Genomic DNA, 72,089 nt, shown 5'->3' with positions numbered 1-72,089 from the left:
CCTTTCTCCAAGGGATCTTCCCAACGCAGGGATCGAACCCAGATATACCGCATTGCAGGTAGATTCTTTGTTCAAATAGTAAGTCCAAAAACTGCATCTAAATATAATCAGCTCAGAAAATGCCAACTACCATATTCCAATCACAGCAACCTTCTTTGTGAAGTACTATTACTATCTCTATTTGATTTTTGTAAGTCCTATCTTTTTTATTGAGGTATAGTTGATTTACAAAAATTATACTAGATTCAGATATACAGCAGAGACATTCAATATTTTTATGGATTATACTCCATTTAACATAATTACAGAATAGCAGCTGTAATTCCCTGTGCTGTACCATATATCCTTGCTGCTTATTTATTTCATACATAGTATTTTGTATCTTATAATTCCATACATTTAATTTATTCCTTCCCCTTCCCCTCTCCTCACTGGTGTCCACTAGTTTGTTATCTATATCAGCAAGTCTATTTCTGTTTTATTATATACATTTGTTTTGTTTGTTTGTTTGTTTGTTTTTTAGATTATACATATAAGTGATAACACAGAGTAATTTTTTCTCTGTGTGTGACTTATCAATAAGCATAACACCCTCTAGGTCCATCTGCATTGTTGTAAATGGCAGAATTTCATTCCTTTTAATGGCTGCATAACGTTCCATTATACATATACCACATCTTCTTTATCCATTCATCTGTCGATTGGCACTTAGATTGCTTCCATATCTCGGCTAACATAATATCTAAATAATACTGCTATGAACATTGAGGTACATGTAATTGGCACACAGGAAGAATATGAATTTTGGGGGACCAGAGGGCAGACTGTTGTGGGTGAAATTGTGTCTCTCAAAAGAAATGTTCAAGTTCTAATGCCAAGTACCTGTGAATGTAATTTTATTTAGAAATAGAGCCTAGGTGAGAAAACCATGGTGCTGTTTAATTGCAAATAGATCGATATAAGTTTGGGCCAATACGTGATGTGTAACATTTTAGTATGCAGGACTTTCGTGCTTTAAAAAAAGTTTGAAAAACAAACAAAAGAGGAATAGAGCCTTTGCAAATGTAATTAACATGAGGTCATATTGGACTAGAGAAAGACTTGTCTACTTAAAATGATTTGTGTACTTAAAAGAAGAGAGGGATTTGGATAGAGCCAGATAAGGAAGAAAAATGGCCATGAGAAGACAAAGGCAGAGATTGGAATTATGTTTCCATAAACCAAGGAATGCCAAAGATTGTGAAGGGTTAGCTGTAACCAGGGAAGGATCCTCCACTAGAGAGAATATGGTCCTGGCAAAATCTTGATATTTTACTTCAAACCTCCAGCACTATTAGAGGATACAATTTATGTTTTAAGTCACCCAATATGTGGTACTTTGTTACAGTAGTGCTAAGAAACTAGAACAGTTCATATCCCTTACTGAAAAAGCTTCAATGATTTCCCATTATTCTCAAGATGAGGGCAAAATCCTTTAGCAATTTTTGTCAGATTCTGCATTCTTACCTTGTCTACCTGAGTTTGACCCTGCTTACCTCTACAACTTCATCTCACACAACTGTATCCTTCACTTCCCACACTCTGGGCACTCTAGCCTTTCCAATGGCCCGATGAACCATGGCTAGCTCAGTGATATGTCCTATTGTTCTCTCTCTTCATGGCACTTTCACAGATATGAATTTACATTTTTATGTGATCTTATAATTAGCATTTCTTTTTTCCACTAGTAGATGGTAAGCTGCATAAAGGCTGAAGATCATGCCTGTTTTTCCTCACAACTGGTGTTCCAGTGTCTAGCATAGTGTCTAACTTATTGTAGAATTTTAGTATATATTTATTAAATAATTTACTAGATGAATGAACAATAAGTAGAATTATCTTGCAGGGAATTTTCCATAGTGCAATAGTTTTAAAGAGGTCACTGCATCCATCAATTATGACATCTTTGGTGACCTTAGAAATAGCAGTTTAAATAGGACTGATTACATTAGATTGGGAAAAGATGGAAATTAAGGACATATGTATATAATTCATTTTAGCAATATTGAAATAACCATAAAAAGAGGTCAGTAAGTCGAGGAGGTCAAAGGCTAGCAGAAGCAGGTCAAAGGCTAACAGAGTTTTGCCAAGAGAATGCACTGGTCATAGAAAATATCCTCTTCCAGCAACACAAGAGAAGACTCTACAAATGGATATCACCAGATGGTCAACACCAAAATCATATTGATCATATTCTTTGCAGCCAAAGATGGAGAAGTTCTATACGGAGAGCAAAAATGAGACTGGGAGCTGACTGTGGCTCAGAGCATGAACTTCCTTATTGCCAAATGCAGATGTAAATAGAAGGAAGTAGAGAAAACCACTGGACCATTCAGGTAAGACATAAACCAAATCCCTTATGGTTATACAGTGGAAGAGAGAAATAGATTCAAATCTGAGAGAGTGCCTGAAGAAATCTGGATGGAGGTTCGTGACATTGTAAAAGAGGCAGTGATCAAGATAATCCCCAAGAAAAAGAAATGCAAAAAGGCAAAATGGTTGTGTGTCGAGGCCTTACAAAGAGCTGAGAAAAGAGAAACGGAAGGCAAAGGAGAAAAGGAAAGATACACCCATTTGAATGCAGAGTTCCAAAGAATAGCAAGGAGAGCTAAGAAAGCTTTCCTTGGTGATCAATGCAAAGAAATAGAGGAAAACAATAGAATGGCAAAGACTAGAGATCTCTTCAAGAAAATTAGAGACACCAATGGAGCATTTCATGCAAAGATGAGCACAATAAAGGACAGAAATGGTATGGACCTAACAGAAGGACAAGATACTAAGAAAAGGTGGCAAGAATACACAGAAGAACTATACAAAAAAGATCTTCATGAACCAGATAACCATGATGATGTGCTCATTCAGCTAGAGTCAGACATCCTGGAATGCAAAGTCAAGTGGGCCTTAGGAAGCATCACTACAAACAAAGCTAGTGCGGGTGATGGAATTCCAGTTGAGCTATTTCAAATCCTAAAAGATGATGCTGTGAAAGTGCTGCACTCAATATGCCAGCAAACCTGGAAAACTGAGCAGTGGTCACAGGACTGGAAAAGGTCAGTTTTCATTGCAATCCCAAATAGAGGCAATGCAAAGAATGCTCAAACTACTGTACAATTGCACTCATCTCACACGCTAGCAAAGTAATGCTCAAAATTCTCCAAGCCAGGTTTCAACAGTACATGAAACGTGAACTTCCAGATATTCAGGCTGGATTTAGAAAAGGCAGAGAAACCAGAGATCAAGTTGTCGATCTGCTGGAATATATAAAAAGCAAGAGAGTTCCAGAAAAACGTCTACTTCTGCATTATTGACTACACCAAAGCCTTTGACTGTGTGGATCACAACAAACTGTGGAAAATTCTGAAAGAGATGGGAATACCAGACCACCTTACCTGCCTCCTAAGAAATCTGTATACAAGTCAAGAAGCAATAGCTAGAACTGGACATGGAACAAAAGGCCTGTTCCAAATCAGGAAAGGAGTACATCAAGGCTGTATAATGTCACCCTGCTTATTTAAATTATATGCAGAGTACAGGCTGGATGAAGCACAAGCTGGAATCAAGATTTCCGGGAGAAATATCAATAACCTCAGATACACAGATAATAGCACCCTTACGGCAGAAAGCAAAGAAGAACTAAAGAACCTCTTGATGTAAGTGAAAGAGGAGAGTAGGAAAGTTGGCTTAAAACTCAACATTCAGAAAACTAAGATCATGGCATCTGGTCCCATCACTTCATGGCAAATAGATGGGAAAACCATGAAAACAGTGAGAGACTTTATTATTTTGGGATTAAAATCACTGCATATGGTGAGCCATGAAATTAAGACACTTATTCCTTGGAAGAAAAGCTATGACCAACCTAGACAACATATTAAAGAAGAAGATACATTATTTTACCAACAAAGGTCCATCTAGTCAAATCTATGGTTTTTTCCAGTAGTCACTTATGGATGTGAGAGTTGGAGTATAAAGAAAGCTGAGCGCCGAAGAATTGATGCTTTTAAGCTGTGGTATTGGAAAGATGCTTGAGAGTCCCTTGGACTGAAAGGAGATCAAACCAGTGAATCTTAAAGGAAATCAGTCCTGAATGAATATTTATTGGAAGGACTGATGTTGAAGCTGAAACTCCAATACTTTGGCCACTGGATGCGAAGAACTGACTCATTGGGAAAGACCCTGATGTTGGGAAAGATTGAAGGCAGGAGGAGAAGGGGACAAGAGAACGAGACGGTTGGATGGCATCACTGATGCGATGGACATGAGTTTGAGTTGGCTCCTGGAGTTGGTGATGCACTGGGAAGCCTGGTGTGCTGCAGTTCATGGGATTGCAAGGAGTCGGACACAACTGAGTAACTGAACTGAACTGAAGTAGAGGAGAACATAGCATCTAGGTACGATTGGAGACTGGTTCCCAGAATAAGCAGAAGGAACCAATAAGGAGGGCATATGAATGGTAGGAGAAAGGAAGAATCCAGAAGCAGTAGGAAGATAGGGATAAAGACCACAAATAAAAGAGATTTTTTCAAAGAAGGGAACCTCATCCTCCAGCAAACAAGCAGGAAGTGAAGACAGGTGAATAACACTTCCAAACTCATTTTATGGGGCCACCATCAGCCTGATACCAAAAACAGACAAAGACAACACACAAAAAGAAAACTACAGGCCAATATCACTAATGAACATAGATGCAAAAATCCTCAACAAAATTTTAGCAAACAGAATTCAGCAACACATCAGAAAGCTCATACGTCATGATCAAGTTGGGTTTATTCCAAAATGCAAGGATTTTTCAATTTATGCAAATCAATCTATGTGATACACTATAATAGCAAATTGAAAGATAAAAACCACATGATCATCTCAACAGATGCAGAAAAAGCCTCTGACAAAATCCGGCAGCCATTTATGATTAAGACTCTTCAAAAAATGGGCATAGAGGGAACCTGCCTCAACATAGTAAAGGCCATATATGATAAGCCTACAGAAAACATTATTCTAAATGGTGAAAAATGGAAAGCATCACCCTTAAAATCAGGAACAAGACAAGGGTTTCCAATTTCACCATTATTCAACATGGAAGTTGAAGTTCTGGAAGTTCTAGCTACAGCAATCAGAGAAGAAAAAGAAATAAAAGGAATCCAGATTGGAAAAGAAGTAAAGCTCTCACTGTTTGCAGATAACATGATACTGGACATAGAAAACCCTAAAGATAGTATCAGAAAATTACTAGGAAAAAAAGAAAATTACTAGAGCTAATCAGAGGATTTAGCAAAGTTGCAGGATACAAAATCAATACACAGAAATCACTTGCATTTCTATATACTGACAATGAAAAATCAGAAAGACAAATTAAGGAATCCCATTCATCATTGCAAAAGAAGAATTAAATATCTAGGAATAAACTTACCTAAGGAGACAAAAGAACTGTGCACAGAGAATTAGAAGACTAATGAAAGAAATCAAAGGTGACATAAACAGATGGAGAGATATTCCATGTTCCTGGGTAAGAAGAATCAATGTTGTGAAAATGACTATACTGCCAAATGTAATCTGCAGATTTAATGTGATTCTTATCAAGTTACCAATGGCATTTTCCACAGAACTAGAACAAAAAATTTCACAATTCATATGGAAACAGAAAAGACCCTGAATAGCCAAAGCAGTCTTGAGAAAGAAGAATGGAGCTAGAGGAATCAACCTTCCTGACTTCAGATTATACTACAAAGCTACAGTCATCAGGGAAGTATAGTACTAGCACAAAAACAGAAATATAGACCAAAGGAACAAGATAGAAAGCCCAGAGATAAACCCATGCACCTGGGGGTAACTTATTTTTGACAAAGGAGGCAAGACGATACAATGAGGCAAAGACAGCCTCTTCAATAAAGAGTGCTGGGAAAACTGGACAGCTACATGTAAAAGAATAAAATTAGAACACTTCTTAACACCATACACAAAGATAAACTCAAAATGGATTAAAGACATAAATGTGAGACACTGTAAAAGTCCTAGAGGAAAACATAGGCAGAACACTCTGACAAAAATCAAAGCAAAATCCTCTATGACCTATCTCCTAGAGTAAGGGAAATACAAACTAAATAAATAAGTGAAACCTGATTAAACTTAAAAGCTTTTGCACAGCAAAGGAAACTATAAGCAAGGTGAAAAGATAACCCTCAGAATGGGAGAAAATAATAGCAAATGAAACAACTGACAAAGGATTAACTTCCAGCATATACAAGCAGCTCATACAACTCAATGCCAGAAAAACAAACAACCCAATCAAAAGTGGGAAAATGACTTCAACAGACATTTCTCCAAAGAAGACATACAGGTGACTAACAAACACATGAAAAGATGCCCAACATCACTCATTATTATAGAAATGCAAATCAAAACTACAGTGAGATATCACCTCACACCAGTCAAAATGGCCATCATCAAAAAGTCTACAAACAATAAATGCTGGAGAGGGTGTGGAGAAAAGGGAATGCTCTTGCACTGTTGGTGGGAATGTAAATTGATATAGCCACTATGGAAGACGGTATGGAGATTCCTTAAAAAACTATGACCCAGCAATCTCATTCCTGGGCATATACTCTGAGGAAATCAAAATTGAAAAAGACACACGAATCCCATTGTTCATTGCAGAGTTATTTACAATAGCTAGAACATGGAAGCAACCTAGATGTCCACCAACAGATGAATGGATAAAGAAGTTTTGGTACATATACACAGTGGAACTCATCCATAAAAAGGAACACATTTGAGTCAGTTCTGATGAGGTGGATGAACCCGGAACCTATTATACAGACTGAACTGAGTCAGAAAGAAAAAGAAATATCATATTATAACACACATATATGGAATCTAGTCAAATGGTACTGAAGGATTTATTTTCAGGGCAGCAATGGAGAAACAGACATAGAGAATAGACTCAAGGACATGGGGAAAGGGGAGGAGAGGATGCAAGGCATGGAAAAAATTACATGGAAACTTACATGACCATATGTAAAATGGATAGCCAATGGAAATATGCTGTATGACTCAAGAAACTCAAACAGGGGCTCTGTATCAACCTAGAGGGGTGGGATGAGGCAACAGATGGGAGGGAGTTTCAAAAGGGAGGAGATATATGTATACCTATGGCTGATTCATGTTGAGGTTTGACAGAAAACAACAAAATTTTGTAAAGCAATTATCCTTCAATGAAAAATAAGTTTAAAAAAGACAGGTGCATAAATACATGTATATATACATAGAGGTAGGAGAGAGGCATGTTGAGAAAATTGATCACTTACAGTCTCATTTTCTTTTCACAAAATAGATGCTAGCTCACAAGCTCTGGAGAGGAGTTATGCAATTTTCCTTAGTAACTCTTTAACAATTCTGTAGCAAGAGATAGAAAAGCAAATGTTATTGTTAATTTAGGATTAGAGAGTGGTAGGGCTGGTGGGATAGAAAGACAAAGTGCTAAATATATCTATTTGAGTTGATATTTGTATTAATATAATTGTCATAAATCTAATGATCATATATGTCATATAATTGCTAAAGTAATTGCCAAGGGCTCCCATATGATATTTTTACATTCTGACATTATTGTATATGATTGATTCTTAAAATATTCTGAACACTGGGTAACCTTAAGAAAATGACTGCCACCCATTTGTGTTTTTCTAGACATTTCCATTAAAATATATCAACAAAAGAATCAAACAAAACCCCAAATAAGTCTAACCTTTAGAATAGCTAGAAGACAGAGAATGCTCTGCACTTCAAATTACTTGAAAATAGAATAATATTTAGTCAGCAAACCTCTCAAGCTCCTACTAAAAGTCTTTTCAGAGAGTAAGGGGGGTATGGGAAAATTATATTAAACAGATAAAAGGAGTGCTAGACTCACTCCCAGAATTAGAAAGCCCACCAAACGTGTGAAAAGTCTCAAAATATAGTAGGTAAGCAAAGTAATTGACCTTGGAATTATGTAGGACTCATATCTCAGGAGGCCTTACCTCTGAGCATAAAGAGATTGAAAGAAAAGGGAAGGTGCTCTTATAAGATAGGATATTAAAGGGGAGAAAATAGAAGGGGGAAATTTAGAATCCTGAAAACAAAACAAATGAATAATTATAGAACACAACTTATTCCCTCATCACTGTCACCACCACCACCAACAGAAGACCAAATCTATTTACTAAACAATTTATACTTGCTGTACAGAGCTTCCCAAGTAGCTCGGTGGTAATGAATCTGCCTGCTGATGCAGGAGACACAGGAGACATGAGTTCGATCACTGGTTCAGGAAGCTTCTCTGGAGAAGGAAATGGCATCCCACTTCAGTATTCTTTTTTTTTTTTCTCATTTATTTTTATTAGTTGGAGGCTAATTACTTTACAATATTGTAGTGGTTTTTGTCATACATTGACATGAATCAGCCATGGATTTACATGTATTCCCCATCCCGATCCCCCCTCCCACCTTCCTCTCTACCCGATTCCTCTGGGTCTTCCCAGTGCACCAGGCCGGAGGCCTTGTCTCATGCATCCAACCTGAGCTGGTGATCTATTTCACTATAGATAATATAAATATTTTGATGCTGTTCTCTCGAAACATCCCACCCTCGCCTTCTCCCACAGAGTCCAAAAGTCTGTTTTGTACATCTGTGTCTCTTATTCTGTTTTGCATATAGGGTTATCATTACCATCTTTCTAAATTCCATATATATGTGTTAGTATACTGTAATGGTCTTTATCTTTCTGGCTTACTTCACTCTGTATAATGGGCTCCAGTTTCATCCATCTCATTAGAAATGATTCAAATGAATTCTCTTAAATGGCTGAGTAATATTCCATGGTGTATATGTAGCACAGCTTCCTTACCCATTTGTCTGCTGATGGGCATCTAGGTTGCTTCCATGTCCTGGCTATTATAAACAGTGCTGCAATGAACATTGGGGTGCACGTGTCTCTTTCAGATCTGGTTTTTCTCAGTGTGTATGCCCAGAAGTGGGATTGTTGAGTCATATGGCAGCTCTATTTCCAGCTTTTTAAGAAATCACACTGTTCTCCATAGCGGCTGTACTAATTTGCATTCCCACCAACAGTGTAAGAGGGTTTTCTTTTCTCCACACCCTCTCCAGCATTTATTGTTTATAGACTTTGGGATAGCAGCCATTCTGACGGGCGTGTAATGGTACCTCATTGTGGTTTTGATTTGCATTTCTCTGATAATGAGTGATGTTGAGCATCTTTTCATGTGTTTGTTAGCCATCTGTATGTCTTCTTTGCAGAAATGTCTGCTTAGTTCTTTGGCCCATTTTTTGATTGGGTCATTTATTTTTCTGGAATTGAGCTGCAGGAGCTGCTTGTATAATTTTGAGATTAATCCTTTGTTGCTTCATTTGCTATTATTTTCTCCCAATCTGAGGGCTGTCTTTTCACCTTGCTTATAGTTTCCTTTGTTGTGCAAAAGCTTTTAAGTTTCATTATGTCCCATTTGCTTATTTTTGCTTTTATTTCCAATATTCTGGGATGTGGGTCATAGAGGATCCTGCTGTGATTTATGTTGGAGAGTGTTTTGCCTGTGTTCTCCTCTAGGAGTTTTATAGTTTCTGGACTTACATTTAGATCTTTAATCCATTTTGAGTTTATTTTTGAATGGTATTAGAAAGTGTTCTAATTTCATTCTTTTGCAAGTGTTTGACCAGTTTTCCCAGCACCACTTGTTAAAGAGATTGTCTTTTTTCCATTGTATATCCTTGCCTCCTTTGTCGAAGATAAGGTGTCCATAGGTTCATGGATTTATCTCTGGGCTTTCTATTCTGTTCCATTGATCTATATTTCTGTCTTTGTGCCAGTACCTTACTGTCTTGATAACTGTGGCTTTGTAGTATAGTCTGAAATCAGGCTGGTTGATTCCTCCAATTCCATTCTTCTTTCTCAAGGTTACTTTGGCTATTCGAGTTTTTTTGTATTTCCATGCAGATTGTGAAATTATTTGTTCTAGTTCTGTGAAAAATACCGTTGGTAGCTTGATAGGGATTGCATTGAATCTATAGATTGCTTTGGGTAGTATAGCCATTTTGACAATATTGATTCTTCCAATCCATGAACATGGTATATTTCTCCATCTGTTTGTGTCCTCTTTGATTTCTTTCATCAGTGTTTTATAGTTTTCTATGTATAGGTCTTTTGTTTCTTTAGGTAGATATACTCCTAAATATTTTATTCTTTTTGTTGCAATGGTGAATGGTATTGTTTCCTTAATTTCTCTTTCTGTTTTCTCATTGTTAGTGTATAGGCATACAAGGGATTTCTGTGTGTTTGTTTTACATCCTGCAACTTTACTATATTTGTTAATTAACTCTAGTAATTTTCTGGTACAGTCTATAGGGTTTGTTATGTAGAGGATCATGTCATCTGCAAACAGCAATTTTCACTTCTTCTTTTCCTATCTGGATTCCTTTTACTTCTTTTTCTGCTCTGATTGCTGTGGCCAAAACCTCCAAAACTATGTTGAATAGTAGTGGTGAGAGTGGGCACCCTTGTCTTGTTCCTGATTTTAGGGGAAATGCTTTCAATTTTTTCACCATTGAGGGTAATACTTGCTGTGGGTTTGTCATACATAGCTTTTATCATGTTGAGGTATGCTCCTTCTATTCCTGCTTTCTGGAAAGTTTTAATCATAAATAGATTTTGAATTTTGTCAAAGGCTTTTTCTCCATCTATTGAGATAATCATATGGTTTTTATCTTTCAATTTGATAATGCATATTACATTGATTGATTTGCAGATATTAAAGAATTCTTGCATTCCTGGGATAAAGCCCACTTGGTCATGGTGTATGATTTTTTAAATAAGTTGTTGGATTCTGTTTGCTAGAATTTTGTTAAGGATTTTTGCATCTATGTTCATCAGCGATATTGGCCTATGGTTTTCTTTTTTGTGGCCTCTTTGTCTGGTTTTGGAATTAGGGTGATGGTGGCCTCATAAAATGAGTTTGAAATTTTACCTTCTTCTGCAATTTTCTGGAAGAGTTTGAGTAAGATAGGTGTTAGCTCTTCTCTCAATTTTTGGTAGAATTCAGCTGTGAAGCTATCTGGTCCTGGGCTTTTGTTTGCTGGAAGATTTCTGATTGCAGTTTCGATTTCCTTGCTTGTGATGGGACTGTTAAGATCTTCTGTTTCTTTCTGGTTCAGTTTTGGAAAGTTATACTTTTCTAGGAATTTGTCCATTTCTTCCAAGTTGTCCATTTTATTAGCATAGAGCTGCTGGTAGTAGTCTCTTATGATCCTTTGTATTTCAGTGTTGTCTGTTGTGATCTCTCCATTTTCATGTCTAATTTTGTTAATTTGGTTCTTATCCTTTTTTTTTTTTCTGCTTTGGATATTTGTTAAATCTTTGTTTTTTTTTTCCATTTATTTTTATTAGTTGGAGGCTAATTACTTTGCATCATTGCAGTGGTTTTTGTCATACATTGAAATGAATTGAGTCTTGCTAATGGTTTGTCAATTTTGTTTATTTTTTCAAAAAACCAGCTTTTAACTTTGTTGATTTTTGCTATGACCTCTTTAGTTTCTTTTGCATTTATTTCTGCCCTAATTTTTAAGATTTGTTTCCTTCTACTAACCCTGGGGTTCTTCTTTTCTTCCTTCTCTAATTGCTTTAGGTGTAGAGTTAGGTTATTTATTTGACTTTTTTTTGTTTCTTGAGGTAAGCCTGTAATGCTATGAACCTTCCCCTTAGCACTGCTTTTATAGTGTCCCATAGGTTTGGGGTTGTTGTGTTTTCATTTTCATTCATTTCTATACATATTTTGATTTCTTTTCTGATTTCTTCTATGATTTGTTGGTTATTCAGAAGCGTGTTATTTAGCCTCCATATGTTTGAATTTTTAATAATTTTTTTCCCGTAATTGAGATCTAATCTTACTGCACTGTGGTCCGAAAAGATGACTGGAGTGATTTCAATTTTTTGAATTTACCAAGACTAGATTTATGGCCCAGGATGTGATCTATTCTGCAGAAGGTTCCGTGTGCACTTGAGAAAAAGGTGAAGTTGATTGTTTTGCGGTGAAATGTCCTATAGATATCAATTAGGTCTAGCTTCACTCCAGTATTCTTGCCTGGAAAATTCTATGCATAGAGGAGCTTGGTAGGCTACAGCCTATGGGGTGGCAAAGAGTTGGATACAATAGAACAACTGAGCATGCACGCACACATGCATGCTTAACGAGAGGGACAATTTTGAATTAGAAATCTTGTAAACCACCCTATACATCCACCCCTGCCTATAAAATGAATATGTGAAATCTATTTGCATCTATTAAAAAAATTACTGTAATAATAAACAAGAAACTGAGTAAAAACATTTCAGGTGTTAACCCTGCCTCTTCCAACTAAATAGTAAAAGGAATTTATCTAAAAATACTTCAGACTAGACTGAATTAAATATCCTCAATCACTTGGAGAAATGAAAATTCACCTAGAATCTAAATTCAAAAGCTGCAAATACATCTGAGTCTCTTTTTCTGTTTTGCATATAGGGTTATCGTTACCATCTTTCTAAAGTTCATATATATGTGTTAGTATACTGTAATGGTCTTTATCTTTCTGGCTTACTTCGCTCTGTATAATGGGCTCAAGTTTCATCCATCTCATTAGAAGTGATTCAAATGAATTCTTAGACTCAGATGTATAGAACAGACTTGTGGACTCTGGGAGAAGGCGAGGGTGGGATGTTTCAAGAAAACAGCATTGAAACATGTATATTATCTAGGGTGAAACAGATAACCAGCCCAGGTTGGGTACATGAGACAAGTGCTCGGGCCTGGTGCACTGGGAAGACCCAGAGGGATCGGGTGGAGAGAGAGGTGGGAGGGGGGACTGGGATGGGGAATACATGTAAATCCATGGCTAATTCATTTCAATGTATAACAAAAACTACTGTAATGATGTAAAGTAATTAGCCTCCAACTAATAAAAATAAATGGAAAAAAAAAAAGAAAAAAAGAAAACAAACAAACAAACAAAAAAGCTGCAAATAGAAATGGATAAGCAATAAGAAGTAATGAAATTATGGTTGAACTCATGAAAGAAATCAAAGAGAAGGATAAAATCTCAGAAATTAAGATTATATTTCAAGCTATTGTGCTCAAAGCGTTCTGAATGTCCAGTAATATGGTGTTTAAAAGAAAAATAAATAATGGCTATCTATTTAATAGAAACTACGTGGCCCCTAGATATAATGTGTCAGGAAAGTGTTTTCAATCTGCTGTCTGAAGACTTAGTGATTACTCAGTGTGATATAAAAGGTTCCACAAAAGGGGGTGAAGACAGGTTGTCAGGTCCTTTAGACCCCTATGCAGTGGTCCAAATACATCGCACTTGTTTTTATCTGCTTTACAGATGGGTTCATTCTGAGAATTTTTTAACAGAGAAATGTTTTCAAAGCAAGAAGAACATTAAATATCACTGAAAGTTTTTCATAATATACTGACACAAAGCAGGATGTAAAACAGTATGTATTTCCTATCTGTCTGACTTTGACCAGGTATTTGACCTCTCTTTTCCTCATAGTCATTAGACTTGGTGCACTGGGAAGACAGATTTCTGTGTATCAATTTGCCATCCTGCAACTTTACCAAAGTCATTAATGAGCTCTAATAATTTTCTGGTGGTAGCTTTAGGATTGCCTTTACATAGTATCATATCATCTGTAAATAGTTTCTTCCTCTCTAATTTGGACTCCTTTTATGTCCTTACTTTCTAAGGATCTGATTTGGAAAGAGAAAATTTCATTTCTGATAAATAAATACAACAATAGGATTTTTCTGACTTTGGATTTTCTGGTATTAGATAAGGACAGTGTTGGGTAAAGAGTGTAATTGCTCCAATGGACAAATTTTTAGAAAAGTATAACTTTCCAAAACTGAACCAGGAAGAAATAGAAAATCTTAACAGACCCATCATAAGCAAGGAAATCGGAACCATAATCAGAAATCTTCCAACAAACAAAAGACCAGGACCAGACGGCTTCACTGGTGAATTCTACTAAAAATTTAGAGAAAAGGTAACACATATCCTACTCGAACACTTTCAGAAAATTGCAGAGGAAGGTAAACTGCCAAACACATTCTATGAGGCCACCATCACCCTAATGCCAAAACCAGAAAAAGATGTCACAAAAAAAGAAAACTACAGGCCAGTATCACTGATGAACATAGATGCAAAAATCCTCAACAAACTCTAGCAAACAGAATCCAACAACATATTAAAACAATCATACATCTTGACCAAGTGGGCTTTATCCCAGAGATGCAAGGTTTCTTCAATATTCACAAATCAATCAATGTGATACAACACATTGAAAAATTAAAAGATAAACACCATATGATTATCTCAATAGACACAGAAAAATACTTTGACAAAATTTAACATCCAGTCATGATAAAAACTCTCCAGAAAGCAGGCATAGAAGGAACATACCTCAACATCGTTAAAGGCATATGCGACAAAACGACAGAAAACATTATCCTCAATGGTGAAAAACTGAAAGCATTTCCCCTAAAATCAGGAACAAGACAAGGGTGCCCACTCTCACCACTACTGTTCAGCATAGTTTTGGAACTTTTAGTTACAGCAGTCAGAAAAGGAAAAAGAAATAAAGGGAATTCAGATTGGAAAAGAAGAAGTAAAACTCTCACTGTTTGCAGATGACATGGTCCTCTACATAGAAAACCCTAAAGACACGACTAGAAAATTACCAGAGCTAATCAATGAATATAGTAAAGTTACAGGATATAAAATTAACACATATAAATCCCTTGCATTCCTATACACTAACAATGAGAAAACAGAAAGAGAAATTAAGGAAAAAATTCCATTCACCATTGCAACAAAAAAAATAAAATACTTAGGAATAAATCTACCTAAAGAAACAAAAGACTTATAAATAGAAAACTATAAAACACTGATAAAAGAAATCAAAGCTGACACAAACAGATGGAGAAATATACCATATTCATGGATCGGAAGAATCAATATAGTGAAAATGACTATACTACCCAAAGTAATCTATAGATTCAATGCAATTCCTGTCAAGTTACCAACAGTATTTTTCACAGAACCAGGACAAATAATTTCACAATTTGCATGGAAATACAAAAAACCTCCAATAGTCAAAGAAATCTTGAGAAAGTAAACTGGAACTGGAGGAATCAACTTACCTGACTTCAGAGTATACTACAAAGTCACAGTCATCAAGACAGTATGGTACTGGTACAAAGACAGAAATATAGATCAATGAAACAAAAGAGAAAGCCAAAAGATAAATCCACACACCTATGGACACCTTATCTTTGACAAAGGAAGCAAGAATATACAATGGAGAAAAGACAATCTCTTTAACCAGTGGTGCTGGGAAAACTGGTCAACCACTTGTAAAAGAATGAAACTAGAACACTTTCTAACACCATACACAAAAATAAACTCAAAACGGATTAAAGATCTAAATATAAGACCAGAAACTATAAAACTCCTAGAGGAAAACATAGGCAAAACTCTCCCTGACAGAAATCACAGCAGAATCCTCTATGACCCACCACCCAGAGTAATAGAAATAAAAGCAAAAATAAGTAAATGGGACCTAATGAAACTTAAAAGCTTTTGCACAACAAAGGAAACTATAAGCAAGGTGAAAATACAGCCTTCAGAATGGGAGAAAATACTAGCAAACGAAGCAACTGACAAAGAATTAATCTAAAAAATATACAAGCAATTCCTGCAGCTCAATTCCAGATAAATAAACAATCCAATCAAAAAAGGGGCCAAAGAAGTAAACAGACATTTCTCCAGAGAAGACATACAGATGTCTAACAAACACATGAAAAAATACTCACCATCACTCATTATCAGACAAATGCAAATCAAAACCACAATGAGGTACCATCTCATGTTCATCAAAATGGCTGCTATCAAAATGTCTATGATCAATACATGCTGTAGAGGATGCAGAAAAAATTTAACCCTCTTACACTGTTGGTGGCAATGCAAACTAGTAGAGCCACTATGGATAACAGTGTGGAGATTCCTTAAAAAACTGGAAATAGAACCGCCATAAAACCCAGCAATCCCAGTGCTGGGCATACACACCAAGGAAACCAGAATTGAAAGGTACACATGTACCCAAATATTCATCGCAGCACTGTTTATAATAACCAGGACATGGAAGCAACCTAGATGTCTATTGGCAGATGATTGGATAAGAAAGCTGTGGTACATATACCCAATGGGATATTACTCAGCTATTAAATATAATGTGTTTGAATCAGTTCCAATGAAGTGGATGAAACGAGCCTATTATACAGAGTGAAGTAAGCCAGATAGAAAAACACCAATATAGAATATTAATGCAGATATATGGAATTTAGAAAGATGGTAATGATGACCCTATATACAAGACAGCAAAAGAGACACTGTTGTAAAGAAGAGACTTTTGGACTCTGAGGGGGAAGTTAAGGGTGGGATGATTTGAGAGAATATCACTGAAACATGTATATTACCATATGTGAAATAGATCACCAGTCCAGATTCCATGCATGAGACAGGGTGCTCAGGGCTGGTGTACTGGGACAACCATGAAGGATGGGATTGGGAGGGAGGTGGGAAGGGCTTTTAGGATGGGGGACACATGTGCACCCATGGCTGATTCATGTCAATGTATGGCAAAAACCACTACAATATTTTAAAGTAATTAGCCTCAAATTAAATAAATTAATTTTAAAAATAATAGTATAGTTACTCCGAAGAAGAAAGCCTGAAATGAAAAAGGCAAAACTGGAAGTAAACATACTGTTGTCTCAAGGAGCAGAAGCTGGCTGTTACCAGCTGATTTGGGTACAAAAGCTTTTATAACTCGAGAGCCATAGAAGTAGAAAACAAGGGTTTATTATTTTCCAAAAAAAGAAAGATTTTTCAACTAAGCTGTTGTAGCAATGGAAAGTGTCAGTAGAGTTCTGATTTTTTTTTTTTTTTTAGTATTTCCCTATTCTTACTTTCAATTATCCTTAATTACTGCATCTCTTTAATCACACATGTATTTAATGTTAAGTAACATTTTATTTTTAATTTTTAAGTAATATTTTAATTGCCAATTTGTCCAATAAAAAGCAATGTTAAGTGTATACCATGCTGAAGCGAGGAAGGATTTGAAAAGGGATGGGATGGGGAGGGAGGTGGGAGGGAGATTCAGGATGGGGAATACATGCAAATCCATGGCTGATTCATATCAATGTATGTCAAAAACCACTACAATAACGTAAAGTAATTAGCCTCAAATGAATATAAATAAACGAAAAAAAAAACAATAAAAAAAGAAGTTAAAATAAGATCTCTGTCCTCTGGGACCTCAAAATTAAGAGTACTGTGGTCATTTCTAGAGATACTAATGAAATGGAAACTTTTACTTATATAGACCAAAATATGTGGTAATGTCATAAAGATAATTGCCCTAAACTCTTCAATCAAGAGCCCAGAGGTCTTAAGGTCATGCCTGCCTGATTTAGTTATATATAGTGACTCAGACTTTAAGACCTCAGAATGTTTGTGTGTTTCCTTGCCTGGAAAAAAGTAATTGCCAATTTTTCTCATAGCGCTTCTTTTTACTTCTTCTGAGTGCCTCAGAGAACTATATTTTTAAGAGAAATACCATTTTTTTTTATGGTTACAAGCTGGTTCAATAAACAGGAGTGTGCCAGATAAAACTGAAGAGCAAATAAAAATGAAAATCTATGGAATGCCTATTGGCAATAATCTATATTGCAAATTATATATTTATTTACATTATATTTCAAGGAATATTTGCATATATCTTGCCACCATTTTACAGAAAGGACTGGAAACTTTGACCAAAACTAAGATTTAAGCCAGACATTATAGCTAAAATGCAATGGAAATTAAAAATTAACACCTTAGTAAATGAAAATGTAGAGCCAGATTTACTGATTCAAGAAGGTCTAATTTGAGGCTGTCTTTCATTTTTATCTTCATTCATGGGGTGATTTGCTAGATCCTGTCACACTGAATTATAGATTTACCATTTCCCCCTAAAATAAATTTTACTAAATTACTTTTGACAAACACACACTAATGAATAAAAACGTGGGGGACGATAATGCTCCCTATTTTTATGGAAAAAAAAATAATGATATAACCATGCATTGCTGCTTGATTACTTAAATGCCAGAAGTCACCCAGGTTGAAACAAAATAAACAGCAAATTCCTGTTGACTTTCCACTGGGTGTGACCAAATCCCATCTCTCTCCAGCCTGAGGTTTTGAATAAAGACATTAAAAAAGAGGAATTTGGTTAATCCTTTGAAAACAGCTATGGAATGTAAAAAAAAAAAAAAAAAAATGTAGCCCATCTTCTTGATATGAACAGAAAATGTCTAGGGTACAGAAATAGTCTGTCTTGCAACATTGTATAATGCCTTAACCTACTTGTTTTATATTTCTCATTTTAACTTTCATATAAGGGTGTAGTATTTTCTGGTTTTTAGAAAACTGACAAATGAGGGGATATGTTACATGTTAATAACTGATTTTTGTGTTTATTTATATAATTCAGCACAAGGACTACATGAAATTGCTCAAGTTTTGAGATACCATTAAATTTTCCTTCTTTCAATGTCTTCTCTAAGGCTTTCCTGGTTACAGAAAATGTCTGGTCACTCTGGAGAAGGAAATGGCAACCCTTCCAGTACTCTTGCCTGGAAAACGCCATGGATGGAGGAAACATGGGGTCACAAAGAGTCGGACACGACTGAGCGACTTCACTTCACTTTCTGCCTATGAAGGCTCCTTTTAACCATACCCTTTAATAACAAGTATCATGTGCTTGTCTGTAATGTTTTATTTGCTATTTTTTTTAATTCATCCCAGTTGCAGATGTTTAAAATCCCAATTTCCTATCTTGAGTTTCTTTCTTTCCTTTCTTCTCCCCACAAGCCTGTATAGCTCAGTATTTTAGATCACAAAGAAAGTACACTTCTGCTTAATTTTCATCCTTTACTTTCAGTCAAGACTCTCCTTTGTATATTTTGAGTACTTATGTGTGCTCAGTCATGTCCAACTCTTTGCAACCCCATGGACTGTAGCCCACCAGGCTCCTCTGTCCATGGGACTTCCCAGGCAAGAATACTGGAGTGGCTTGCCATTTCCTCCTCTAGGGAATCTTCCTTACCCAGGGGTCAAACCCGTTTCTCTTGAATCGCCTGTATTGGCCTGCAGATTCTTTACCACTTGAGCCACCTGGGTCTTATATGCTTCTAAAGCTATTGTTTATAACTTGAAAACCTTTCAAGGTATGGTTCCTGCATTGGTGGAAGGGCCATACAAGGAGAGGAGTCATCATGCATATCATGGTCAGAGTTAGTTGTCAGTTTCCCAAGGACAGTAATTCAGTCCTAGGCATATCCCTGCCCGTTGTTTAAAGCGTAAATGTTTGCTGACCACATAGTGCCTTTGTATTAGGCTTCTTCAGAAGAACAGAACCAGTAAATGTATACATCCTATTGGTTCTGCTTCTCCAGAGAACCCAGTGAGAATTCACAGCCCTTATAATAAATAAGCAAATAAATTTCAGAGTTACATATCATAGTCCTTATAATAAATATGTATATTTATCAATAAATAAGGTTTTGTATCTAATATATTTTTATCCTAACAAGTATGATTTATTATATGGAATAAGTCTCAATATTTGGTGAAAGAAAAGACAAACTGGAGAGGTGGGAGATCTGACGGTTTAGTTCTAGTTCCACTATGAAGGCCTGAAAACCAGGAAAGCTAAAAGTGGAGTTCTGGTCTCCACTTCCACAGGCCTGAGTCTCAGGAAAAGCCAATATTTCAATTTGACTCTGAAGGCTGATAAAAAGCCAGTGTCCCAATTTGAAGCCAGTCAGCCAGGAAGATTTTTTTTTTTACTCAGAGAAGCATCAGCCTTTTACTTTTCTATTAAAGACTTCAGCTAAATAGGGTGAGGCCCACTCATATTGGGGATGGAAATCACTTTATTCAATCTACAGATGCAAGTGTTAATCTTATCCAAAAACACTCTCACTGACATAGACAGAACAACATTTGACCATATATCTGGGCATCCCATGGCCCAATCAAGTTGACATATAAAATTAACCATCACATAGCCCTAGTAAACTGATTTTAATTGATCCTGGCCATCAAGGAGAAAGTGAATTGTTATTCCATAATGGAAATAAGAAATAGTATGTATGAATGGAATAAAGGAGATCCCTTAATATCTCTTAATATCATCATGCCCTGTGATTAAGGTCAATGGAAAACTGTAACAATGTGATTTTAGCTGGATTAATAATGGCTGAGATCCAGGTCTCCTGAATTGCAGACAGACGCTTTACCCTCTGAGCCATCAGGGAAGCCCAAAAACCTTTAAAAATTGTGAATCACTATGTTGTACACCTGTAATTTATGTAATATTGTACATCAGCTATGTCTAAATTTTTAAAAATTAACTTGAAAAATTGCTACAATCTTGCTTGCCAAGCTTGTTTGATCTGTGGTAGGCACTTCCTTCTCTGGCTACTCAAAGATCTGGTGTTTACTATTGCTTTATCTAGTTTATTGCCATTGTAGCAACCTCAACTCAAATTAAAAAAAACTCCAGTGTTAGAGATTAGGTGGATTCCTAAAAGTGTGTCTGGGGACCATCTGCATGGAAGTCATATAAAATATTTGTTAAATGTTTCAATTCTGGGCCCCATCCTCAGTTCTGCCCAACTGGTCTCTGGGAGTATCATCCAGAGATTTGCCTTTAACAAGCTCTCAGATGGTTGTATTATACCTTGAAGCTTAAGAACCACTGATTGACAATGTAATACATCACATTAACAAATTGAAAGATAAAAACCATATGATTATCTCAATAGATGCAGAAAAAGCCTTTGACAAAATTCAACATCCATTTATGATTAAAACTCTCCAGAAAGCAGGAATAGAAGGAACATACCTCAACATAATAAAAGCTGTATATGACAAACCCACAGCAAGCATCACCCTCAATGGTGAAAAATTGAAAGCATTTCCCCTGAAATCAGGAACAAGACAAGGGTGCCCACTCTCACCAGTACTATTCAACATTGTTTCGGAAGTGTCGGCCACAGCAATCAGGACAGAAAAAGAAATAAAGGGAATCCAGGTAGGAAAAGAAGAAGTGAAACTCTCTCTGTTTGCAGATGACATGATCCTCTACATAGAAAACCCTAAAGACTCTACCAGAAAATTACTAGAGCTAATCAGTGAATACAATAAAGTTGCAGGATATAAAATTAACACACAGAAATATCTCACATTCCTATACACTAACAATAAGAAAACAGAAAGAGAAATTAAGGAAACAATACCATTCACCATTGCAACAAAAAGAATTAAATACTTAGGAGTATATCTACCTAAAGAAACAAAAGAAACCTATACATAAAAAACTATAAAACACTGATGAAAGAAATCAAAGAGGACACAAACAGATGGACAAATATACCGTGTTCATGGATTGGAAGAATCAATATTGTCAAAATGGCTATACTACCCAAAGCAATCTATAGATTCAATGTAATCCCTATCAAGCTACCAACGGTATTTTTCACAGAACTAGAACAAATAATTCACAATTTGTATGGAAATACAAAAAACCTCGAATAGCCAAAGTAACCTTGAGAAACAAGAATGGAACTGGAGGAATCAACCTGCCTGACTTCAGACTACACTACAAAGCCACAGTCATCAAGACAGTATGGTACTGGCACAAAGACAGAAATATAGATCAATGGAACAGAATAGAAAGCCCAGAGATAAATCCACGAACCTATGGTCACCTTATCTTTGACAAAGGAGGCAAGGATATACAATGGAGAAAAGACAACCTCTTTAACAAGTGGTGCTGGGAAAACTGGTCAACCACCTGTAAAAGAATGAAACTAGAACACTTTCTAACACCATACACAAAAATAAACTCAAAATGGATTAAAGATCTAAATGTAAGAACAGAAACTATACAACTCCTAGAGGAGAACATAGGCAAAACACTCTCCAACATAAATCACAGCAGGATCCTCTATGACCCACATCCCAGAATTTTAGAAACAAAAGCAAAAATAAACAAATGGGACCTAATGAAACTTAAAAGCTTTTGCACAACAAAGGAAACTATAAGCAAGGTGAAAAGACAGCCCTCAGATTGGGAGAAAATAATAGCAAATGAAGCAACAGACAAAGGATTAATCTCAAAAATATACAAGCAACTCCTCCAGCTCAACTCCAGAAAAATAAATGACCCAATCAAAAAATGGGCCAAAGAACTCAACAGACATTTCTCCAAGGAAGACATACAGATGGCAAAAAAACACATGAAAAAATGCTCAATATCACTCATTATCAGAGAAATGCAAATCAAAACTAAAATGAGGTACAATTACACACCAGTCAGGATGGCTGCTATCCCAAAGTCTACAAGCAATAAATGCTGGAGAGGGTGTGGAGAAAAGGGAACCCTCTTACACTGTTGGTGGGAATGCAAACTAGTACAGCCACTATGAAAACAGTGTGGAGATTTCTTTAAAAGCTGGAAATAGAACTGCCATAGGACCCAGCAATCCCACTTCTGGGCATACACACTGAGAAAAACCAGATCTGAAAGAGACACGTGCACCCCAATGTTCATTGCAGCACTGTTTATAATAGCCAGGAATGGAAGCAACCTAGATGCCCATCAGCAGACGAAGGATGAGGAAGCTGTGGTACATATACATCATGGAATATTACTCAGCCATTAAAAAGAATTCATTTGAATCAATTCTAATGAGATGGATGAAACTGGAGCCCATTATACAGAGTGAAGTAAGCCCGAAAGATAAAGACCATTACAGTATACTAACACATATATATGGAATTTAGAAAGATGGTAACGATAACCCTATATGCAAAACAGAATAAGAGACTCAGATGTATAGAACAGACTTGTGGACTCTGGGAGAAGGCGAGGGTGGGATGTTTCAAGAGAACAGCATTGAAACATGTATATTATCTAGGGTGAAACAGATCACCAGCCCAGGTTGGGTGCATGAGACAAGTGCTCGGGCCTGGTGCACTGGGAAGACCCAGAGGGATCAGGTGGAGAGGGAGGTGGGAGGGGGGACCGGGATGGGGAATACATGTAAATCCATGGCTAATTCATTTCAATGTATGACAAAAACCACTGCAATGATGTAAAGTAATTAGCCTCCAACTAATGAAAATAAATGGAAAAAAAAAAAAGAACCACTGATTGAGAATGATTCTATAACTTGAAAAATATATACTTCTAAAAGAAAGGAAATAATTTTGGGCCTACACTGTAGAACTCCAGGGATATGGACACTAAAATAACAAATCAGAATTCTGGGGTTTAGTGTAATTTCAGTTTTGCTACATCAAAATATGTTTAGTCATTTCCCATTATGGAACTCAACTTGCTAAATGTGTTAAAAGAGTAAATCAAAGGAGAGGGAGGTGGGAGGGGGGGACTGGGATGGGGAATACATGTAAATCCATGGCTAATTCATATCAATGTATAACAAAAACTACTGTAATGATGTAAAGTAATTAGCCTCCATCTAATAAAAATTTAAAAAAAAAAAAAAGAAAATGTATTGCTGTGCACCAGATTTTTTTAATTATTATTTTTATTTTATTTTTTAATTAATTTCTTTATTTTAATTGGAAGATAATTACTTTACAATATTGTAATAGTTTTTGCCATACATCAACATGAATCAGCCATAGGTATAACATTTTTCCCCCCACCCTGAACGTCCTTCACACCTCCCTCCTCACCCTATCCCTCTAGGTTGTCCCAGTATATATTTTATCTCATCTGTTCCTCAAAACATCCTGATCTAGGTACCATTTTAGAGATGTGAAAACTGGCTCTCAGGAACATGGAGTAACTTTCCCAAGGTTGCATAATCTAATGAGTGGCAGAGATATGTTTCAAATATAAGTGGACCTGACTCCAAAGCCAGTCTTCCCTCCGCTATGCATGGCTACTTTTTAAACTTGAACTTGAATTGGTTTAAGTTGGTCTCTTCCACTTCATAACACTCTGTGCTGTTATGGAATAGTTCTGTGACCAATGCTGATACAATTCTGATAATAATTTATTTATTAGTTTTACTATAAATATGAATTTTATATTAGATAATTTTAAAGACTAAATTCATCAGAAAACTATGAAATAGTGGTCAAATTACCAGTCAAATAAGGCAGCAAGTAATGGATGAGTAAAGTACTGATGACCATAAACCAAGTTTACCTAAGCAATTAGCTATTTTTGCCTTTGTTTATCTCAGAAACTGAGGTTTAGCAAGCAAATTAAACTACTTCTTTTGAATACTCAATACAATTCATATTCAATTTTAGTATAGTACATCTTAAGTGATAGATATTTGCATTTTCTCTAATAATAACTTATATAGATGCTCCATCCTCAAGGAAGTGGAACCCAACTCCCCATTCCTCTAGTGTGGGCTGTGCATAGTCATTTCCTGATGTTAATATGGAAATGGTCAAAAAAAGCACACCTTTATAGTGAATAATGCTGAGCAGCACTACCTCACCAGGTGATCATGGTTAGCATTATCACTGACACTTTGTGTTGATAGTGTGTGCTCTTGCTGTGTGATGGGAATGGCACTTTACCTATGTGAGCTTCCTCCCCCAAATCCATAATCCTAATCTAATAATGAGAAAACATCAGACAAATCCCAGTTGAGGGATATTCTACAAAATATCTGACAGGTACTCCATAGAGCTCTCAAGTTCATTCAAAATAAGGAAAATCTGAGATCCTGTCACAGACAAGAAGTACCTGAGGAGACATGATAGCTAAATGTAATATGATACCCTGAATGGGATCCTGGAATGGAAAAAGACATTAGGCAAAAACTAAGGAAATATAAAGTGAGGACTTTAGTTAGTTATAATATATCAGTATTGGTTCAATGATTGTAACAGGTGTACCATACTAATATAAGATATTGATAATAGGGCAGATTGGTTGCAGGGAATGTGGTAACTCTCTGTACTAGTCTGTCATAATTTTTCTGTAAATCTAAAACAGTTCTAAAAGACTTATTTTAAAATTCAGCTGACCTAAGCAAAAAAGAGTGGCTGTATGATTCAGTAATCCCACTCCTGGACATATATCAAAACAAAACTATAATTCAAAAAGATATATGCACCCCTATGTTCATAGCAGCACTATTCACAATAGACAATCATGGAAATAACCTAAACACCTATTGATATGAATAGGTGTTTATTGAATGGATAAAGAAAATGTGATATGTGTATATAATGGAATACTATTATTCAAAATCTTCTAGGAAAACATCATCTCTTTGATACACTGTTGTGTAGAACTCTTAGGTTTGGAGTATGTGAGTGGATCCAATGTCACTTTTCGTGAAAAGCCTTGGTCTTACCATCATATATTCCTATAGCCTTTTTCTGAGATGAAAAGATAGGATCCTACAAATAGGCTAGAACACAAATCAGATACTTCTGTTTTCAGAACAAAGCATCAAATAATCACAAAATTCTCCTATTAAAATACACTTATTTTAACCAAATTGTTAAGCAGTGGAAGTTGTAGTGAATTCTGACAGACTGCTCTCAGCTCTCCAGAGATTGATTGTACCTCCATTTATATTATGAGGTAGTTGGATTAAGACAGGTCAAGTCCTTAGAACAGTGTCTGACATATTATAAATGCTAAGTGAGTGGTCACCATTACCAGCGTTGTTGCCATTAATGCATCTTAAGCATATTGATTGCACATACAGAAGAAATAACTGTCATTAGCTACAAGCAGGTGTTTCTTTTGGGAAAGAGTGCTGGGGGTAGGCCTCATTCTCAGTGATCTTGAAGGGTAAATGGGAGGTGACTAATAGCAAGAATTTCAAAAGATGATTCCATAAAACAAATGCCAGGACATTGATCCTCATGATTAAGAATCTCTGATTAAATAATTTTTAACATAATTAGCCCCCAAATTTCAGGAATCAGTTTCCTTTTGAGCATGAGTCATAATAATAAACCTTCTCAAGACAGTTTCCAGGAATGTCTCCTGTATTTTTTCATTTGATCATCACAACAAACCTATGCAGCCAGTAGGAAACCAATATAGAGCAAACTATTGGTGCAGTTGTGTGAAATACATTCAGTTCAGTTCAGTTCAGTTGCTTAGTCATGTCTGACTCTTTGCGACCCCATGGAATGCCACACACCGGGCTTCACTGTCCATTACCAACCCCAGGAACTTGGTCAAGTTTCTGTCCATCAAGTCAGTGATGCCATCCGACCATCTCATCTTCTGTTGTCCCCTTCTCTTCCCTCCTTCAATCTTTCCCAGCATCAGGGTCTTTTCCAGTGACTCAGTTCTTTGCATTGGGTGGCCAAAGTCTTAGAGCTTCAGCATCAGTCCTTCCAATGAGTATTCAGGACAGATTTCCTTTAGGATTGACTGGTTTCATCTCCTTGCAGTCGAAGGGATTCTCAAGAGTCTTCTGCAGCACCACAGTTCAAAAGCATCAATCCTTAAGTACTCAGCTTTCTTTATAATCCAACTCTCACATCCATACATGACTACTGGAAAAACCATAGCTTTGACTAGATGGACTTTGTCAGCAAAGTAACATTGCTGCTTTTTAATATGCTGTCTTGGTTGGTCATAGCTTTTCTTCCAAGGAGCAAGTGTCTTTTAATTTCATGATTACAGTAACCATCTGCAGTGATTTTGGAGCCCAAGAAAATAAAGTCTGTCACTGTTTCCATTGTTTCTCCTCTATTTGTCATGAAGTGATGGGACTGATGGTCTGGTATTCCCATCTCTTTCAGATTTTTCCAGTTTATTCTGATCCACACAGTCTAAGGCTTTGGCGTAGTCAATAAAGCAGAAATAGATGTTTTTCTGGAACTCTCTTGCTTTTTTGATGATCCAGCAAATGTTGGCAATTTGATCTCTGGTTTCTCTCCTTTTCTAAAACCAGCTTGAACATCTGTACTAGACATGGAACAACAGACTGGTTTCAAATAGGAAAAGGAGTACGTCACCCTGCTTATTTAATTTACATGCAGAGTACATCATGAGAAATGCTGGGCTGGAAGAAGCACAAGCTGGAATCAAGATTTCCGGGAGAAATATCAATAACCTCAGATATGCGGATGACACCACCCTTATGGCAGAAAGCAAAGAGAAACTAAAAAGCCTCTTGAAGAAAGTGAAAGACGAATGAAAAAGTTGGCTTAAAACTTAACATTCAGAAAACTAAGATCATGGCATCTGGTCCCATCACCTCATGGGAAATGGATAGGGAGACAGTGGAAACAGTGTCAGACTTCATTTCTTTGGCTCCAAAATCACTGCAGATGGTGAATGCAGCCATGAAATTAAAATATGCTTACTCCTTGGAAGGTAACTTATGACCAACCTAGATAGCATATTAAAAAGCAGAGACAATACTTTGCCAACAAAGGTCCATCTAGTCAAGGCTATGGTTTTTCCAGTGGTCATGTATGGATATGAGAGTTGGACTGTGAAGCAAGCTGAGTACTGAAAAATTGATGCTTTTGAACTGTGGTGTTGGAGAAGACTCTTGAGAGTCCCTTGAATTGCAAGAAGATCCAACCAGTCCATCCTAAAGGAGATCAGTCCTGGGTGTTCATTGGAAGGACTGATGCTGAAGCTGAAACTCCAGTACTCTGGCCACTTCATGGGAAGAGTTGACTCGTTGGAAAAGACCCTGATGTTGGGAGGGATTGGGGGCAGGAGGAGAAAGGGACGACAGAGGATGAGATGGCTGGATGGCATCACTGACTCGATGGACATGAGTTTGAGTAAACTCTGGGAGTTGTTGATGGACAGGGAGGCCTGGCGTGTTGCGATTCATGCGGTCACAAAGAGCGACTGAACTGAACTGATGGGGCTGGATGCCATAATCTTAGTTTTTTGAATATTGAGTTTTAAGCCAGCTTTTATACTCTCCTCTTTCACTTTCATCAAGAGGCTTTTTAGTTCCTCTTCACTTTCTGCCATAAGGCTGGCATCATCTGCATATCTGAGGTTACTGATATTTCTCCCAGCAATCTTGATTCCAGCTTGTGCTTCATTCAATCCAGCATTTTGCATGATGTACTCTGCATATAAGTTAAGTAAACAGGGTGACAATATACAGCCTTGACATACTCCTTCCCCAATTTGGAACCAGTACGTTGTTCCATGTCCAGTTCTCATTGTTGCTTCTTGACCTGTATACAGATTTCTCAGGAGGTAGGTAAGGTGGTCTGGTATTTCCATGTCTTTAAAAGTTTTCTACAGTTTGTTGTGATCCACACAGTCAAAGACTTTGGTGTAGCCAATAAAACATGTTTTTCTGTAACTGTCTTGCTTTTTCTATGATCCAACAAATGTTGGGCATTTGATCTCTGGTTCCTCTGCGTTTTCTAAATCCAGCTTGAACATCTGGAAGTTCTCAGTGAAATATATTTCCTGTGTTATAATTTCTGCATTTATATTTTGTGAAAATTTAAGACTAGAATTCATTTTCCCCTTACATGTTATGTAAGCATTTTGTGACAAGTCATTACTTGAAAATAACATGCTGGTTCTGAATGTAATCCAGTTGAAGTCCTGAGATTTTTGAAAATATTTCTGAATGCTTAGTTTTCATCGTTTTACTATTTATAAGAGCATTTTCTACAATTGTGAGTAAAAGTGATCTTCCTATAATGAAAATGTCATAATATACCATGGTCTAGGTCAAAAGCCAAAGCCCAGACCTTTAAAGGCATAGTGAAGTGGAACTGGATGTATCAGATAATATTTTTCAAATAATGCAGAATCCTTTACTCTCACCTTCACACTTATTTGCTGTATTGGGACAAATGACTGATTTAATCTTCTGCCTCACCTCACCTGAGGAAATATCAGTTCCCAAATACCTTTATTTGCCCAAATGTGTAGTATCTAGCAGATTCTCTGGCTAAATTTAAGAGCTCAGTATTTGTTGTATGTGTTAGATGATATCAGCCCATGATGACTTGAACCACAAATTGTGAAGAAGAGGTTCTTAATCCTAAAGGATATGTTAATGATAGCCCTTGAAATTGTAAATTTTTGTTACATCTGCAGTGCCTGGACATTTATAGATTTCATTCGATCCTTCAAAGAGATCTTCTATTAAAATTTTGTTAAGAAGAATAAGAAACAGCACAATAGACCTAATTCCAGATCATTTCCATTTTACACTGATACATATCAGGTAGTTAGAAGGAAACCAGTGCTACCCAGGTAACATCTTTCATAGTTAAATAACTTAGTGTTACTTTCTAGTCTATACTCAGATATTGCTTTATGAAAGAAATCTCTCCTGACCAAACTTCATAAAACAATAAGTGCTTTCATCTCTTATTTTCACCTCAGTTTATTTTTTTAAAGAATATAGTAGCAACTGAAAATACATATTTTTGTTTGTGTCTCCAAATTGCCCCCTTTATTAGAATGTACGAGTTGCCCTAATAGAGCCTACATTGCTCATTCTCTTATATTTAGAACCCAAAGCTCTGTCTGGGGAAATACCAGATGATCAATAAATATACATTGATGAATATATGAATTGATGCTTGGGAAAAAAAAAAAACCTGTCAACTCTTGAGAAACAAAATGTGTATGAAGCTGAATAATCATGAAGTTAATCATGAAGTGACCAGTAAAATTTTGAGCTTTACTTTGCTAACGTTTGAGATGAGTGCAATTGTACAGTAGCTTGATCATTTTTTGGCATTGCCCTTCTTTGGGATTGGGATGAAAACTGACCTTTTGCAGTCCTGTGGCCACTGTTGAGTTTTCCAAATTTGCTGACATATTGAGTGCAGCACTTACACAGCATCATCTTTTAGAATTTGAAATAGTTGAACTGGAATTCCATTGCCTTCACTAGCTTTGTTCATAGTGATGCTTCCTAAAGTCCACTTGATTTTGCATTCCAGGATGTTTGGCTATAGGTGAGTGACCACACCATTGTTGTTATCTGAGTTATGAAGATTTTTTTGTACAGTTGTTCTGTGTATTCTTGCCAGCTCTTAATATCTTCTGTCCTTTATTATGCCCATCATTGTATGAAATGTTCCCTTGCTATCACTAATTTTTTGAAGAGATCTCTAGTCTTTCCCATTCTATTGGTTTCCTCCATTTCTTTTCATTGATCACTGAGGAATGCTTTCTTATCTCTCCTTGCTATTCTTTGGAACTCTGTATTCAGATGGGTATATTTTTCCATTTGTCCTTTGCCTTTAGCCTCTCTTCTTTTCTCAGCTATCTGCAAGGTCTCCTCAAACAATCATTTTGCTTTTTTGCATTTCTTTTTCTTAGGGATGATCTTGATCACTGCCTCCTGTACAATGCCACAACCTCCGCCCATAGTTCTTCAGGCACTCTGTCTATCAGATCTAATCCCTTGAATCTATTAGTCACTTCCATGGTATAATCATAAGGGATTTGATTTAGGTCACACATGCCTGAATGGTCTAGTGGTTTTCCCTTCTTTCTTCAATTTATGTCTGATTTTGGCAGTAAGGAGTTCATGATCTGAGCCACAGTCAGTTCCTGGTCTTGTCTCTGCTGACTGTATATGTGTACTATACATTGTATACGTGTATAGAGCACAACTGCTCTCATCTCACATGCTAGCAAAATAATGCTCAAAATTCTCCAAGCCAGGATTCAGCAGTACATGAACCATGAACTTCCAGATGTTCAAGCTGGATTTAGAAAAAGCAGAGGAACCAAGGATCAAATTGCCAATATCTGTTGGATCATAAAAAATGCAAAATAATTCCAGAAAAACAACTATTTCTACTTTATATGCCAAAGCCTTTACTGTGTAGGTCACAACAAACTGTGGAAAATTCTTAAAGTCCTGGGAATATCAGACCACCTTACCTGCCTCATGAGAAATCTGTACGCAGGTCAAGAAGCAACAGTTAGAACTGGACACGGAACAACGGACTGGTTCCAAATTGGGAAAGGAGTGCATCAATGCTGTATGTCGTCACCCTGCTTATTTAACTTATATGCAGAGAACATCATGAGAAATGCTGGAATGGATGAAGCACAAGCTGGAATGAAGATTGTCAGAAGAAATATCAGTAACCTCAAATATACAGATGACACCACTCTTACGGCAGAGAGCAAAGAGAAACTAAAGAACCTCTTGATGAAAGTGAGAGGAGAGTAAAAAATCTGGCTTAAAACTCAACATTCATAACACTAAGATCTTGGCATCCAATCCAATCACTTCATGGAAAATAGATGGGAAACAATGAAAACAGTGACAGACTTTATTTTCTTGGGCTCCAAAATCACTGTACATGGTGACTACAGCCATGAAATTAAAAGACACTTGCTCCTTGGAAGAAAAGCTATCACCAACCTAGACAGCATACTAAAAAGCAGAGACATTACTTTGCCAACAAAGGTCCATCTAATCAAATCTATGGTTTTTCCAGTAGTCATGTATGGATGTGAAAGTTGGACTATAAAGATAGCTGAGAGCCGAAGTAATGATGCTTTTGAACTGTGGTGCTGGAGAAGAGTCTTGAGAGTCCCTTGGACTGCAAGGAGATGACACCAGTCAATCCTAAAGGAAATCAGTCTTAAATATTCATAGGAACGACTGATGCTGAAGCTGAAGCTCCAGTACTTTGGCCACCCAATGCAAAGTACTGAGTCACTGGAGAAGACCCTGATGCTGGGAAAGATTGAAGGTGGAAGGAGAAGGAAATGACAGAAGATGAGATGGTTGGATGGCATCACTGACTGGATAGACATGAATTTGAGCAAGTTACAGGAGGTGGTGATGGACAGGGAAGCCTTGTGTGCTGCCGTCCATGGGGTTGCAAAGAGTTAGACACAACTGAGTGACTAAACTTAACTGACCAGCAAAATACTGTAATCCATCAAAAACAATGTCAGGAATAAGTATCATCTGTTTCAAAATGTGTCTAAAATGATAAGACAACCCTAGGTTCTTTTGCAATGTAGATTTTGGTGTGGCTCATTGTGGGAGACCTTGACAGCTCTTTCCAAGATAAAAATATGTTTTAAAAATTAGAAGAAAGTGGCTTCAATGGAAATTCTTGTATTGATTTAGTAGAGTCAGAAAAAATGCAAAATTGAATAGAAAGACACATCAAGAATATATGACTCAAAGAGCACTCTGACTTGAAGGGATGCATTACTGCCTGAATGTGATTCCTAGGCTGAAAATTATCTGTAGCAGAAATTTTGTAAAGTGCGTTAAAGTAGAACAAACATTCAGAAATTTCACAGCAGAATGGATTTTGGCAGTTGCTACGGTTAGAAATATAAGTTAAGAGCATACTCGAAGTCTAAATTCTGAATCACTCCATATAAAAAAAATTACAAGAAAATATGAAGTACATAGGCATAAATTTAACAGAAAATATAGAGTCTATATGATGAGAACTATAAAACTTTCTTCAGAAAAACATAATAAAAGTTTAAGAAATGATAAACCTTATTTTCACTACAGTTTTATCAGTTTTTGCTTTCTGTATTTTGGAGTTCTATTATTATATGCCTAAACATTTAGAATTGTTTTGTGTTCTTGTTGAATAAAACCCCTTTATCACTGTAAAATGAACTTCTTCATCCTTAGTAATCTTCTTTGCTCTGGAATGGACTCAGTCTCTCCAGTGTTTTTTATTTTATTTTATTTTATTTTATTTTATTTTTTTCCATTTATTTTTATTAGTTGGAGGCTAATTACTTTACATCATTTTAATTTTAATTTATATTAGCAAGGCATATTTTTTTCCCATTCTTTTGTGCTTATTTGTGTGTTAATACATAGTGTGATTTTTTTTTTTTTTTTTTTTTGCTAGTAGAATATAGTTGGGCCTTGCTTTTTATCCAATCTGAAAATGTCTGCCTTTTAAGTGGGATGTTTAGACAATTTGTGTGTGTTAGTCCCTCAGTCATGTACGACTCTTTGTGACCCCATGGACTGAGTCCACCAGGCTCCTCTGTCCATGGAATTCTCCAGGCGAGAATATTGGAGTGGGTTGCCATTTCCTTCTGCAGGTTAGACAATTTAGATTCAATGCAATTATTGACATATGTTTAAATTGACCATCTTATTATTTATTTTTTATTTATTTAGTGTCTTTCTGCCTTTTTTCAGCTAATTGATTTTCTTTTATTATTTATTTTATCTTCTTGTTGGCTTATTAGCTAAAACTTTTTGTTTTGTTAATTTAGTGGTTGCCTCTGGATTGATAGTATGTCCATCTTTTTTTTTTTTTTCAATGCAGGTTACTGTCTTTTTTTTTTCTTTCATTTATTAGTTGGAGGCTAATTACTTATTGTAGCGGTTTTTGTCATACATTGACATGAATTAGCCATGGATTTGCATGTATTCCTCATCCCGATCCCCCCTCCCACCTCCCTCTCCACCCGATCCCTTTGGGTCTTCCCAGTGCACCAGGTCCAAGCACTTGTCTCATGCATCCAACCTGGGCTGGTGATCTGTTTCACCCTAGATAATAGTATGTCCATCTTTAACTTGTCACAGCCAAGCTTCAAATGATATACCACTTAGCAAATACAATTATGTATAGAATATGTAAGAACTTTTAGAATTTGTAATTTTTTTTTGTCAGTCAGTTATCTTTGGAAGAGATTTAAACATAAGGATAAAAAAGAAAAAACAAAAAACAACCTTACTATCTACCCAAGTTGTTGCCATTTCTAGTATTCTCCTTTTCTTTGTGTCGATCCAGATTGTCTCCTGATATGTTTCCCTTCTTCCTGAAGGACTCCCTTTGATATTTCTTATAGTATGGATCTGCTGCGTCTAAATTCTTTCAGCCTATGTCTTTGTCGATGTCTGAAGTAGACTTTTTTTTTCACCTTTATTTTTGCAAGATAAATTCCTGGAGTACAGAATTCTAGGTTGATTTTTTTTTTCTGCCTTTTAATATTTTAAAGATGTAGCTCTACTGTCTTTCTTCTCACTTGCATTGTTTCTAGCAAGAAATTGTCCATCATCTGACTGCTTTTGACATTTTCTCTATATCAGTGGTTTTGAATAATTTGTTTATTACATGCCATGTTGTGGCTTTCTTCATGTGTTTATGCTCTTGATACATTGTGCTTTTTGCATCTATGGAATTATGAAAAAGTTAAAGTGTTAGTCACTCAATGGCATCTGACTCTTTGTGACCACATGGACTGTAGCCTACCAGATTCCTCTGTCCATTGAATTCTCCATGCAAGAATACTGGAGTGGATAGCCATTCCTTTCACTAGGGGATCTTCCCAACCCAGGGATCGAACCTTGGTCTCCTGCATTGCAGGCAGATTCTTTACCATCTGAACAACCAGATAGATTTCACCAAATATGGGAAATTTGTAGTCATTATTTCTTCAAATATTTTTCTGTCTTCCCTTTGACAGCTCCATTACATATATATTATACTGTTTCAACATGTTCTACAAATCACTGATTGTTTATTATTCTTTTTTTGAAATTCTATTTTCCCTCTGTTTCATTGTAGATAGTTTTTATTGCTATATCTTCAAGTTTGTCACTTTTGTCTATAATATTTAACCAGTCATGTATTAATCTAATATATTTATTATATCAAATATTGTAGTTTTCATCACTAGAAATCTAATTTGGGTCTTTTAAACTATCTTCTATGTTTCCACTAAAGTTTTGAACATGTGGAATGCAGTTATAATAATTATTTTAAAGTCCTTATCTACTAATTCTAATACCTGTGTCAGTTCTGGTTTGCTTTTCATGAACAAATTTTTGCTTTCATTATTGGTTTTATTTTATTGTTTCTTTTCATACCTGGTAATATTTGAATGGATATCAGACATTATCCATTTTATCTTTTTGGATGCTAGATATTTTTGCATTCCTATAAATGTTTTTGAGCTTTGTTGTGGATAGCAGTTAAGATAATTGGAAACAGTTTGATCTTTGGGGCATGTGCTTTTAAGATTTTTCAGTCAGGACAAGAGTAATATTCAGTCTGGGGCTAATTATTCCACACTACAGAGGGAAGGTACTTACTACTACTCTCAACACATCATGCATCATGAGATTTTCCTGTCTGGCTGGTAGCTGCAGGCTCTATTCTCAGCCCTGTGTGAGTACAGTATACCATTACTCCAAATCCTTTATGGTGGTTCTCTTCCTATTCTTGTGTGGTTTTCTAACATACTGAAAAATAGCCGCTGAACACTTGAGCAAGATATTTTGTGGATCTCTGAATTTTTCTCTCTGTGCAGTGCTCTCATCTCTATTGCTCTGTTCTGCAAATTCAAGCTTCTTGGATCCCTTCAGACTCTCAGCTCGGTTTTGTCAGCTTACAGAGTTTGCCAATCTTCACCTGTGTTCTCCCTCCATGTTGAAATCTGGAAGTATCTCAACAGAGTAATCTTGAGAAGTCATAGACCTCAATTAGTTTAATTTCTACCTCACAAGAATTATTACATTTCATTATAAGGATTATTATATTTCATTGTCTGTATATGGTGTCCTGACAACCATTGTTCCATATATTTTTGTGTTTTTTTTTTTTTGCCACAACTGCTTCAAGAGGATAAGTATATCCAGTCTTTGTCATACCATGTTGGTTGGAAGCAAGCATCTGAGTCCTTTAGTTTCACTTTGTAATGACTATTGAATTAAATGCTTATTTTATTGACCATTTTTTTCTCACTAAAAGTGAACATTAAGGCTATATATTTGTTTCTGTATAGAGTTTTCACTAAATCTCAATTTATTTTTGTGTTTTTATTATTTTATTTGAGATTGTTTTTCAAATACTGATGTTTGATGAGTCTTTAAATATTCTTAGTTTTATTGATTTTTGATCAAATAATGTGACTTGAATTTTTTTTCTCTTTGACTTTTTAGATAGGTTTTTTGTTGCTTAATGTAAGATCAAGCCTTCTTAGCATATATGAATCTTTACACTGAGTATGCACATTAGTTTTGTTAACATAGTCAAGTCCAAGCTAAAAATTACTGTGTGTGTATGTGTGTGTGTATATATATATTTAATACTTTATCTTCAGAGCCTCTCTACATGTTGTAATAAATATTTGAAGCTCCTCATGGAAATGATTGTTTCCCCATTCCTCACATAAATAATAACTTCATCCATTATAGGGCAAGTGATTTATATATGATCACCTCATTCAAAGCTCTGATTGGCTTACTATGCAATCCCCCAGGCAACAGTGATTGGTTTAAGGGCAGTTAATTTAGGTCATTTGGAAGTAGTACAATTTCGACCACAAAGGACCAAAGTCCTTTATTCCTTTTGAGAGCATGAGACAAGAATATGAGACTTGCAGTTGCTAAAGCAATTTTATAGCTATAAGGCAGGAGTCTGGATTTGACAGATACAGAAATTTCACTATAGAACCTGAGCATCAAAAACACTAAGAATCGAGTTTTGCCTGAAGCTAGCCCAACTCTGTTTTCATTAATTAGAAACAATAGATTTCTTTCCTTTCCCCATTTCCCCCTAATTATATTTTATTTTGTTGTTGTTGTTGTTACTTGTAATCAAAGTATACGGATACAGATCTTGACTGATGTTTTCAATCAAGATGATCATGTTCAGAGTGGGCAAAACAGGTGAGCAGTACCCATTACAGAAGAATTATGGCTTCCTGGGGTTTGTGATATATTACATGTACTCTAATACTTATGAATTTTATAAATAACACAATTTCTTCAGGCCCTGGTTCAGAGTCTTTTGCCTTCTTTTCAAATGACACAAAGGCTTTATTTGGTTTCTAAAACCATTAGCAGAAGAGAAGCTGCAAATGAAGAGACGGAAATGCTACTATTATAGGCAGGCTCTCTGATGACAGGAAAATCACAGTGCATTTTCTTATATTCAGGAGGAGATGAAAAAAATGCACAAATCATAGTAGTCTGATGGGGGCACAGACTCCTACTACATACACCTTGAATTCATTAAGGTGATCCTTAATCATCAGGAACAGTAAAATTGTATTTATGAACTTCTAAACATTATCTATATTTAGTATATTAGTTTTAAACACTTATTTAGTAATTATTTAGTATATTAGTTTTAAACTTATTTAGTAATAATAAGAGTTTGAAACCTAATGATGATTCTAGGTAATCAATTTTACTAATTATGAAATTTTAAAAACTATGAGTTTTTTCTGTAAACTCTTTAGAGGATAAAAATAAAAAAGGAAGGTCCTTAGTCACATGACTGTGAGTAGGCATTTTTCATAAATAATTTTTGTAACATCACCATTCTATTTGCTTATAACTTACCCTTTGTTCCATTTTCTCTTTAGATTTGCAAGAAATATCCTAATAGGCTTCCTTTCCTTCACGAAAAGAAAAAAGACAAAAAACAAAAATAAAACATGAAATAGTACTGATTGAACTGTTTCCCAGAGGAAAAAAGAATGGGCATATTCTGCCTTGAAAATACTTAAGGAAGTACATTATAGTCGAAGTTGAAAGACTCTTTTTAAGTGGTGGTGTGATAGCTAGTTGCATGAGTTTTTGTTTGTTTTTTGTTGTTGTTTTGGGGTCAATCTTACTTAGAACACTGTAGCAGCTGAATAATCCATTGAATATTCATTACTTCACAAGTATCCTGGCTTTTGCTGAATCCTAAGAGAAAATTAGGCTTGCTGGCATACTGCAGTCCATGGAGTCACAAAGAGTCGGACACGACTGAACGACTGAACTGACTAACTGAAGAGAAAATTATCTGGGATAAAAGATAACCATTTCTGTTTTCTTTTATCTTCTTAGGTTTGTTTGTTTCTCCCATGGAGAAGGTTGTATTCTTTCCCAAAGAGCTAACGTCGAAAAGAGAAGATGCAGATATCAGTTATAATTTCAAGTATCATTCAGGTACTTGGCATTTCTAACATAAGATCAGGCTCAATGGTAAAGAAACATTTCAAATCTAAGTTGTAAAAGGCATGTGCATATGTTTAAATGATTAAATGGAAGTAAACATTTCAGTGACAAAACTGTCTTAGAATGCCCATCAAATGTTTAAAGAGAGGGAAATAGGCAAATTGGGTTTCCATTTAATCTCTTAAGGACACAGTTGATTACACTATTTGACTGCAGTATCTGTCCAAAAAGATGGTAAACTCCTTAATCAAATAATCATTTTTATTTTAACAGTGACATATAAAGAGAATCTTATTGATGTAATGTTTTTTCTTTCTCCACAACATATATCTGATTTATATATCCATGGTAGAAAGAACTGTCAATTTTCACAAGAAATTGGACGGCTTTGTTTTGGATCAGGGTAGTTGTTTTCTTTTTTTTTTTTTCTTTTCCGTTTATATTTTATTAGTTGGAGGCTAATTACTTTACAATATTATAGTGGTTTTTGCCATACATTGACATGAATCAGCCAAGGATTTACATGTGTTCCCCATCCTGAACCCTCCTCCCACCTCCCTCCCCATCCCATCCCTCTGGGTCATTCCAGTGCACCAGCCCCGAGCACTTGTCTCATGCATCCAACATGGACTGGTAATCTGTTTCACACTTGATAATATACATGTTTCGATGCTATTCTCTCAGATCATCCCACCTTCGCCTTCTCCCATAGAGCCCAAAAGTCTGTTCTATACATCTGTGTCTCTTTTTCTGTCTTGCATATAGGGTTATTGTTACCATCTTTCTAAATTCCATATATATGTGTTAGTATACTGTATTGGTCTTTATCTTTCTGGCTTACTTCACTCTGTATAATGGGCTCCAGTTTCAGCCATCTCATTAAAAACGATTCAAATATATTCTTTTTAATGGCTGGGTAATATTCCATTGTGTATATGTATCACAGCTTTCTTATCCATTCATCTGCTGATGGGCATCTAGGTTGCTTCCATGACCTCGCTATTATAAAGAGTTCTTCAATGAATATTGGGGTACACGTGTGTCTTTCATATCTGGTTTCCTTGGTGTGTATGCCCAGAAGTGGGATTGCTGGGTCATATCGCCATTCTATTTCCAGTGATTTAAGGAAACTCCACATTGTTCTCCATAGTGGCTGTACTAGTTCGCATTGCCACCAAGAGTGTAAGAGGGTTCTTTTCTCCACACCCTCTCCAGCATTTATTGCTTATAGTCTTTGGGATAGCAGCCATTCTGACTGGTGTGTAATGGTACCTCATTGAGGTTTTGATTTGCATTTCTCTGATGCTGAGTGATGTTGAGCATCTTTTCATGTGTTTGTTAGCCATCTGTATGTCTTTTTTGGAGAAATGTCTGTTTAGATCTTTGGCCTATTTTTTGATTGGGTCATTTAATTTTCTGGAAGTGAGCTGCAGGCGTTGCTTGTATATTTTTGAGATGAATCCTTTGTCTGTTTCTTAATTTGCTATTATTTTCTCACATTCTTAAGGCTGCCTTTTCACCTTGCTTATAGTTTCCTTTGTTGTGCAAAAGCTTTTAAGTTTAATTAGGTCCCACTTGTTTATTTTTGCTTTTATTTCCAATATTCTGGGAGGTGGGTCATAGAGGATCCTGCTGTGATTTATGCTGGAGAGGGTTTTGCCTATGTTCTCCTCTAGGAGTTTTATAGTTTCTGGTCTTACATTTAGATCTTTAATCCATTTTGAGTTTATTTTTATGTATGGTGTTAGAAAGTGTTCTAGTTTCATTCTTTTACAAGTGTTTGACCAGTTGTTAAAGAGGTTGTCTTTTTTCCATTGTATATTCTTGCCTCCTTTGTCAAAGATAAGGTGTCCATAGGTACGTGGATTTATCTCTGGGCTTTCTATTTTGTTCCATTGATCTATATTTCTGTCTTTGTGCCAGTACCATACTGTCTTGATGATTGTGGCTTTGTAGTAGAGCCTGAAGTCAGGCAGGTTGATTCCTCCAGTTCCATTCTTCTTTCTCAAGATTGCTTTGGCTATTCGAGTTTTTTTTTTGTATTTCCATGCAAATTGTGAAATTATTTGTTCTAGTTATGTGAAGAATACAGTTGGTAGCTTCATAGGGATTGCACTGAATCTATATATTGCTTTGCGTAGTATAGTCATTTTCACAATACTGATTCTTCCAATCCATGAACATGGTATATTTCTCCATCTATTTGTGTCCTTTTGATTTCTTTCATCAGTGTTTTTTATAGTTTTCTATATATAGGTCTTTTGTTTTTTTATGTAGATATACCTCTAAGTATTTTATTCTTTTTGTTGCAATGTTGAATGGTATTGTTTCCTTAATTTCTCTTTCTGTTTTCTCATTTTTAGTGTATAGGAATGCAAGGGAATTCCGTGTGTCAATTTTACATCCTGCAACTTTACTATATTCATTGATTAGCTCTAGAAATTTTTCTGGTGGAGTCTTTAGGGTTTTCCATGTAGACGATCATGTCATCTACAAACAGTGAGAGTTTTACTTCTTATTTTCCTATCTGGATTCCTTTTATTTCTTTTTCTGCTCTGATTGCTGTGGCCAACACTTCCAAAACTATGTTGAATAGTAGTGGTGAGAGTGGGCACCCTTGTCTTGTTCTTGATTTTAGGGGAAATGCTTTCAATTTTTCACCATTGAGGATAATGTTAGCTGTTGGTTTGTCACATATAGCTTTTATTATGTTGAGGTATGTTCCTTCTATTCCTGCTTTCTAGAGAGTTTTCTGAAAGCTAGATGTTGAATTTTGTCAAAGGCTTTTTCTGCATCTATTGTGATAATCGTATGGCTTTTATTTTATTTTTCAATTTGTCAATGTGGTGTACTATATTGAATGATTTGCAGATATTAAAGAATCCTTGCATTCCTGGGATAAACCCGACTTGGTCATGAGGTATGATCTTTTTAATATGTTGTTGGATTCTGTTTGCTAAAATTTTGTTAAGCATTTTTGCATCTATGTTCATCAGTGATATTGGCCTGTAGTTCTCTTTTTTTGTGGCATCTTTGTCTGGTTTTGGAATTAGGGTGATGGTGGCCTCATAGAATGAGTTTGGTAATTTACCTTCTTCTGCAACTTTCTGGAAGAATTTGAGTAAGATAGGTGTTAGCTCTTCTCTCAATTTTTGGTAGAATTCAGCTGTGAAGCCGTCTGGTCCTGGGCTTTTGTTTGCTGAAAGATTTCTGATTACAGTTTCGATCTCTGTGCTTGTGATGGGTTTGTTAAGATCTTCTCTTTCTTCCTGGTCCAGTTGTGGAAAGTTATATTTTTCTAAGAATGTGTCCATTTCTTCCAAGTTGTCCATTTTATTGGCATAGAGCTGCTGGTAGTAATCTCTTATGATCCTTTGTATTTCAGTGTTGACTTTTGTGATCTCTCCATTTTCATTTCTAATTTTGTTGCTTTGGTTCTTCTCCCATTGTTTCTTAATGAGTCTTGCTAACGAATTATCAATTTTGTTTATTTTTTCAAAAATCCAGCTTTTAGCTTTGTTGATTTTTGCTATGGTCTGTTTAGTTTCTTTTGCATTTATTTCTGCCCCAATTTTTAAGATTTGTTTCCTTCTACTAACCCTGGGGTTCTTCATTTCTTCCTTCTTTAGTTGTTTTCAGTGTAGAGCTAGGTTATTTATTTGACTTTTTTCTTGTTTCTTGAGGTAAGCCTGTAATGCTATGAACCTTCCCCTTAGCACTGCTTTTACAGTGTCCCATAGGTTTTGGGTTGTTGTGTTTTCGTTTTCATTTTCATTCGTTTCTATGCATACTTTGATTTCTTTTTTGATTTATTCTATGATTTGTTGGTTATTCAGAAGCATGTTAGTTAGCCTTCATATGTTTGAATTTAAAATTTTTTTTTCCCCCAGCAATTGAGATATAATCTTACTGCACTGTGGTCAGAAAAGATGACTGGAATGGTTTCAATTTTTTTTTAATTTACCAAGGCTAAATTTATGGCTCAGGATGTGACCTATTCTGGAGAAGGTTCCGTGTGCACTTGAGAAAAAGGTGAAATTGATTGTTTTGGTTTGAAATGTCCTATAGATATCAATTAGGTCAAGCTGGTCCATTGTGTCATTTAAAGTTTGTTTTTCCTTGTTAATTTTCTGTTTAGTTGATCTATCCATAGGTGTGAGTGGGGTATTAAAATCTTCCGCTCTTATTGTGTTATTGCTATTTCCCCTTTCATACTCATTTGCATTTGCCTTACATATTGTGGTGCTCCTATTCTGGGTGCATATATATTTATAATTGTTATCCCTTTTTCTTGGATTGATCCTTTGATAATTATGTAGTGTCCTTCTTTGTCTCTTTTCACAGCCTTTATTTTAAAGTCTATTTTATCTGATATGAGTATTGCGACTCCTGCTTTCTTTTGGTCTCCGTTTGTGTGAAATATTTTTTTCTAGCCCTTCACTTTCAATCTGTATGTGTCCCTTGTTTTGAGATGGGTCTCTTGTAGACAACACATATAGGGGTCTTATTTTTGTATCCATTCAGCCAGTCTTTGTCTTTTGGTTGGGGCATTCAACCCATTTACATTTAAGGTAATTATGGATAGGTATGGTCCCATTGCCATTTACTTTGTTGGTTTGGGTTTGCGTTTATATAACCTTTCTGTGTTTCCTGCTTAGAGAAGATCATTTAGCATTTGTTGAAGAGCTGGTTTGGTGGTGCTGAATTCTCTCAGCTTTTGCTTGTCTGTAAAGCTTTTGATTTCTCCTTCATATCTGAATGAGATTCTTGCTGGGTACAGTAATCTGGGTTGTAAGTTATTCTCTTTTGTTACTTTAAGTATGTCCTGCCATTCCTTTCTGGCCTGAAGAGTTTCTATTGTTAGATCAGCTGTTATCCTTATGGGCATCCCCTTGTGTGTTATTTGTTTTTTTCTCCCTTGCTGCTTTTAATATTTGTTCTTTGTGTTTGATCTTTGTTAATTTTATTAGTATGTGTCTTGGGGTGTTTCGCCTTGGGTTTACCCTGTTTGGGATTCTCTGGGTTTCTTGGAATTGGGTGGCTATTTCCTCCCCCATTTTGGGGAAGTTTTCAGCTATTATCTCCTCGAGTATTTTCTCATGGCCTTTCTTTTTGTCTTCTTCTTCCGGGACTCCCATGATTCGAATGTTGGGGCATTTCACATTGTCCTAGAGGTCCCTGAAGTTGTCCTCATTTCTTCTGATTCTTTTTTCTTTTTTCCTCTATGCTTCATTTATTTCCACCATTTTATCTTCTACCACTCTTATCCTATCTTCTGCCTCCGTTATTCTACTGTTGGTTCTCTCCAGAGTGTTTTTGATTTCATTTATTGCATTATTCATTTTTAATTGACTCTTTTATATTTCTTCTAGGTCCTTGTTAAACATTTCTTGCATCTTCTCGATCCTTGTCTCCAGGCTATTTATGTGTAACTCCATTTTCTTTTCAAGATTTTGGATCATTTTTATTATCATTATTCTAAATTCTTTTTCAGGTAGATTCCCTAGCTCTTCCTCTTTTGTTTGGCTGGGTGGGCATTTTTCATGTTCCTTTACCTGCTGGGTATTTCTCTGCCTTTTCATCTTGTGTAGATTGCTGTGTTTGGAGTGACATTTCTGTATTCTGGTGGTCTGTGGTTCCTTTTTATTGTGGAGGTTTCTTCCAGTGGGTGGGGTTGGACGATTGGTTTGTCAAGGTTTACTGGTTAGGGAAGCTTGCATTGGTGTTCTGGTGCATGGAACTGAATTTCTTCTCTCTGGAGTGCAATGGAGTGTCCAGTAGTGAGTTTTGATATGGGTCTATGTGTTAGGTGTGATTTTGGGCAGCCTGTATGTTGACGTTCAGGGCTATGTTCCTGCATTGCTGGAACATTTGTGTGGTATGTCTTGCTCTGGAACTTACTGGCTCTTGGGTGGTGGTTGGTTTCAGTGTAGGTATGGAGGCTTTTGAATGATCTCTGATTACTTAATGTTCCCTGTAGTCGGGAGTCCTCTGGTGTTCTCAGGTTTTGGGTTTAAGCCTCCTGCCTCTGGATTTCAGTCTTATTCTTCCAGTAGCCTCAAGACTTCTCCAACTACACAGCACTGATAACAAAACTTCTAGGTTAATGGTGAAAAGATTCTCCACAGTGAGGGACACCCAGAGAGGTTCACAGAGTTACATAAAGAAGAGGAGAGGGAGGAAGGAGATAGAGATGAGTAGGCTATGGAATACTCAAGAGGAGAGAGACAGATCTATGCAATACTCTGTCCCCTAAGTGTTCTCTGTAGCCCAGAACACCCACAGAGATTCACAGAATTGGATTGAGAAGAGAAGGCCTAGGGAGGAAATAGAGGTGATCTGGGGGAGAAAAGGAGAGTCAAAAGGGGGAGAGAGTAATCAACACACTCCTGAGTAAAAATGGGTACTGAATATAGGATTCTTAAATATCCAAAATGGATATCAAATACTGAAAAACAAAGATTAAAAATCTAGAGTAGAGGTTAGACTCTTAAAAATATTAAAAACAAAAACACAAAAAAAATTAAGAAATATATATGAAGTTCACTTTAAAAATAGGGTCTTTTTTTTTGCAAGGTTATAGAGAAAGAAAATGAAAATTAAGGAGTAATAGAGGAGTAATAGAGGACTTTAAAAGAAAATAAAAGAAAAAATTTTTAAAAATGAAAATAATTAAAAAAATAGTAAAAATATATGAAAATGAAAATTAAAATTAAGGAGTAATTGAGGACTTTGAAAGAAAATAAAAGAAAATGAAAATTAAGTAGTAATAGAGGATAATAGGGAATTTTAAAAGAAAATAAAAGAAAAAAATTAAATAAAAAAAGAAAAAATAATTAAAAAATAGTAAAAATATATCTAGGTTTTTCTCTGGAGCTGTTGCGGGCAGTGTGGGTTCAGTTCAGTTTCAGATGGGTCCTTGTTCCAGCTTACACTTCTTGATATCTATAGGCCCCTTCTGTTGTAGTCGGTGTTAAGTACAGGGATTTTAATCTGTTGCACCTGTCACTTATGAAGCGGTTCTCTGTTTATTTGGCTTCTGTTTGCTGGTCTCTTCAGTGTCTAATTTCCTCCCTGACACAAGAGGGTGGAGGTGGTCTCTTGTTTAGGTTGACTTGTTCAGTCGTGCTGTGGGGAGGGAGGGGCAATGCAGACAAATATCACTGGCCTGTGTGGGGAGCACTTGCAGTGTTCTGGCCACACTGGATTTGTCCCCGCTCTTGTCGTGTGTGCTTTCCCCATCAACACTGCTTAGGCTCCAGGCTGCTCTATAGGGAGTGGGCCCTGAGTTCATGTGGTTCCAGTTTTCGGGTACTCCACAAAAGCACAGACTTGGTTGGGCTTGCGTTTTGTGCCTTCCCGGGCCAGCTCAGGCAGCCAGGAGCTTGACAAGCGCACTCTCCCTGGGTGCAGCACAACTTCTCCCCTCTGCGGTCCCAGCCTTAGTTACCACGCATGCCGGTGAGGTGCGCCTTGTGTCTCTTCTGGGAAGCTGGTCTCTAGCTGCGACCCTTCCAGCAGATGTCAGCCATCCAGAATCTCAGGAAGTCTCTGGTTATAAATTGGAAGCCTGTTTGCAGTTTGGTAGGGGATGCCATCTCTGGGGCCGAGTTTGCCCCTTTCCCCTCCCCCCTGCCTCCTGCTTCCTGTGGGGGATGGGCCATTCCGCAGCCGACTAGCTTTTCTCTGGAATTGCTCAGTCCTTCCATTGTTCTGCGAACAGGCCAGCAGTGTTTTCAGTTTGTGCTTTTCACAGGTTAATTTTCTCTCTCTCTCTTGCTATCCTGCAGTTTAAGTTGCTACTTCACGTTAGCTCCCTCTGATTGCCCTCAGAACATTCAGGCCTGGTCCTTACCTTAAGCAATGCCGCCTGCTCCTCTCCACTCAGCCCTCACTTGCTAGTGGCGCATGCAAGCGTCTGGGGTACTTTTCTGCTGGGAGTTGCTTTTAGGCATGTAATTTGTGGGTTTTATTTATTTTTCCTTTCCGTTATGTTGCCCTCTGAGATTTGAAAACTTCCCCCAGACCGGCCAGTGAGAGGGTTTCCTGGTGTTTGGAAACTTCCTCTATTACAACTCCCTTCCCAGGATGGGTCTCTGTCCCGATATCTTTTGTCTCTCTTTTTATCTTTTATATTTTGTCCTACCTCCTTTTGGAGACAATGGGCTGCTTTTCTGGGTGCCTGATGTCCTCTGCTAGCGATCAGAAGTTGTTTTGTGGAGTTTGCTTAGCGTTCAAGTGTTCTTTCGATGAATTTGTAGAGGAGAAAGTGGTCTCCCCGTCCTATTCCTCTGCCATCTTAGCTCCTCCCTCAGGGTAGTTGTTTTCTGATTTTTTTTTTTTTTCATGGTATTGTTCTTAAACAACCTAAGGAGATGTGAAGCAAGTCATTCAATTATTTTGATGCTTCAGTAGTATGAAGATACTGATGAAGTCACTCACAAAATTGTTTGTTCCTTAGGTTGATCTGTTTGTTTTGCTCTGTGTAAATAATTGTGAAACCATTATTTTAAAACAAAAATTCCAGTTTGCTTTAATTCAGTGTCATGTTGAGATGTGACCTCATCTAAATTTTGACCTCTATAGTCTGAGCCATGTTGTGAAATACAAGACATAAGTTGTAGGTATGGATAGTGCATTGTTTCAATTAACAGATAACTCAAAAATAAGAATCTGTGTCATTTTACATTGTGAAGGTCTTTAAAAACTGTGTGTGCTTGTGAGTATGTGCACATATCTGTATCAGTTAGGGTTCTCCAGAGAAAGAAATTAAACCATGAAGAGATTGTGTGTGTGTGTGTCTGTGTGTGTGGAGAGAGAGAGAGAGAGAGAGAGAATGTGTGTGTGTGTGTGTGAGAGAGAGAGAGAAAAAAAGAAAACCTTAAAGAATTGGCTCACATAATTGTGGGGGCTGGCAAGTATGAAATTTGAATGGAAAGCTAGCAGGCTGAAAACTCAAAGTGTGTCTGCAGTCTTGAGACAGAATTTCTTCTTGCTGAAAAACCTCACTTTTTGCTCTTAAGGTCTTTCAACTGATTGGATGAAGCCCACCTACATTATTGAGGGTAGTCATCTTTACTTGAAATCAACTGATTGTAGAGGTTAACCATATCTACAAAGTACCTTCACAGCACCACCTAGATTTTGATTAAATATCTAGGTATTGCAGCCTAGTGAAGTTGACACATAAAACTAGCCATCACAATATTGAAGAGGTGGAAAAAATTTCCCTTCTTTCCTTCTAGATGCTTTTTTTCTTTTTAAATTCAGGTATAATTGCTTTACAATGTTGAGTTAGTTTCTGCCATACAAGGAAATAATCAGGTTTATGTATACATATATCCCCCTCACTCCTGGATCTCCCTTGCCCAACCTCAGTCTCATCCATCTAGGTCACCACAGAGCACCAAGCTGAGTTCCTTGCACTATACAGCAGCTTCCCACTAACTGTCTGCTTTCCACATGGCAGTGTCTTTTGCTGGTCTAATAATCAAATTGACATAAGACAGATTAACAGGATAAAAACAAAAGTTTAATAACATGTGTACTTCTTGTATAGGTAAGATAGACCCTGGAAAATGAGGTAATTCTCTGAAATAGTCAAAGCCATCACCTTAAATACCATCTTCAGCTAAAGACAAAGAAAATGTTTTGGGTGGTGATTCAGTTATGGAAAGTGATCAGGAAAAGCATAGTAAGCAAGGTTATGATTTTTATGCAGATTTAGGTTCTTGTCTTCTTCATTGCTAAGAGTTTCTTCCTGGTACAGAGAGGGAGGCACCCTTACAAATGGAGATTTCCCTTATAAATGTAAATGTTGATTATAAAATGATAATTTTAAGAGCTTCTTTTATGTCTGCTGGTTTTTTTTTTTTTTTTTTAATAAATCTACCAAAGAGGCATATTTTGGAGCTGCAAAATCTGCTCCCCTTCAATATCTTACAGGGGCATACAATTCTTTGTTTCAGGTTTTTGAAAGTGATTAGTTTCTTAAGCAATTGTTTATTACATAGAGAAATTATCCTTATTTTATTCTCTAAACCACTGAGTGAATATTCTTCATAGAAATTAGATTTATTATTTCTAACATTTTTCTTCCTGGGAAGAAGCACCATCACACTTACTACTGTCTTTCACTTGGTAACTCAATGTGACCTGTTTCTGATCATATTCATGTTTTTGCAAGATTTTGCTGGGTGGACTTAGGTTACTTCGGTGTAGCTATCACTTCATTGTCTCCAAACTGGAGAAACAACAGCTTACTAGAGTCTTATGGGCAAAGGACTATTTAGAAAAAGTCCATCTTTCTTTTATGAAACAGTTATCATAGAGGAAAACACATCCCATTTTCAAGCAGGTTTATTCTCTGTTCCTTTTATTGCTGCTTTTGGTCCTAAGAGCCTATCATAATCCCTAATAAGCTTATGATTTTTAACATGTGTGCGTGTTGTGTGTTAAGTTGCTTCAGTCATGTCCGCCTCTTTGCGACCCCATGGACTGTAGCCTACCAGACTCCTCTGTTCATGGGATTTTCCAGGCAAGAATACTGGAGTGGGTTGCCATGCCCTCCTCCAGGGGATCTTCCCAACCCAGGGAACCCTGGTCTCTTATGTCTCCTGCATTGGCAGGCAGATTCTTTACCACTAGCACCACCTGGGAAGCTGTTTAACACCATGGTCATTAACTTACTCAGTATTCTGTTCTTTTACTTTCCACATTTGTGAGAAACTGTCTCCTGTTGCTTTGATAATGACAGTGACAAAAGTAATTTTATTCATAATTCTAGCTCTATTTTAAAAAACTCTTGATATTGAAAAGTCATTCTCTTGAAGATATGTTATTTTGGACTGTGAGTTGTCCAATAGATTGTGCCACTTTATTATGACCAAAGATAAAATTAAGTAATATCTAGCAGGTTTGGATAATCTTAGGCTGTTTACAGCTATATGAAAATAATGAATTTTTCATTCTCTAATTACATTGGATAAGTAATGTAAATGCAAATATAGATGTTATTCCAAAACATAACGTATCCCTTGCTTCTCCTTAACCAAAATAAAATAGCCTTCAAAATGGGCCAGACATACTTTCTCATAAGATTGATTTATGAGATTTGAAGGAAAAAAGAAAAGAATCCAGTAACAATGTTAAGTACATGCTGTTGCCTTCAAGAAGGATGCACCAAATTGTCCCAAGCATTTGCAAGCTTTACATTTTAAGAGCTTTAAGGAAAAATGACCTTCACTAATCCATTTTAATGTTTAAATGCCCTAAAATGCAGGTACACAGCAGACACCTATTGTTATCAATTAGCTCTGATGATATTATACCAGAAATTGCTTGCTTTCATGAATAATCAACAGATCTAGCAATACTTTTTTTTTGAACTTGTTAAGCTGTGCCCCATTTTTAAAGTTAGTATTTCAGAAGATTATGCTATAGGCATTCTGAAGTTTCAAATCTAATGCTGGGGTTGTTAGATTGACTCTATAGGGCATCTCGATTCAATAGTGACCTTTGGTAAAATTTCATACAATCTAAGCAAGAAAACAATTTTTACCTAAGTGATTGGCAAGGTGTCTGGTTAAATTTGTGTATTTTGTCTTTTAGGTAGTATATCCATTAGTAGATGTTTTGTAACACAGACGCCTTTATAACAATGCATGATGGAGTAAAATTTTGTGTAGTATGATTTCATCATAGATTCTGATTTCAAAAAGAAAAGATTAGGCCATAGGAGTTAGTTTCATCTTTAATATCTCAATTCACACTTGATTTCATTTATGTGTGTGCTAAGTCGCTCAGCTGTGTCCAACTCTTTGCAACCTCATGGACTGTAGACTGCCAGTCTACTCTGTCCATGGGATTCTCCAAGCAAGAAAACTGTAGTAGGTTGCCATTTTGTCCTCCAGGGGATCTTTTCCACCCAGGAATCCAACTCATATCTCTTATGTCTCGTGCATTGACAGGTGGGTTTTTTTTTTTTAACCACTACTTCCACCTGGGATTTCATTCATAGCACCCATAGAAAGGTTGTATTGAGGATTCAGAATCCAGGGTGTTAATGGCTGTATTTATCAATACAGATCTAGAAGTGGCAGTAGGAGAGTTAAACTACTTTTAGAAAACTGTACAACTGTATTTAAGAAAAGAAAAATAAAATCATCAACATAGGTCAGTCAAGGTGCTGTGTTTGATTTGTGTACCTCTATGCAACTTTGACCTATGCTACTTAAAAGATTGATGCATTAAATGTATCTTTGCCTTTTAACACAGTAAGAGAAATTTGCTCAAGCTTTTGTTACACACATGTACACAAAATATTCTGCAAAATAAGGAAGAAAGTAATTTTCAATTCATTTCAAAGTCTTTGTATAGATAATGGAAAAAAAGATGATTGCCAAGTTATGGACTTGATATGCTATAATTAGAAATAAGACCTAAATTAAGTTATTTATTAACTAGAAATACATTCAGGATCATAAATCTTGAATGTAGTGTATTTTCCTATATGATGAAAATAAACATTCTGGTAAGCTGCCTTCTGTATTTAATATAAGTGGTGACAAAATAAAATAATTCCAAATCACATAAATGCTCCAGAGATTTTCAAGAAGATAGGAAGGTGGGTTTGTTAATTTTCAAGCATATCATTCTATGGCACTGAGAGGAATCCAAATGAGTTTGCCTCATTCTTTGATATGGGTTATGTTGACTATTGTGCTGATTGCATTTTGATCTTTGCAATAGAAAGCTATATTTTACACAGTTAGTAATAAAGCTGTTCTGAATTGATTCATGAAACAGCAGCAATTCATGAAATTCTTATACTACTTAGTGACTCACTCTCCCACCCAATGAACTTGGCTTTTCCTGACTACACCAAAGAGAGCAGCACTGTCCACTATTTGATGTCACTTGGGAGATCAATTTGACTTTCAAGGTCACTAAGTTCAAAGCCACTCGGTTATATGAACTGAAATGGCATCATTCTGAATTTGTACTGTATGTAGCAGGATTGAAATACATCAAAATTATAAAGTGTATGAGGTTAATCTGTAGTTACCTGTTAACTCCACATTTAGAACCCCTTTCTGCTTTTCTGGTAGTAGTCTAAGACTCAAAGGACAGCCTGTCTCATGGTGGAGTATATATCTTTGGGTTTTACAGGTTCCCATGTTCTACTTCTACCTCATTGAGAAAAGCTCACTGCTTCTAGAAAATTCTCTGAGAAAAATCATTAAAGGTAATCTTGCTATGAAGTAATAGGCATTATTATTATTTGTAGAATTCGCTCTAGCACAGTGGATAATTTACAAAATTCACACTTGTTGTCAGCATGTAAATAAGGCAAGACAACCACTTAAAGAGATGTACCCATTATGTGACTGGTGTAACTGGGTAAACATATAGATAAGATTATCAGCAAAGGCCTGCACTCCCAAATATACAACTTTCTGTGTGGTTAAGCAATGACTTTCATTATTTGTCTTTAGAAATAAAGCTATGAGGCCACCATCACCCTAATACCAAAACCAGACAAAGATGCCACACACAAAAAAGAAAACTACAGGCCAATATTTCTGATGAATATAGATGCAAAAATTCTTAACAAAATTCTAGCAAATAGAATCCAACAACATATTAAAAATATCATACATCATGACCAAGTGGGCTTTATCCCAGGAATGCAAGGATTCTTCAATATTCATAAATCAATCAATGTGATACACCACATTAACAAATTGAAAGATAAAAACCATATGATTATCTCAATAGATGCAGAGAAAGTGTTTGGCAAAATTCAACATCCAGTCATGATAAAAACTCTCCAGAAAGCAGACATAGAAGGAAGATACCTCAACATAATAAAAATCATGCATGATAAATTCACAGGAAACTTTATCCTCAATGGTGAAAAATTGAAAGCTTTTTCCATAAAATCAGGAACAAGACAAGGGTGCCCACTCTCACCACTACTATTCAACATAGTTTTGGAAGTTTTAGCCACAGCAACCAGAGAAAAAAAAGGAATAAAGGGAATCCAGATTGGAAAAGAAAAAGTAAAACTCTCACTGTTTGCAGAAGACATGGTCCTCTACATAGAAAATTCTAATGACACAACCAGAAAATTACTAAAGCTAATCAATGAATATAGTAAAGTTACAGGATATGAAATTAACACACAGAAATCCCTTGCATTCCTATACACTAACAATGAAAAAACAGAGAAATTAAGGAAACAATATGATTCACCATTTCAACAAAGAATAAAATACTTAGGAATAAATCCACCTAAAGAAACAAAAGGCCTATATATAGAAAACTATAAAACACTGATGAAAGAAATCAAAGCTGACACAAATAGAGAAATATATCATGTTCATGGATTGGAAGAATCAATACAGTGAAAATAAGTATATTTTCCAAAGCAATCTATAGATTAAAAGCAGTTCCTATGAGGCTATCAATGGTATTTTTCAGAGAACTAGAACAAATAATTTCACAATTTGTATGGAAGTACAAAAAACTTCGAATAGCTGAAGAAATCCTGAGGAAGAAGAGTGGAACTGAAGGGATTAACCTGCATGACTTCAGAGTACACTACAAAGCTACAGTAATCAGGACAGTATGGTACTGGCACAAAGACAGAAATATAGATCAGTGGAACAAAATAGAAAGCTCAGAGATAAATCCACGCACCTATGGACACCTTATCTTTGACATAGGAGGCAAGAGTATACAATGGAGAAAAGACAAGCTCTTTAACAAGTGGTGCTGGGAAAACTGGTCAACCACTTGTAAAAGAATGAAACTAGAGCATTTTCTAACATCATACACAAAAATAAACTCAAAATGGATTAAAGATCTAAATGTAAGGCCAGAAACTATAACATTCCTAGAGGAAAACATAGGCAAAACTCTCTCTGACATAAATCACAGCAGGATCCTCTATGACCCACCTCCCAGAGTAATGGAAATAAAAACAAAAATCAGCAAATGGGACCTAATTAAACTTAAAAGCTTCTGCACAACGAAGGAAACTATAAACAAGGTGAAAAGACAGCCTTCAGAATGGGAGAAAATAATAGCAAATGAAGCTACTGACAAATAAGCAATCTCAAAAATATACAAGCAGCTCCTGCAGCTTAATTCCAGAAAAACAAACGACCCAATCAAAAAATGGGTCAAATAGCTAAGCAGACATTTCTCCAAAGAAGGCATACAGATGGCTAACAAAGACATGAAAAGATGCTTAACCTCTCTCATTATCAGAGAAACGCAAATTTAAAGGCAGATGTTCAACCTGGTTTTAGAAAAGGTAGAGGAACCAGAGAACAAGTTGCTAGTATCTGCTGGATCATCGAAAAAGCAAGAGAGTTCCAGAAAAACATCTATTTCTGCTTTATTGGCTATGCCAAAGCCTTTGACTGTGTGAATCACGATAAATTGTGGAAAATTCTTCAAGAGATGGGAATACCAGACCACCTGACCTGCCTCTTGAGAAACCTGTATTCAGGTCAGGAAGCAACAGTTAGAACTGGGCATGGAACAACAGACTGGTTCCAAATAGGAAAAGGTGTACGTCAAGGCTGTATATTGTCACCCTGCTTATTTAACTTATATGCAGAGTACATCATGTGAAACGCTGGGCTGGAAGAAGCACAAGCTGGAATCAAGATTTCCAGGAGAAATATCAATAACCTCAGATATGCAGTTGACACCACCCTTATGGCAGAAAGCAAAGAGGAACTAAAAAGCCTCTTGATGAAAGTGAAAGGAGAGTGAAAATGTTGGCTTAAAGCTCAACATTCAGAAAGCCAAGATCATGGCATGTGGTCCCATCACTTCATGGCAAATAAATGGGGAAACAGTGGAAACAGTGGCTGACTTTATTTTGTGGGGCAGCGGGGGGGTGGGGGGCACGGAGGGACTACTCCAAAATCACTGCAGATGGTGGTTGCAGCCATGAAATTAAAAGACGCTTACTCCTTGGAAGGAAAGTTATGACCAACCTAGATAGCATATTAAAAAAGCAGAGCCATTACTTTGCCAACAAAGCTCTGTCTAGTCAAGGCTATGTCCCCCACCCCCCAGTGGTTATGTATTGATGTTGAGGGTTGAACTGTGAAGAAAGCTGAGCGCCCAAAAATTCATGCTTTTGAACTATGATGCTGGAGAAGACTCTTGAGAGTCCCTTGGACTGCAAGGAGATCCAACCAGTCCATCCTAAAGGATATCAGTCCTAGATTTTCATTGGAAGGACTGATGCTGAAGCTGAAACTCCAATACTTTGGCCACCTCATGTGAAGATTCAACTCATTGAAAAAGACTCTGATGCTGGGAGGGATTAGGGGCAAGAGAAGGGGACGACAGAGGATGAGATGGCTGGAAGGCAACAGCGACTCAATGGACATGAGTTTGAGTAATCTCTGGGAGTTGGTGATGGACAGGGAGGCCTGTCATGCTGCAATTCATGGGGTCGCAAAGAGTTGGACATGACTGAGTGACTGAGCTGCACTGAACTGAACTGAATGCGTATATACTTATTTATATGCAAATTTATTTATTTATTTAAAATTAGTGTAGTGGTTTTGCCATACATTGACATGAATCAGTCATGGGTGTATATGTGTTCTCCATCCCGAACCCCCTCTCACCTCCCTCTGCATTCCATCCCTCTGGGTCATCCCAGTGCACCAGCCCTGAGCACCCTGTCTCATGCATCGAACCTAGACTGGCGATCTGTTTCACATATGATAATATACACTTTTCAATGCTATTCTCTCAAATCATTCCACCCTCGCCTTCTCCCACAGCGTCCAAAAGACTGGAATTTAGAAAGATGGTAATGATACCCTATATGTGAGACAACAAAAGAGACAGAGATATAAAGAACACACTTTTGGACTCTGTGGGAGAGTGCAAGGGTGGGATGATTTGAGAGAATAGCATTGAAACATGTATATTACCATATGTGAAATAGATAACCAGTCCAAGTTCGATGCATGAAACAGGGCACTCAAAGCCATTGCACTGGGACAACGCTGAGGGATGGGATGGGAAGGGAGGTGGGAGGGGGGTTCAGGATGGGGGACACATGTACACCCGTGGCTGATTCGTGTAAGTGTATGGCAAAAACCACCAAATATTGTAAAGTAATTAGCTTCCAGTTAAAATAAATTAATTAACTAAAAAAATAAAGTGAGAAGAAATATATATTGCAAATATAAAATTCTTAAGGAAACAAACAAACAACAACAACAAAAAAGAAATAAAGCTTATATAGACTTGAAAAATACAAAAATGGGTTACAAGATGATTGCAAACTTAAAAACATAGTGGGTCTTTAAAATCTATACCGTGAGTTAACACAGGTGTCAGCACTGCTATGACTACATTTCTTGAAGCCATAGGAAAAGTATCCTTTTTGCAATGCTTGACTGTTTAGCAGAGCCATGGTAAATCTAACTGCATTTAATAAGGCTTCTGCTACTACTCTAAGCAGTTAAAACGTTTTGGTATATCTCCTATTCAGTTTTGGTCCTAAAGGCATCTCCCATTCGCAGAGGTTTTTCCGTATTAATATCCATGCCTTCTACTGGCTTTCCTTGTTCTTTCAACTGATGTCTTATTAGTTGACAAAATTTAAAGAACAAATTGCCTAATCAATCTTTTTATAGTAAAGCACTGGGGAAAGATATTTTTAATTATATGCATATAATGCATGTCATCAAAATCAGCAACATTGTTAATAAGAATGAGCTCACCACACAGTCACTTGAAGAGAGGAACTATTTCTGCCCTCCCTTTATGATCATCATACAGAAAGGAGAAACAAACACAGATAGACAGACTATCAACATCTGTAAAGTGAAATTTCCAAATTTATAATAAATAGAATTAATGCTTTTAAAGCTATAAATATAAAAATGTGGCTCTGTATCTGCTAACATGCTTTTTGACAACAAGCTGTGCTGAAAGGCAGTCCGTTGGTGTTGCAGGTGAGCACCTTGGGCTGTGGGTTGCTTGTTTATTGTTTCCTTATGTACATCCATGGGCCATATGGCCAGGGTCTTCATGGAAACAAATTGTCCATAATTGTCTTCCAGCATGAGGATAGGATAAAGTCTTTCAGAGCTGTAGAACGACCTCAACAAACCTGTTAATTATACAGATTTTTTAAGAGTGGACATGATCTATCACTCACCTCATCTACTGTCTGCATATAATTCAGAGTCGGGAATACATACTATTGCAACTAGTATATCAGTGATAGTTTGTGCCATCTTCTCCAGGATTTAGATACTTTTCTTTCTATCAAGGCAAGAGCTGAGTAGTGTACCTCCTGATCTTTCCCAGAGCCCAGGAAATCTAGCTTAGAAGAATAATCAAACTCGCCATAGTTGTTTAAAACTAGTTTAAAACTGTAATAGAGTTGTTACAAGGACTCAGAATATATATGTTTTCCTACCGCAATGGATTTATGTCTTTCCCTTTTCTTTTTTTTATTTTGTAGTTGTATGTTGCTAGTATCACCGATTCAGAATACTACCCTGGAAACTACTCTCAGTAGCATTTCATTTAAAAAAGTATTTTCTAATTCAATAACTAAGTGTATATCATTATAATGGAAGTCAATAAGAAAAGTTAGGACAGATGGAGTAAATATCAAAACACCATATGTTTTGCACATTGTTAAAAAGGTATATATCATGGAAATCAAGTGGTTTTATAAGAAACGAGATATCTTTAATCTTCGTAGATAATAGTGATCAACAGTATAGGTACTGAGCTTTGAGTTGTTTAGTCAAAAGCATGATGATGCTGTGTGCAAAATAATTTTCATTTCTTTTGTCTTATGACTTGTGGCACGCAGTTGCAATCTAGCCAACTAACTCGGGGTGGCTTCTCTAATCAGAATGTGAAGTGAAGCCTACTGGCCTATGTGGGAATTTGCTCCATAATGTGGATCCTTTTTATACTATGCTGTAACCAATGTCACAAAAAAGTTCTAGTTCAAAGCAGAAATAAAGATTATCTATTGTCCAAAATGCCCATAATTATTTCTATGATTGCAATTCTAAAATTCTGGTTCTAGTGAGTGAAAAAATAAAGGGATTGCACATTATAGGAGAGGCAAAGAGTTTTCGTTCCATGTAAAATGAAAAGTAAAACAACATGGTGACATCCTTTATTTTATGGTACTTGAGAAATTATTTGAAGTGAAAATTATTAAATTGCCTGAAAACGAATCTGACTGAATTATCTATAAATGCCAAGTGTTGGGACAGTTGCTTTTACATCTTCTGACTTGAGTAACATTAAGTTAAATGTACCTTCAAGTTTTTATGCTGCAGCAGAAATTCTAAGGCTTTGTAATCACTGCTGTCATTCCCTCTGAAAGACCACCCACCTTGGGAACAGCAAGTGCTCCACAGTGAAAAGATATGTGGATTTTCCCCTTTATTTAACTTTGTCTTAAAAGGATTTGAATGGTAATTTTAACTAGTAAGTTGTTACAACACATATTATATCATCAGTCACATTCATGTGCTATTTAAATTTGTGATGAAAAAATATGCACATACTTGGATTTGGCTGAAAATGATATTATGCTTATCCAGATCACTTAGGTTTGATAACATAAGCTTAATAGCTCAATCTCACAAGAACAGTTTCCCATGAGATTTCCAGATTGTACACCTGTGCTCTTAGCTGTGTATCCTGTAAGAACTGTCTGGATTGTACATTTCATCTTGGGTTTACTTGGCATAAACATGCACTTTCTAAAACTGTTTTAGTCACCACCTCTGATATGCACATATCTTTTTGTCTGTACTTCATGTTAACAATTAATAAGTTGTTAGTTAACTAGTTAATAGTTTGTACGTTGGGAAGTTCATTTTCTTTTTAGAGAGGGTGATTGTATCACCATATTTATCCTAGATGTTTGTTAGAATTCTGGAGAGCAAATATCAATTGAGTTGAAAGCTGTAGTAACCAAAAACTTAATAAAATCCTACTGTGTATAAATGTGTAAAGCACTATTACTGCACTTTACTGCTGGCAATACAGAGATATATGTGATATTTGTGGGAAGGGGTTATAAATATCTAGATATGGATTAGTGAGGCCTGTAAAAATATCACATAGAGGTTGGAGATTGAATTAAAAATTGCAGAAAAACAGACCTAGGCAAGCAGCAGAGAATGATGGGAGAGAATGAAAGGCAGAGTATTTGAGTCCAGAAAATGACAGGAGCGAAGTGTGAGGTTATTGCGAGCATCACATGGCACCTCACACAGGTACTAAGAAAGGCTCTTTTATGTTAATCTTGCTGTTAGTTGCATGTGTGTATACAATTCCATAAAAGCTATGGTGGATTGACTGCAAAGGGATGTCATTATTATTGTTGTTATTTCTGACAGAATTCTCTGTAGATGAGAATTAGTATTACAGGCAAATTTTGGTTCACATGACTATCAATGCATGAAAAGTGCCCACATATGTGTTTTGCATTGTTTGCTTCCTGGTGGGAGAAGGGAGAGGAGGTGAGCTAAAGGGTTGCTGTGGTTAGTCCATACGTAGCCGTTACGGACCCCTCCTTTTTCGTCTTCTCAAACAGTTCCAATACCTACTACTCCCTGAAACTAGGAAGTTGTAAAATCTTCCATGCCTCCTACTAACACAAAGTGTACACAAAACAGCATGTTCCAACAGACCTGCAAGTTCAAAAAGAAGGAGTAAGACATTGGGATGAGGTAGCTAATAGGTGTGTACATGAAACCATCCTTGTTACCTCTTATTACCACCTTCCAGGAGTATTTGTGCCTTCTTTGTTTTCCTCCATCAATATCTAAAATACTGCTTTTCACTTGTTAATTTAAAGAGAGAGATTAGGCATCAGCTCCTGTGGATGTTAAGAAAATAGCACAGGACAAAAATGAATTCTGAAGTCTCATTTTCATAATAGTGAGATTTCTACCTGTTCCCTAATGAGTGTAATTGTAATCTCCCTGACATAGGATTTCAGAAAGCATCCTCCTTTTTGGTCACTGAATCAATAGTGCCCTGGCTACTAAGTGTATTAGATGGTCAACAGAGGGTCATTCAGTAAAGTCTGTGTTGGGCAGGCTGGAGGGTAGGCAGGTACTCTGCTATAGGGTTCAGTAATTAGAGAACTCCATCATCTGAATTTAACCGTTCTCTCTCTCATTCCTGACAACTTGAGCCATTTCAACTGTGCTATGCCATTGCATTAAAAGGTCACGTTTCCACTGCCAGAGTGAAAAGTGAAGAATTGAAGAATTCAATTACACAAATGATCCAGACTTTGGCTTTTATTTTTTATTTTTGCCTAAAATTGCCTAAGTATTTATTCCATTGTGTTTTGAACTCAGAATATATTTACCAACAAGAAAACAAAGATTAAATAAATCCTAATGATATACACAGCTCTTGCCATCCTTTGTTACAACGAGGTTGAAAATGTGAAATGGAACTATGCCATGGGGAAAATCTAACCAATACAAGCTGTAATGTAATGCAATTATATTTAGTATTCTGTTTGTATTTGACAGAATATAATATTTTCAGAGCTACATCTTACTTCTTCATTCATGGCCATCATACTTCTACAAAAAAGAAGAGGCATTTAAGCAGTTCCTATCTCTATTCCCTGTGGCTGACTGTGTAGGTGATGAGAAATTTTCACTGATCTCTTTTGCATGTGTCTCAGGATCTTCTTTTTCTTGTGTGATTTAAGCCCTAAGGAGCTGTTGTTGAATGCTGATGAGACATTGGGTAAAGCCTCCAGCCAATTTTTTTGTTTTGACGTTTTTTTTTTTTTCTTTACTTCAATTTTGGCAAATTTGTTTCAGAAAGTTAGACACCCATCTTGCTCTTAATCGGGCACCTCCAAGGTCAGTCATGGGGTTGCAGAGTCGGACACGACTGAGCGACTTCACTTTCACTTCACTTAAGATCAGTTAAAACCATTTCCCATAGCTGTTTAAAATGTGCTTGTGACTGCCTGACCAGGTGAATAGGTAAACATTTCAGTCATTGCTTTGGAAAAATAAATCACCTTGCTTGGAAGGGGCTTGGAGAGAAAAATGAACCAAATGCCACAGAATCTTAGCTGTAGCTGTCTGTGCTTGGCGGAATGCTTCCATCTTTTGTGATGCAAATAATAATTTATTTTTACCCAACAGCAGGTCAGCCACAAGGATTTAGCTTCCTTCCAAGGTGGGGGAGCTGATTTGACCTGCCGTTATGCTTTTCTACAAGATTCTTATTTACAACAGTTTCTTAATGAGTTATGTCACAGTAGCTGCTGGTATGATCCTCTTGATATCAGGACCTGTGAAGCAGAATGGTTAATGATGCACACCTTGCTAGTTTCAGTGGAGAACATTACCGAACGACTGTAGTGCCATGGACGGTACGCCAAGCTCATAATAAATGGAACAGTGCCACCTTTTGGTCATAAAATAGGAAAACAAGTTAGTACAGCTGGGATTCTGCATGTCAAAGAGATGGTTTCGAACTGTTTGTAACTGATCTGGTGGTCACGCAATCTATACAAGTAATAGTAACCTAATTCTTTTCTCTCTTTTCTTTTGTCCTTTTATTCCCCTTTGTGACAGCACCTATGGTTTGACCGTATGCATTTCATATAATGACCTTGGGATGCTTTGGGAGAAACTGAAGTATACTACATTCTAATTATGTTTTGCACAGGAATGAATTACACATGCAATATGCAGATAATGTGAAGGATTCCATGGTTACCACTGTACACATGGCACCTTCTTTTATACAGTGACAATTAATCTGAGGAAATATTTGAGAAGAATTTTAAAAGAAGGAAATTTAATTGAGCATTTCAGTATTTATTTAGGATTGTAATTTGGACACTGATTTTAATTAAAGACTTTTTGAGGGAGTCTGCCTTGTTCACTCCTTACATAGCCTCTTTCATGATGCAATAAAATGCCAATTAATTGAATCATAATCATTCAAATATTGACATTAACTTTTTAAATTAATTTTTTAGAAGAAAGAGGCAAATTATTATACTAGAAAGCAGGGACTTAATAAAAAAGGGAAAGTCCTAGGGTACATCCTGATAGATATCTATAAACAATCAACCCAGTCTTCTATACAGGTCAGGGCAATGGTGATTGATATCAAGAATATGCAAGATCCAAATTCTAAAAGAAACATAAAAATATATTCCTTGGGTACCAACTCTCCTGGTAGCTCAGCTGGTAAAGAATCTGCCTGCAATGCAGGAGACCTGGGCTTGACCCCTGGATTGGGAAGATCCCTTGGAGGAGGGCGTGGCAACTCACTCTGGTGTTCTTGCCTGGAGAATCCCCATGGACAGAGGAGCATGGTGGGCTACAGTCCATGGAGTTGCAAAGAGTTGGACATGACTGAGCGATTAAGCACAGCAGCACCAACTAGAACAATTTGTTTTTTTAGATTAAAATTAGTGTCCACATCAGAAGCCTTAAAAAGTAGTGCAGTACTGAATTAGAATTTCCTTCTTTTAAAATTGTTCCCAAATATTTCATATTAATTATACTGAAAGAAGTTTCTGTGTATATACAAACATTATCAAAAGAATTTTCAGCTGTTATTAAATGAGACATTTAATCTGCATCTTAATGATGAATTACTGGAGATAGTTTTTCTCAACATGAAGGAAAAAACAGTGTAACTTTAAGCATATCATCAAGCTTGGTTAAAAAAAAAGAAAAAAAAGAAAAAAAAAGATATTTTTAAACAGTTGGGACTCCCCAGCAGTGAAAGTTGATGCTTATTCCACTGGGCCTAGGATTACTCTTTCCAAAGTAAGGGAAGATGAAGACTGTTTCATTGGTGAAAGGTTTTCCTTATGGGCTATTATTCAAATGCTATGCCCTATTTAGGCCTTCTTTGGCACTGATACATTCACTGAGGATCCTTGGGTTGGCTCCTGAAGCATTTCCATACAGATTCTTTGTTTTGGTTGTTATCCTTCCCTACAAATGTTGAAAACAATCACAATATTTGCTTTAAAACAATTACAAAAAATAATCAATACTATATAATTCAGCATGTTTCCTGCTGTGCCTGACCTGCTAGAAACCAGAAAGAATTTCAGTCCCAAACAGTAGTAATTAGCATATCTCAGGTACCTAAAGGCTTCCTGGTGGCTCAGTTGGTGAAGAATCTGCCTGTAATGCAAGAGACTACCTGCAATGCAGGAGACCCGGGTTCAACCCCTGGTTCAGGAAAATCCCCTTGAGAAGGACATGGCCACCCACTGCAGTATCCTTGCCTAGGAAATCCCGTGGACAGAGGAGCCTGGTGGGCTACAGTCCATGGGGTTGCAAGAGTGGGACACGACTTAGCAAGACTGAGTGGCTTAAACAACAAATTTATTTTTCATACTTTTGGAGGCCGAGAAGTTTGAGATTGAGGTGCCATCAAGGTAGGTTTTATTCTGAGATTTCTTCTCTTAGCTTGTGATCTCTTCTCTCATCTCATTGTGTGCTCATATGACCTTTTTTTTGTGCATACTGGGAGACAGGGAGAAAGAGAGCTTCCTGGTGTCTCTTAGAAGGGCACAAGTCCTATAATGAGGTCCCCACCCTCATGCCCTCATCTAACCCTAATTATTTCTAGGAGGTCCCATCTCCAAATACCATCATATTGGGACATATGGATTTTGGAGGGACACAAACATTCAGTTTATAACAAATAGTTTCTTCAAATCTTTTAGGAAAGAAAACCATAAATGGTTTTAAATAGAAAACCATAAATATCACATATGTAACACACTATATTAGGGACTAGAGAGGATAGAAATACATTTAATAATGACTCTACATTTGAAGAATTTTTGTCATTAAAGCAAATGCAAATAAGTATAGTTCAGTTTGCTTTGTGAATTAAACTTACTTTTCAGAAGTAACATTTTTACATCATATAAAGTATCTAATATTAAAGCCAATGAAACATGTTTCAAATGCAATTTCAAATATCTTCTACTTGCATAAAATGTGTTCAATTTAATACGTTTGATATAGAAATGTTGTTATTGTTGTAGGAAGCTGAATATATTTAATTTTCTCCCTTCTACTTTGATTGAAAATACTACAAATTAGTTCCATTCCTTATCTTGATGTAGTTGGAACATATTTGATATACTTTGTGCATAGACATAATATGCTATGTGATATATCAAAGATAATGAATTTTTACTCCTGTGGAAAATGTACCAAATGATGGAAATTAGAAAGGTTAAATATACACTCCTGTTCAAGTCAACATATATTTAATTAAATGTAATATTCTACTTAAGGAAGCTCTCAGTTGAGGAACCGTAAGTGTTGAGTTTGTTTCCTTTCTTAAATGTGTTGAAAATTCTTATAATTTTATTTTTCTGCATATATTTCTCTTCCTTCCTGAGGAACTTATTTTAAACCTTCTTAAAAACCTCCTTTACTGCTTCCTAATGTGTCATAAACAAAGGGAATGTCCTTTCCTCAAATAGGCTGGGCTTCTAGGAGATAGTGAAGTGAAGTGAAATCACTTCAGTCATGTCCGACTCTTTGCGACCCCATGGACTGTAGCCTGCCAGGCTCCTCTGTCCATGGGATTTTCCAGGCAAGAATACTGGAGTGGGTTGACTGGTGAACAAAACAAAAATCAAGAATATGCTCTTTCATTAACATTTTCAAGCCCCATCCATCAGTAAAAGACTTGTAGCAAAGGCATATGATAGGCCAGCATTTAGACTTAGTTTCCCTGACTCACTCCTCTCAGATTGCAATGCACCAGCAGAAACCAAGTCTCCCTCTGCTTTGATCTATTTCCTCTTCTTGAGCCACGGTTTCTCCCATCTTTGGATAGATATTTGCTGAGTCATAAAATGTTGACAGTTGCTATGGTTCATTAGATAGGGTCAGCGCATGGTCAGACATCTATACTATCTTCTTGACTCCAAATTAACTCCCCCAACTGGTCTGACTGAGTTCCTACCTAGAAAGACCCTCCAAGACTTAGTTGGCCATTGAAAAGTAAAGTTTAATATTCTTTAACAGTCATTAATGCATTCAGGTTTTCAGATGTGATATATTTAAAAATTAAAAAGAGAACGTAGCTAAGAAGAGAATTGGAAGGAAAACTTTCTATAGTGAAGGTTGATGACTTGGTTCATAAAGGCTGAATCTAGGAAGGTATTCTATAGCAGTTATTTTGGAGTAAGTGCATATGTGTGGGTCCAGACCCTGGGTAAGGTGGTAGAAAGGGTAAGAGGAGAGAGACAGTTTTACAAAATATCAATGAGCCTTCTTCACAGTTTTGCCCAGGATTGAATTTGCTCTATATCTGTCAGTAAATCATAAACTGAAGGACTGGCTCTTGGAAAACTATAAGCAGAAAGGGAATAGTGGGGAACCAGGTTTTATGGGACCCCTATAACACATTCTCAAATGATTTGGAAGTTGACAGATTTATTCCCCAAATATACTAACATGTGTGTGCTGAAAGAGTTTGGCCAACCAGTTATTTCTTCCAGTATGCATATTTATATAAAAATTACATTATGTTCTTTGGTTTTAAATTTTATTTTTCTTTAGGATAATTAATGCACATGCAAGCATTGCACTAGTCAAAAAGTTCAATGGTGGCAAGTCTGTCTTGCATACCTAATCCTCGTGCTTTCAGTTCCCTGTTCCCCAGAGAAAATCTATATTACCTATTCCCTGGATATTCTTCCAGAGATATTCTATGAATATGTAATCATATCTATGTGCATGTATTTTCATTTGTTTTAACAATAATGGGAGCTCACTCTTCACTCTGTTGTGCATCTTTCTTTTTTAATTAAAAGTGTTTGTTGACCATAATTCTATTTTAGTATAAACAGAGTTTTCTATTCTTAGTAGCAGTTGCATGGTATTCCATCTTATGGATGTACTATAATTTATGTAACCTATCACCTATTGAAGGACTACTTAGGGTTTTTTCAATCTTTCTGTACTATAGAAAACTTTGCAATGAATCTTCTTGCATGTCTACTTTTGTGTGCATATGCAAGCATATGTCTAGGTAAATTCCTTGAAATTATTCAAAAGGCATCAGTTAGTCAGTTCACTTGCTCAGTCGTGTCTGACTCTGTGCAACCCCATGGACTGCAGCAAGCCAGGCCTCCCTGTCCATCACCAACTCCTGGAGTTTACTCAAACTCATGTTCCACTGAGTCAGTGATGCCATCCAACCATCTCACCCTCTGTCATCCTCTTCTCCTCCCGCCTTCAATCTTTCCCACAATCAGGGTCTTTTCAAATGAGCCAGTTCTTCACATCAGGTGGCCAAAGTATATGCATTTTAAATTTCAGTAAACATAAATCACAATTAGGTACCAATATTATGTGTATTAGATAACTTGGTGGACATCCAACATTGAAGGATAACTGCAAAAATCTGTTGCTTTAAGCTCTAATTTGTTCCACATTTATTAAGAAAATGTTTATTAAGCATCTACTATATATCAGACAGTAATCTAAGTACCAGTTGGACAGAACATTCTTTTCCCTCAGTTTCATTGTAGTAGGGAGCTTACATGGATGATATGAGGGCACTTTACACAGTTATTCTCATTTATTCAGGCACAGAGCTTAGTGAAATCTAGACCTAGCTTCCTGCATTGCTCCTATTTTGCATTTCCTTTTTTCCGAGTGCTACTGTTGGGCTTCCCAGGTGGTGCTAGTGGTAAAGAACCCATCTCCGAATGCAGGAGACATAAGAGATGTGGGTTCAATCCCTGGGTCAGGAAGATCCTCTGGAGGATGTCATGGCAAGCCACTCCAGTATTCTTGCGTGGAGAATCCCAAGGATAGAGGAGCCTTGTGGGCTAAAGTCCATGGGGTCGCAAAGAGTTGGACATGACTGAAGCAACTTAGCATACATGCACACTGTTACAGGAATTAGTCTTGAGGCTAAAGAGGAGTATCCAGAAAATCCCTAAGCACATCACTGTAAATGTCGCACTTCTCTCAGCAAGCTGCATCCCCAGATCGGTGGCAATAAAAAGCAATTGTAAACTATACCTTCCCAATATAAATAATCACTCTTAATCTGGGCACTTTTGCTGGGTAGTGGACCTCCTAGGGTATTCACTACCTTTCACATTTGTCAGCTCTTAATATTTCCCTCCATATTGCAGATACACGTTCCATGTGTAAGCAAATGTGTTGTCCCCATTGAGTTTTCAGGGAGGACAGCTGCTTCTAGTCAGCCGTAATAAAGTAATCCTACACCCAATTGTATGACCAAACAATTAGCATCAGCCTGTGTACTCAATAAATTGTTGGTTAGTTGCTGGCTCTATCGAGAAGCTGAGAATGGTAATTATGGCAGAAGCATATTTCAGCTAGTGATATAACAGGCAAGATGAGGAAGGCATTTGTTTAGAGCAGCTGGTTCTTTGGATGGACAGAAACACAGATGGAGTAGTTCTGAGTGACTGAGCATTAGCAAGGTTATGTAGCATCCTGGCACACAGCCATCTCTCCTTTGGGAAGATTTTAGTGGGACCTTCACAGTTAAGAACTTGGAACAAGAAGCTAGAACATAAAGAAGATACTTTGAGTGAAAAAAAAAGTGATTTAAAAACTGAATGAATAGCCTGTTTATCCCCAGTCATGGCTTAATGTTGTTTAGGCACACTCTAGCTTTTAGAAAGTATAAGCAAAACTAATTGTAGATTAGATTTATAATGAAATTTATATATAGAATGGATAAATGAAAATGTCCTACTCTATAGCACAGGGAACTATATTCAACATCCCGTGATAAACTATAATGGAAAAGAATATGAAATAGAATGTGTGTGTATATGTATATATATATGTATATATACATATGTACATATATATATACACATATATACATATGTATATATATATATACATATACACACATTAAAAATATGTAAAACTGAATCACTTTGCTTTATAGCAGAAATTAACACAACATTGTAAATCAGTTATATTTCAATTAAATACATTTTATTTTACTCTGGATATAAATAAGACCATATTGACTTTTATTTTGATGAAATAAGGTGAAAACCAAATTGAAATTTGTACAATGTATTTTCTTAAGTATAAATAGAGAGTTGGGAAATAAAGATAGTTGGCATAGCCTGGTGGTCCTTCTATTCAGGTTTCTAGATGTTTTTTGGGGAGAGTTTCTCTGGTATGAGGTATGTTGCTCAGAGGAGTCAGCAAACAACTTTTGTGCATCAAGACCTAGCTGTCTATTAATCAGTAAAGATTTCATATAAAATAGGGTTTTCTGAGAGAATGTAAAAATTCTCCAGAAATTATATATTCCTATAAAGAGAAACAAGTGGCTATCATAATTTTGGATTTCTCTTGTGGAATATCATTCCCTGAATATATTGAGAATTTGGATATATTTTGTTATATTTATTGATTTATTTGCATTTATTGATGACTTAACTGGGCATCAGTTAAGTACTATTAATATGATTTCAGTAGCCAGAATTATTTATGGTCCTTTTGTTTCTTAACAGGTAAATTGGTGCAAGTACTTGACCGTGCAGTCCATTGTTGGTGCTGAAGCACTATGATAATTAAAACACTGTGCTTGAAATTCATTACCACGAAGTCTGTGTTCTACCCATGCAGTCTCTTAAAAAATCAAGTATTTGCAAAAGGTTATGTGAAGAAGTGATGTAAAAAGTGAATCTCTCATTTAATAAAGAGTTTCCTTATTTTAAGCCATGAGATAGTATAAACAAAAATGAAATGAGATAAAATTCATTAGGTTAAAAGGCCATGTAAAATTTTAAAAATTGTCTCAGAGGTGCAAATTTGCTGTTAGCTTCTCCATCTCCTTCCATATACCTGGCCAAATTTAGAAGTTACCACATTTACTTATTTTCCTTTCTCTTATATAGACCCACATTTTTCATTTCTCTTGCATAGTACCGATACTGAAGATAGTTTGGGTAACAATCTTTTTACAATTACATAAATACATAATCTTTTACAATTACATAAATTCTGTATTTCTGTAAAACTAGGAAGTAAAATCTTGTTTGAAGTTTCTCTCTGGCCTAGTTTTGGAGGGCGGTGGCCTGTCTCTCCCAGTTTCCACACATAGTGTATTCCCAATAATCAGCATGGTATCACCCTGTTCTGCTGGTTTTCTTGAAGATAGTTGTAATTTGTGGAATGTTTTTCTCTTACATTTCTCCAGCATTTCTCAAGGGAGTTTAGTATGCCAACAAGTAAGTAACACTTAGACAACTCTCTAAATTCCTGATTTTCCAGAGGACTTCTGATTCTTGTGGCCATAAAACCTGATGTTAGAATTTATGCTAAAAACTGCTTGATTGCCAAAACAAACCCTGTTAAAGCAGTATATTTGTATAATTCTACTGTTAAAATCTCAGAGTTAATGTCAAAGTTTTTAAGGGTAAACTATGGTAACAGGAGCTTTTATTAATGTTGCTTGAAATATTATCTATAAATTTTTCTTTCAAGTCATTATGCCATCACGTGCTTGCTAAATTGCTTCAATCCTGTCTGATTCTTTGTGACCCTCGCCAGGCTCCTCTGTCCATGGCATTCTCCAGGCAAGACTACTGGAGTGGGTGGCCATTCCCTTCTCCAAATCCAGGGATCGAATCTACATCCGATCTGGGGTTGGAATCTTCCCAATCCAGGGATAGAACCTACATTTCTTATGTCTCCTGCATTGGGAGGCCAATTCTTTACCACCAGTGCCACCTGAGAAACCTACTAGTAGTTGTTAAATATTTTGATAACCCAAAATAATTATTATCCTTTTACCCAAATTATTACTTATCAAGCATATTTTTCTTCCCTTAAATCCAGTTGAAGTCTAGAGCAGTAGTTTCTAAAAAACAAAGTATTTTCTAGGTGTCCCTAGACTCTTTTTCAAAGTTGTCACTATTTGAATATAACATATATGTCACAGATGAGATATAATAATTAGAATAGGTTTGATACAGCTATATTATCAGAACACTGAAAATTATTTCTAGAAATGAGAATGACAGTAAAATCCATAACTCCAGACGCCAACTACTGTATTTTCTCCACTAGAAAAACTGCACAGAACTTCAAGGTGGACAATGAACTTTATTGGTGTATATAGGCAAATATCTAATAATCTTTTACAGGCCTAATCTTTCTAATCCTCCCGTTTGAGCCCTGATATGAAGTCGTGGACATTAGGAAGCATTACTACAAATAAAACTAGTAGAAGTGGTGGAATTCCAGCTTAACTATTTCAAATCCTAAAAGATGATGCTATTAAAGTGCTGCACTCAATATGCCAGCAAATTTGGAAAATGCAGCAGTGACCACAGGACTGGTCAGTTTTCATTCCAATCCCAAACAAGAGCAATGTGAAAAAATGTTCAAACTACCATACAATTGTGCTTATTTCATATGCAAGCAAGGTAATGCTCAAAATCCTTCAAGCTAGGCGTCAACAGTACATGAACTGATAACTTCAAGATGTTCAAGCTGGGTTTAGAAAAGGCAGAGGAACCAGAGATCAAATTGTCAACATGTGTTGGGTCATAGAAAAAGCAAGAGAATTCCAGAAAAACATATACTTCTGCTTCATTGACTACACTAGTGGAAAATTCTTAAAGATATGGGAATACCAGACCACCTTATGTGCTGCCTGAGAAACTTGTATGCAGGTCAAGAAGGAACAGTTAGAACTGGATATGGAACAATGGACTAGTTCCAAATTGGGAAAAGAGTATGTGAAGGCTGTGTATTGTCAGCCTGCTTATTTCTGCTTATCTAAATTTTATTCAGAGTACATCAGGTGAAGTGCCAGGCTGGATGAATCACAAGCTGGAATCAAGATACTGGGAGAAATATGAACAACTTCAGATATGCAGATGATACCATCCTAATGGCAGAAAACAAAAAGTAACTAAAAAGCCTCTTGATGAAGGTGAAAGAAGAGAGTGATAAAGCTGGTTTAAAACTCAGCATTCAAGAAACTAGGATCATGGCATCTGGATGGTAAATAAATGGGGAAACTATAGAAACAGTGACAGATTTTATTTTCCTGGGCTCCAAAATGACTGCAGATTGTGACTGCAGCCAAGAAACTAAAAGATGCTTTCTCCTTGGAAGAAAAGCTGTGACAAACCTAGACAGCACATTAAAAAAGCAGAGACATCACTTTGCCAACCAAGGTCTGTCTAGTCAAAGTTATGGTTTTTCAGGTAGTCATGTATGGATGTGGGAGTTGGACCATAAAAAAGTTGAGTGCCAAAGAATTGATGCTTTCAAACTGAGGTCCTGGAGAAGACTCTTGAGAGTCCCTTGGACAGCAAGGATATCAAATCAGTCAATCCTAAAGGAAATCAGTCCTGAATATTCATTGGAAGAACTGATGCTGAAGCTGAAGCTCCAGTACTTTGGCCACCTGATGCAAAGAGCTGTCTCTTTGGAAAAGTCCCTGGTGCTGAGAAAGATTGAAGGCTGGAGGAGAAGGGGGTGACAGAGGATGAGATGATTGGATGGCATCACTGACTCAATGGACAAGAGTTTGAACAAACTCTGGAAGATGGTAAAGAACAGGGAAGCCTGGCATGCTGCAGTCTATGGGGTCACAAAGAGTCAGACAGACACGACTGAGTGACTGAACAAGAAATCTTCCATATGAGGCTGCACAGGTGGTGCTGGTGGTAAAGAACCCACCTGCCAATGCAAGAGATGAATGAGATATGAGTTCGATCCCTGGTTCGGGAAGATCCCTTGGAGGAGATAATGGCAACCCACTCCAGTATTCTTGCCTGGAGCATCCCATGGACAGAGGAGCCTGGTGGGCTACAGTCCATAGAGTCACAAAGAGTCGGACTCTACTGAAATGATTTAATGTGCATGCATGCTGCATCTCTCATGTACTATGGAGAGGGAGAACTTCAGATAAACTTTTAGCCTACATAGCAATTTGATTATAAAAGTATTCCAGAGAATTCGCCATCGATTACAAGTTATATGTGAATTTCAATAAGTGTCCTTCCCTGCAGCAGAACTCCTATTTTTTTTTTTTTTTTTTTTTTTTTTTTTTTTATCCTCAGAGGTACTGCTCTCATATTTGGGACAACTGACCGTAAACTCTAAGATTCTGTTCGGTAAAGTTCAGTGCTTCTGTGGTTATACTGTCTGCTGCCTATTGTTTCCTTATTAGTGAAACACCACCACAAGATTTTTTAACTACATGGGAAGGGCAAATTCAATGGATTTCTAGTTTCGTGCCAAGATTATACTGCTTTTCTTAGGTTGACAGTCGGCTTTGGCATTTGGCGGTTCTCCAGGTATGTTTTTGATAGACACTGCTTCACACAAAAGAGAGGATATCATTACACTGCATCAATACAAGATGGCAAACTGCCCCTAGAAATTTTGTTTCAGCTGCTAAGCTGGAGTTTGATCTTGCTTACCACATTCATTGTTCTTCAAAAGATTGTAACAACTATTTTTTCATCAAAGTCCCTGATGCTGGGAAAGATTGAAGGCAGGAGGAGAAGGGGATGACAGAGGATGAGATGATTTGATGGCTTCACCGACTCAATGGACATGAGTTTGAACAAACTCTGGGAGCTGGTAAAGGACAGGGAAGCCTGGCATGCTGCAACCTGTGGGGTCGCAAAGAGTCAGACATGACTGAGTGACTGAACAACAGATCTTCCATATGGGGCTTCCCAGGTGGTGCTGGTGGTAAAGAACTCACATGCCAATGTAGGAGACAAACAACATATGGGTTTGTCTATTCTTTAAAAAATTGTAAAAAAAAAAAAATTGTGAGAAATTCTATTCTTTAAAACATTGTACTCAACATTGAGAATATACAAAAGAATG

Source organism: Odocoileus virginianus, chromosome X (assembly GCF_023699985.2).
Source record: "Odocoileus virginianus isolate 20LAN1187 ecotype Illinois chromosome X, Ovbor_1.2, whole genome shotgun sequence".
NCBI lineage: Eukaryota > Metazoa > Chordata > Mammalia > Artiodactyla > Cervidae > Odocoileus > Odocoileus virginianus.
Note: the sequence above shows the minus strand (reverse complement) of the source record.